This window comes from Eretmochelys imbricata, chromosome 10, assembly GCF_965152235.1.
Source record: "Eretmochelys imbricata isolate rEreImb1 chromosome 10, rEreImb1.hap1, whole genome shotgun sequence".
Lineage (NCBI taxonomy): Eukaryota > Metazoa > Chordata > Testudines > Cheloniidae > Eretmochelys > Eretmochelys imbricata.
In genome coordinates, this window is record NC_135581.1 from 2,118,923 (window position 1) to 2,187,500 (window position 68,578).

Below are 68,578 nucleotides of genomic sequence, written 5' to 3' on the forward strand. Positions count from 1 at the left end.
CTCAGGCTGCTGAGATTCGCCCTGGGATCCCTCTCTTGGTTGGTCATGAGCTGGAAAAGTGGCTGGGTATTAGGGTGGGTAGAAGCCAAGGCAAGGGAATTGTGGCTTAGCTGTCAATTTCCTGGGTTTTCAGTGACTGCAGCGGTAGGAAATGCATGTGAGGAGCCTTGCGTGCAAGTTCACCAAGACATTTGTGTGGGATAGAGACAGATCCCTGCACTGAAGGGCCAACAGTTCAACTCGGCCCAGTGCGATATGATGGACGAGGCTCAGAAAGCTGCAGCACACTTGTAGCTACTGAGATGGGCGAAGGAGCCCTTGGCTCACCCTGGGCCTGGAGATAACCACTGGCTGGAACTCCTGCCCGCCTGCCAGCTGGTCTGGTCTCATTTAGCTGCCAGGCTACTCAGGGCAGAAGGGTGTGTTATCAGGGTGCAAAGCGCTATTGTCTTTGCGGCACCCTATCTGTGTTCTAGAATAAAGCGACACCAATATTAATAAATAATCTGCACCAGCCGCAGCAGCAGCGCTTGGGCACCGACTGGCTGCTGCAGGACAAAAAACAAAGGGAAGGTTGCGTAAAACCAAAGGAAAGAAGGATCCCAGTACAGGGCTCCAAGGCATTATTATCGGAGCCCTGCTGATTCATCTGGGCCAGCAGTCCCGCCCACAGACAGTGCCCTGGATGTCTAATTCCTCTCCCTGCAGTGCTGGGGGGTGCAGATCCAAGACTAAGCATGGAAGTGCTTGGGGTGGAGCCCTGTGACATTTCCACAGAGAACAGTGGTCTAAAGGGATCACTTGTCTGTCCCTTCTGCTCTCGCCCCTCTCCCCAGGACTCAAAATGCTCCTGTTTTCAGGTGGAGAACCCAGTTCTCTGCATGCAGAAACCTCCAGACGAGACCAGAATTGCTTGGTTTGCCAACTTGCAGAAGAGTGGGAATTTCTTTATACCACTGCTATCCCTTCCCTGGGTTTTGGCCCCTTCTTTTCACTTATGCCCCTCCCATCTTCCTCGTTTCTGAACCTAACCTTGGCTCAGAGGGCTTGGCTGTATTTCTTCTGAGTCCTGGTCTTCTCTTTCCCTCACTCCCCCCGCCCTTCAGGGATTCCTGTTTTACAAGGCCAGATCCTCAATGTAATTACCAGCCTTTTCTTATCTTAATCACCCTGCCTCTGTTTGTAAACAAACACTGACTCCCTGCCCCAGGGGCACAAGCTGGGAGAAGCACCTCTCTAAGAGTTGTCACTTTGGATGGGCTATCACCAGCAGGAGAGTGAATTTGTGTGGGGGGGTGGAGGGTGAGAAAACCTGGATTTATGCTGGAAATGGCCTAACCTGACGATTACTTTAGATAAGCTATTACCAGCAGGACAGTGGGGTGGGAGGAGGTATTGTTTCATATTCTCTGTGTATATATAAAGTCTGCTGCAGTTTCCACGGTATGCATCTGATGAAGTGAGCTGTAGCTCACGAAAGCTCATGCTCAAATAAATTGGTTAGTCTCTAAGGTGCCACAAGTACTCCTTTTCTCTCTGCAGAACTCACATTCCACACTAATACTGGTTTCAGAGTAACAGCCCTGTTAGTCTGTATTCGCAAAAAGAAAAGGAGTACTTGTGGCACCTTAGAGACTAACCAATTTATTTGAGCATAAGCTTTCGTGAGCTACATCCGATGAAGTGAGCTGTAGCCCACGAAAGCTTATGCTCAAATAAATTGGTTAGTCTCTAAGGTGCCACAAGTCCTCCTGTTCTTTTCACACTAATACTGTGCAGTTAAGAGCTCCGCCTGTGAGCCCACCTTGGCGCCCTTGATCACTGTTACCAACACTGCTCCTTGCAGATCCCAGCTACTGACCAGGCCTCGCCTAGTGAGACATGATCACTGCACAAGGTGCTGTGGCTGGCTTCCTTTTTATAAAGTTATTTGGTTATTTTTGCTGGTGTCTCATTCTCTGATGCAGCAGATGGCAAAATCAGTGTAATAAAGACAAGTCTCTTCTCCCTCATGGCACGTGTCTGGGATGCCCATTTGCCTTAAGGGAAGTTGTGCTAGGACAAATAGGGCCATGGCCTTTCATATCTAGTACGGTCCATTGCTTCCAGACTATCCACTGGAGAGGAGAGCCATGCAGTGGTCAGAGTGGAGGGGAAATTTGGAGATTATGGTGGAAGAGTCATTGACACCGTCAGCCCAGGGCACAGCTGCACTGAAACTGTCAAACAGCACTGCTAGTTGTATTAGCAAAAAGGCTGAATACAGAGCGAGTGAGAGACCCTATCTGGGGGAAGAACTGGTCAAGGGCAGGGTTCTTTGGAGAGAACCCTCAGCACCGACTCGGTGCATTGTGCTAGGGGCCAGTATGCTGCTGGAAGTTCTGTTTTCCCGCTCCCTCTGAGGTGCCTACTCCATTCATGATGGTTGAAGATGCGTGGCGCTTTGTGCAAGGGGGGAGGGGCAGTTAACTCCTATCCTGGCTAAATTCAAAACTGGGCAGTTCCATTCTGCTATCCCAACTGTCCCCTGCAGTTATGAAGGTGACGCTCTTCACACCTGACCTATGGTGCTGGGGATGGATGCTGGGCTCTGCTCCAACAGCAGTGGTGGGAGAAGTGATTCCTCCTCCCCCAGCTATGTGCGTCCAGCTGAGACTCTAGTCATTGTTATCAACAGCCTGCTGCTTGCCCCTCTGGTCAGCAATCCGTGCCTCTCTCATGGATGCCCATGCAGGAACGAACGCCTCTGGCCCCCAGTGAGCTGTTTTGCTCAGTGGCAGGCAGGCACGCACCCCCTCTCTCGTTCCCCCAGCAAATGCAAGCCAGCTTGCCTCTGTTTCAGGGCAGAGCACACGCTAGCTAGAGACTTGCACAATGACATTGTTAGCCCACATCAGCTGGTACCTGCCCAAAGGCCTGTTTCTTGCAGCACCCGGGCATTGCCACTGGACACCTAAGCTCCATGTTCCAGTGAAATAGGTTCCTGCTCCCTTTATACCATAACAGGGAAAAAGGCCCATGTGCCAGGTGTGCCTGGCTCTGCCCTGCGAGCTGGCTGGGCCTAGGGCCCCCATGAATTTGCTAGGAGCTCTGCTCACTGCTAACAGCTTGCATGAACTGCAAACAGGGGTGAGGTTAGTGTTTTATGTTAATTTACAAATATCCTTGCCCTGGTTTCTCCTCCCCATTAACCAAACCAGCTTCATGTAACCCCAGGAGTGTGAGGATGACTCAAAATACAGCCCCAGCTGATACACGGCACCTTTGTAAGCAGTGAGCTGGCCCCTCCCAGGAGACTCTGCTGCTAAGTTTAAATAAATACTGGCTAACTGGTACCTCAAGCTAGAGGCATTAAGATCTTTTCTAGAAAGGACTTGAGAGTTCATGCCTCTTCCGAAGCTGGAGTGCTAGATACAGGTTAGGAGCCAACACTAGGCCCTGCAAGTCACTAATATTGCAGCCAATTGGTCAACTAGTTCCAAGAAATCTCTGGCCTAGCCTGGGGGCTCTGGTCTTTGTAGAGCAGGTCTGACCCCCACCAATGCTCCTGGGGCCCATTCCTCTTGTGGCAGGGCCCTATGATAGCCAGCAGTTACACAATGCTCACAAGGCTTGGAGCGATAGTGAAATCTCCTTTGTGGCTGACCCCAGCTATCGTGGAAGCACAAGCTGGGAGAAGGCAACTTCCCAAAGCTCTGATTTTTGTTAAGTTTCTGAGCCCTGTTTATACTTCAAACAAAGCATTTGAGCATGGCGTAATGCTGCCAACAGCCCTGGCCCGTCAAGGGCAGGGCATTCATGGCCCACAAAGCAGTATGGTGGCAGAATGCAGGGTTGGTTTATTGTTTAAGCAAGTGAGAATGTTTTTAAAAGGTTCCTGAACAGAGGAATCCAGTAGCGGAGTCTCCATTGCCCCCAAAGCCAACTAGCTCCACTGTGGCCATTTGCTCCAGAGCTGTGCAGCAAAGCCTCCTCTTGGAAGTTGTGGTTCATTCTACTGTATCAGGCTAATTGTAGACACCAGAAAACTACAACTCCCAGGAGGCAATGGTGACAGGCACCAACCTAGGAACACTTCATCATTCGAGTTAGTGCAGCCAGCCGGCAGGTAGAGGTTCAGAGACGAGCCCGGACAGAGCGATGCTCCAGAGGATGCAGGTTAAAGGGGCCAGATCTAGGGGATTTTAACAGGGCTGCATTTGTGAGGTCTTCGCTGGTGACTTGGTCTTTAGGCCCTGGCAGAGGCCACCTTAACAAAGACAACAAAACAGATGGTCATTGAGGCAGCAGCGTGGCAGCTCAGTATGATAAAAGGGGATTCCACGCGGACACGTGCCTGGGCAGCCCTGCACCTGCAGCCCCGGCTGGACAGCTGGGCTAACACCCCACAGCACCAGATAGCGCTATCCCAGTGCGTGGAGAGCCATGGCACGTCCCCTCACTCATCCAAATGGCTTTTGACTACACCCCCTTAATTCTACCATCCTAAAGTAGCTCCCATCTTCCAGAGGGGTTTTCCCCTTTTACTAACTTCACGATGCCCAGGTGTGGTCACCAATCAAGAAATCCTTGTGAAATGCCCTGTGTGGTGTTGAGACTCTGAAGACATGGACATCATGGTAACATGCATAGAGCTGGACCCTTCTGCTGGCCCTCTCTTGCCAAGCATAGAGCTGCCTTGGTCAGTCAGCAAAGAGATGGTTGGTAGCATCGGTGCCACTCTGCAACGTGACTTAACATGTTATTGCAGCTACTCCATGTCTAACTTCCATGTGATCATGCAAGAAGCTCAGCAGTTTGTGTGTCTGGGCATGTGATCTTCCAGGCGTCAATCTATGTGCACGTGCCTGACAGCTGCAGAGTACATAACTCTTGCTTTTCTATGGAGAGGCCATGAGGGGAATAGACAGGAGGGTCAAATCCTTTCAGCAGTTAAGCTCACTTAGCAACAGGACACAATGTCCTCCCATGCCAAGAACATCTGACTTAATACTTGCTCTGCTTAGGTGAAAAGGCAGCAGGCCCTGGCCCATCGTCACCTTTTCATCACACTAAACTCAGGCAAGGTCACCCAAAGAGAAATGTACAGTAAAGCTCTTTAAGCCTCCAGCAACATCTGGCTCCAGGCCCAGTTTCACAGGGTTTCTTAAACTTTACTTAAATACAATTGCACCCACTGAATGGATCTGGTTAGCCAATGCAGGACCAAAGTGTTAAGAGACCTCTGGAAGTGGGTTTAAACCAAAAACTGAATTTCACCTGCCATTTTGTTGCTCAGTAACCCAATTTTGAGAGATCCCTTTGTAACTCTTCACAGCTTTGGATTTAATTATTTTGAGTAACTTTGTATCATCTGCAAATTTTGCCACTTCACTGTATACCCCTTCTGCCAGATCATTTATGAATATGTTGAATAGCAGTGGTCCCAGTACAGATCCTTGGGGGACCCTGCTATTTACCTCTTTCCACTTTGAAAACTGTCCATTTATTTTGTTTCCTATTTTGTAACCTGTTACGGATCCATGAGAGGACTTCCCCTCTTATGCCATGACTGCTCACTTTGACAAGGTCCCCTACCAAAAGCTGTTAAGCAAAGGCTTTCTGAAAGTTCAAGTACACTATATCCACTGGATCACTCTTATTCACATGCTTGTTGACAACCTCAAAGAATTCTAATAGATTGGTGAGGCACGATGTCCCTTTACAAAAGCCTTGTTGACTTTTCCCCAACACATCATGTCCATCCGTGTATTTGGTAATTCTGTTCTTCACTAGAGTTCCAACCAATTTGCCTGGTACTCAAGTTAGGTTTACCAGCCTGTAATTGCCAGGATTATCTCTGAAGCCTTTTTAAAAAAATCAGTCACATTAGCTCTCCTCCAGTCACCTGGTACAGAGGCTGATTGAAGCAATGGGTTACATGCCACAGTCAGTAGTTTTGCAATTTCACATGAGTTCCTTCAGAACTTGTAGGTGAAAGCCATCTGATACTGGTGACTTATTACTGTTTAATTTAGCAATTTGTTCCAAAAACTCAGTTATTGACACCTCAATCAGGGAAAATGTCTCAGATTTGTCACCTAAAAAGGAATGGCTCAGGTGTGGGAATCTCCATCACATCCTCTACGGTGAAGACTGATGGAAAGAATTCATTTAGCTTCTCTGCACTGGCCTTGTCTTCCCTGAGTGCTCATTTAGCACTTCAGTCTTCCAGTGGCCCCACTCCTTGTTTGAGAGGCCTCCTGCTTCTGATATAGTTAAAAAAATTGCTGTTAGTTAGGCTGTGTCTTTTGCTAGATGCTTTTCAAATTCTTTTTTGACCTGCCTAATTATATTTGATTTGCCAGAGTTCATGGTTCTTTCTATTTTCCTCACTCGGGTTGGAATTCCAGTTTTTAAAGGATGCCTTTACCACTGCCTCTTTTAATTGCTACTTGGCAAAACTGGAGGGTTCTTACCTTCATCAACTGTTTATACCCACCTTCCGTTCTCTGCCTGGCTGGAGTTAGTAGTCTTTTTTTGGCTGGGGCCTGTTATCACATTAAAGCTGAGTGAATAGTTTTATGCAAGGTCAGTAAGTGTTTGTCAGAGTTTTTCAGGACAGTTTCCTGTCAGTGGCCCTAGAATTTCATTTTTCTGTTTCTAGGTATACAGGTGAAATGGACAGCAACAGCACAAGTTATTCTGTTTCTGGTGATGCAAAAGGCTCTTTAATGCACTCAAACTAAATGCCTGATAATAAATCGTTCAGGTGCCTCTCTCTGAACAACAGAATGTGGAATGAGTCCATCAACACAGCAGGAACTCAGTGCCCTTGGCAGAAAGCTTACTCTGCTTTCAGAGCAATTGGACTTGGAAAGTTACAACTTTCAAGTCACTTGACCCATATAAGAGGCTTTTAATTTATGTACAGTAAAAAATACAAACAAACCAGACAGTGGTGTTACATTTGATTAACCGTAGTTACAACACACTTAGTATTTATATAGCTGCTAGTTAATGTGTGTCAGAGCCCTACGTGAGACAAAACAGCTAAAGGCCCGTCGCTACTATTCTCACCACTGCATGCCTACAACACTACTGCCATGCACCCTGGCTCCCCGGTCCATGTAAGATACCCTTCAGAGGCCCCCACGTTCAGCAGGGAAGGGGAAATGTTAAGTTTGAATACAATCTAACATGAGGAGACTCTGTTTATCCTTGGCAGGGCCCACCTTACAGGAGTCAAGTGTGTGGAGTTTGTAGCCTTATGTGAATTAGGCACACAGGCTACCTCCACAAGAATTATGTTTAGAGTGGCATTTTGGCATTTGTTCAGACGCTACTTTTTCTAGGGATTTGATTTTTTCATGTTAGTTTTACATTGCAAGTAAGAGATGCCAATAGGCTGTGCCCCATGCAGCACTGCAACCCTGGACAAATGCCACATGCTCCCACTTCTGGTTCCAGATAATTCAATGCAGCAGGGGGCATCCTCTTTCCATAATCCCATCTGACTCCGAGCTGCATGATGCTCAGAAGGAAAATGGGCATCAGCCATGAAAACTAACCCCTGCAAGGCGTCTGGGATTAGTGGAGGTAAATGTCCCTACTGCTGGAAGTAACCAGATGATGAGACGTGTCCCTTCACACAGGGCAGAGAAAGCCAAGACTCGGCCCATAGGCCTGTGGGGTAGGAGTCAGGGAAGCTAAGCTTGCTTCAAGCTTTTCAGTAGCCAAGGGAGGCAGAGGATGTTCTATTCTTAGTGTGGGAGAGAATCTCGGTCCACGGGCTAGAGGGGAGATGAAGGAAAATCCTGGCTCTTACTTGGACAGAGTAAGTATTTACAGTAGTCACCCTTAATGAAGACGTTGGCCACACAGCCGCTCTGTTCAAGAATGAAGGTTATTTCTAAGAGTCAGACACAATGGCTTTGAAGCTGAATAGAACAGATGTGTGCAATTCACTTTGGCTAGGAAGTATTTACAGTACGATCCTGCCTCATTGCTCAGTTGCAGCAGGATGCATTAATCTAGTGGGAATTGTAACTGCACTCCAACCCCAAAATGTCGAATGGCACACCTCCCAGACAACATGGAATGAAATACATTTGAGCAAATATACAAAGTTTAAACATGACATAGGAACTTTTCACAAGGTTCTGCTTGCTGGAGCTGTAGTGTTAATAGCACAGAGCGGGGACATGCCACTCCAAACAGCAGAGCTCATTAAACATCCCTCCCATCCCCCAAAGCTCCCTGTAGTGCCTTCACTTTTCTGAAACACAGTAAATTGGCTACTAGACCTGAGTAAGTGGCAAGAACTTCTGGTAATAGCTCTTTGTAACATCAATCATCAGCTCTTGGGTGCATTCTGGGAGTTCTCCAGAGAAGAGCCCTGAAAAACCAAGAAGAGCATGAATGCAAGTGTTCTCTTGGGAAGCAGTGAGCCTGAAGAGTTTTATTCAGCTTCTCCACTAGTATTTATGCTGTTTAACCTGCAGTATATAGAGCAGCCCATGGGCTTATGTAGGGACACTGCTCTCATGTAGATCAATACAAAAGTGTGGCTTCCCCTGTCATCCCCTAAGAGATGCAGTAAGGCAGTCTGTCTCCAGCTAGATCTCTTAAGAGCTTACACCCATCCTAGATAAACAAGGGTCATGAAAGCTCTTTCCTAAAGGAAGGCTAGTAACAAAGGTTACATTGACCTTTCCACCACTGCTGTTTCCAAATGACTGGAACATTGACACCTCCAGTATGGTCAGCAGTGCTGTTGGGGTGGGCTCTGTACCAGCACAGAGGGGTAGTCTAACAGGAGCCTCTCCCCATATATGTAGCACATGCACAGTGGTCTAACAGAATTCTCTCCAGCTGTGTTTATGGAGGCACCTGCAAATCCAGAGCATATGGCAGAGAAGAGAAGGAGACTCTTGATGCCAAAGAAGAACTGCTTGTGGAATGCTGGATGCTTGATCGGTCATGTTGCTGATTCTGAGCTCTGATAGGAAGCAATTCTGTAACTAAGAATGGTCCGAGCTGGCAATCAGACTGACAAGCCCTAGCCGTATTAACCTAGCTATTGAATGCGCAGATGCTATGCTTACTCCTACTAAACTCCTGTCCCAATAATATCCTCAGACAGTGAGGTCCATTGGTTAGAATTGTTACTTTTCAGTTCACTGAGCACTTCCCCCCAACTCTATTACTATAAGACAGTGCAACCAAGGAGCCTACCTGGCCTTCTCCACATCAGGGTGTTGTATTTCTTTTAAATATCAGGATACAAGTTAGCTGAATTTATACTGGAAGTAAAATTAAATGGACTTTACCTGGGCAGCCTGAAAAGACTGTAAAAGGTGGGACCACAGTTTCAGGGGGTAGAACTGTGTTGGCTAGAATTTTGCAGCAGTCTTTCAAAACACACCTACGACCCTAAAACAAAGACCGGATTCTGTTTGATTGTATAACACCACCACCACACTTTGTCTTACTCCTACTCGTGTCTCTAATATTCAAAAGTGAGTCTGACTGCTCTTTATTAGTCAAAGTCAACACGAGGGCTGTCTGTAAGAAGCAAGATGTCTGCCTGCAACCCAGGGTTCTTCTCTCAGCTCTGATTGCTGATTTCACTATTAGGCCTCGTCTATACTAGAAGTTATACCAGCATAATGTTGGTTAGGGGTATGATTTTTTTAAAAAAACAAACAAAACCAATAGTTGTACTTGTATAAGCCCTAATATAGATGCAGTTATACTGGATAAAGCTACCTTATATTGGTATAGCTTATTTCTGATTTGGGAAGCAAAATCAGCTGTACTGATATGTTGCCCTTATACTCCATCCACACACAACAGCAAATGCCCCTTAAATTCTATTAGCACAATTAAAGCAGCAAAAATGTTCTAGTTTCGATAAGCCCTTACTGCCATGCTGGCAGTCTAGAAATCACTAGTGCATTCAGTAAGAGTTACTAGTTTTTTCTATTTCCTTTCATACACTTTGAGTAGGTATAAAAATGTTTTATGTAGCTTTGGCCAACAATAACTTCTTGTGCGTTAACATACATCGCAAACTTTAATGTTTTACAGATCAACACGTACTAGTAGAGATTGTCTTGTGCGGAAAAACTGTGTTCCTCATACATGCACAGTAGGGATTTGCATATTAAAACAAGCCACTTCAGGTAAGTAGATATTCAAGTTGGAATTGGTAGTCCTACCCATGCAGTAATTGGGCAACATATTCCCCATTGCAGTACTCAATAACCTTGACTGTATGGCACTATCTATATCAGAGTTGAGCCCCACTCTCTCCTCTGGATACCCTGACATCAGCAATTGCTAATGCGTGCTGATAACCCAACTGCTCTTATTTGGCTTAAAGAGGCAGACAAAGCCCAGAAACAAACAGCAATTAATAGGGCCGTCCACTTGTCTAGCCTTGTGTAAACACAATGTTTGAAAAGAACAAGCATGTCTTTGAAACAGGCAACAGCGATTAGACTGAAATTGCTGCAATATTTAATGAAACTCAGGACATTAACCTTTTTGAAAGAGTCACTCTGTTCAAAGACACTTGGGAGCCTGTCTGAAAAGATTAGCAATTAATGCTCCATACATTCATTTATCCAAATGATGATACAGCAAACTGCACATTAATCTTGATGATAAACTGCCAACTGATACAGAAAGCCATTTCTAATGGGAGTCATTATTTGGCCATTCATTACAGGCAGATAGGAGCTATAGAGGCCTCACAATGCCATGGTATCTCAGTTCCTTCATGAGACTTTTCTAAAGTCTTCCAGCCTGGTTTGACTTGTGAGAGGGAGAGAGATACCCCTGGGACATTGGCTCTGAAAAAGGAGCCCTTGGGGCCTCTCCTGCCTGCACGAGTTACTCTTGGAGAGAAGAAACTGAAGGTGCCATGTGCTGCAAGGAAGGGGAATAAACCAGACAGTGGAGAAGTAGCCATCATTTTCCTTGAGGAACTGAAACCTAAGTGTGTGTCCCTGCATATTAGGGATTCTGTGTCTCAGGTAATAAGGTCACAGCTCTCAGAAAGGCCTTTTTACCACATTTAATTACACCCACCCTCATTTTTCCTGCCTGTCAGCATTAAGCCATTTAAAGACATTATTGCATTCTTCCCTCTTCATACCACTGGCTCATTCCTGCCTTCCCATCTAGCTTTGATCATTTCCAGGCAGTACATGCTGGCACCTCCCCAACTCCAGGTTTCTGTGGAGCAGAAGGCAATGTGGCTTTGCAGTGTTTGATGTCTGATAAAGACCTAGTGTTATGGGCACATGTTTGGCGTAAGGTGTATCGGTTAATCTGAACTACAGCTGGTTGCCTTTTTCCCTCTGAAGCAGCTGAGTAGGCTGCAGGATCTAGCATTATCAGTGGGTATAAATGTAGAATCCAGAGGTTGTTCTCAACTAAAATAAGGCAGTATCACTAACGGCATAATCAATTACACAAGTGACCCCCTTGGGCGTGGTCAGGCAAACTCCACACTTGCCTTAGGCCTATTATTCAAGGCTTTCTAGACCTCAGTTACTGTGCCAGTTCCAGAACACTGCTAGCACCTGCTGTTTCCCAGTCAGCTGTATGTGCTGCCCTTCCCCAAAGCCCAATCTCAAGCTCTGTTGTAGAGCAGAGCGCATACACACCTGACTGGAAGGCGTGCAACAGAGGTGCACTCGGGTCCAGCACAGACTCCTCACACTAAGCTCCAGGAGCCTGAGGGACCAGTTACGGTTTTGGTAGCTCCTTTGCTTCAGAAGCATTCTCAATACAAAAGAGCACAGTCTCTGCCCCCAAAGAGTTTTCAAGCTCCAAGCTGAGGGAGGGGGTATTATATGAGGAGAGTCATCAAAGTGGGGACCATCCATAGCAATACAAATCACCCCTGGCTAGGATCTGTTCCAGTGTATGGAAACCTCTGGTCCAATCCAAAGTTAGTCCATCTCTCTTAACCCAAGGATGGGAATTTCCCTGATGCCCTGAACCAGCAAAAGGAAGTACAAGTTCTTAACTGTATTTGAGGGGTTTAAAGAAAGAAGACTGACCACACGTACTTACAATGACACAATTCTTGCCTATGTGAACGTAGGAGCCGATCTGGGCTGCATTGACAACACAGTCTTCTTCTATAAACACATGATCACCGATGTGGAGAGGGAAGAAAGCAACTCTGGAGAAGGAGAAGGGGTTATTTGCTCAGGCTTTGCAGCACCGATGAATCCACAATACCATTAAACCCAAAATCATGTAAGTGTCCATACCCTCACCAGCTTGCCAAAGGCAGGGCCTGGAGCCAAGACAGATCTGGTCAGAGATGGTGCATTTCATATTAATTCCTCATGATGATCAAGCAACTTTTCAAACCAAGCCAACTGATAACCATTAACCTTTTGTAATAGGCGTTAGTGCAGGGAGAGAGGGGGAAGGGCACACAAGGAGAAGCCAAACCAGCCTGCAGGGATACAAGTAGGTCCTGCCAGCCAAGACTTCATGGACATTCTGTCTGAGGTGCTTATCTGACCCTCGTCGCCACAGTATCTGTGCACCTCACAATCTTTTAATGTATTTATCCTCTCAACATCCCCATGAGCAGGGCAGTGCAGTTCTCCCCATTGGACAGATGGGGAACTGAGGCACAGAGCGCCTGTGTGGCTTGCCAAAGGTCACACAGGAAGCTAATGGTACATCAGGGAATTGAACCTGGGTTTCAAGTCCTAGGCTAGTGCCCTAATCACTGGACCATCCTTCCAGCTCGACTGTTACAAACTTGAAGCATTGCTGCCTTCTAACTCCAGCAGCTCTTTAATGGATCTGTGTTACTAGTGCACCAGACACTTCGATTCTAGGGCACTGCCTGAGAAGTTGAGTATTGGAGGACATTCAAGCAGGACATCCCTAGGGGCACAGCCAAGGACTGTGCTCATTCATTTGCTCATGAATTAAACTGTGTCCTGCAACTGTTTGCAAACCAGGCACCTTGTAACAGTCACAGTAGAAGATTCTGTGGTCATATGAAAATATCACCAAGATGGTGTTTTTAAAAACAATTTAAGGTCTGAATCCCTGGGTCTGTCTAAGCTCTACTTAGAGGAAGGAAGGTGGAAAAAAGTGGCTCTAAACCCCCTTTCTGCTCCTGGGACCGGATGGGGCCTAAAACCGCAGCTCAAGAGTTGCTCTAAATTATGCTGTCTGAGCTGCTGGCCAGAGATTGTCAGCACATGACGCACTCCAGTTTTGTTCCCTGCATGTCACTTGTGCCTGAGGAACAGGGATTGAGGTTGAGAGCTGGCTATGGCTGAATAAAGCATTAACACTAACTGGTTTGTGATACTGCCCCAACGGACCATAAGCTTTTCAGGGCAGAGGTACCTCTCTGGCTGTCACAAATGGGCTCAAATAATGAAGCAACTATCTGTATTTGAAACTCCACAGGAGAAAAAAAACCATAAAATCTGTTCTCTTTTGAATACTGAATTTTAACTATTAAATTCCAAGAAGGCAGCTAGGACACTGAACACACACAGTCTGACATTTTCTGGGCTTAATGTGCCGTTTAGGAGCTTTAGGTCAGCTGCTTGTTAAAGCATTTTGAATTAAGAGCCGGAGTGGGAAGCGGGAATGAGAAGAATAAATCAATGAAATCTAAAAGTTCAGAATGATTAAGTGATTTTAACCCTTATGCGGCCATCTACTGATAAACATTGAGAAGGCCATAATAGCCCATGACTGGGTACGAAGGTTAATTCAAAATATCTATAGGTGATACATGGTCCCAAAGGACAGCTCTATGTTCGGATTAGATGTAAATAAAGGCCAGTGGGTTGAGTGTGCATTTAGACATGGGAATCTTTAGGGATTTCTTTTGCCAATGCTTCAGTCAAGGTATTAGATACAAGTGGGTCATAAGAGACCCACTGCAAAGGGGGAAAAAAAATGGTTGTGTCTATTTTGCTTCTTTTGATGAAGAAAGTCAGTCCGACATGGCATTTTAAAGTTAAATTAATTTCAAGCATGCAGTTTATATTAGAAATTCCTCAACTCTGGGAGACTATTGCTGGAATATGGTATCTAAAGCCCTGGACCCTGCAATGTGTATACATGAGCAATCACTGCATTCAGATGGAGCTTCATGTGAGTGCAGGGATCCCTGGTCCACCTCTCATTGCAGGATTGGGCCACACATGACAACTAACATACAAACACACACACATTTTTAGATACACATCTTTTTCTGTTACAAATAAACAACCACTTGGTATGCTCAACTGCTCTACAATCTAGTTATCATTAACTGGCTGATTTCCTATAGGCATCCAGGGCAGAGGCTGGTCTTGAAAGAAGGAAGTATAGTAGCCTGATGGATCAGTTTGGAGATGTTTTTCCATGCATGTTAAATAGCCACAGACGCCAAAGGACAAATAAACAGAACCCTACAAATAATATTCCAGCCTAGTTATCTCCAGTACCAGAGATCTGAGATGTATATTGTACAATGCAAGACTCTTCCTTTATAGATATTATTAAAATATGGTATTAATATAGTTAGATCTGGCTGAGGTGCATTGGAAGAGTATGTGCTAGTCCCAGGCTGCATTCAGGCCTTAGAAAATGAGTAAGTATTTTTAAAAGGTGAACTGAAAAGTTTAAACAGAATTGTTTAAGAATCCAAACCACTAGCAAAATATATTTAGACTTAAAAATGGCAAATATATACATTTTAAATAAATAGGTCAGCCTCTCCTTCACCTACATGTCCGAGTTCAGTCTAGTGATTTCCATGCTGCAATTTAACAGGATTACTGACTCACAAAGCAGAGCAGGGAATAGGAGAAAATGCTGACTTAGGAGGATTTATGCAAAACCGTAGCAAGAGAAACAGTCCCCTGAGTTCAGCTCTTAGCAAATCCAAAGCTTCTAAGTTCACCTTTCAGTTAACAAGCCTCACAGCATAGCACAGAAGAAATATAAACTCCTACCCCTTGCTGAATTTCTTGAAAGGCGGCCTGATGACACTGCGGCTTTTCACAACACAGTGGCGTCCAACTCTTACGTTTGCCAGATCACCACGAATGATACAATCATTCATAACTATCGTCTAGGAAACAAGAGAAACAGAGCCAAACGAGTTCAAGTTCTGCCAATGTTTTCAGTAGCTTTATTATAATATATGGGGCCACACTGAGCACTAGTGTAATTTCAATGAAATTATATCTTACAGCAGGACTCAGTTGGGCCCAAGGAACACCAACTTGTACCACTAGCACATATTAGTGTATGAATTGTGGCCTATAGAGCAAACCACATGAATAAGAATAGAAAATGCAGATTCACTGTTAAAGTCCCTTTCATGAGAGCACCCCAAGACAAATTAATGAAGCCTCAAGACACCATACAAAGGGTTCAGTTCTTATTTCCACTCCACTAATAGTCAGGTTGAGGCACAGAAAGGTTAAGCAGCTTGCCCAAAGGCTACACAGCGAGTGCAGAGATTTTGGATCCCAGTACTGCAATTGATCCAACAGCTAGAAGTTGAAGCTAGATAAATTCAGACTGTAAATAAGGGTGTAAATTTTTTAACTGTGAGAACCACTGGAACAATTTACCCAGGATTGTGGAGGATTCTCCATCACCCACATTTTTAAAATCATGATTGAATATTATTGTAAAATCTCTGCTCTAGGAATTACTTTGGGGAAGTTCTGTGGCCTGTGCTATGCAGGAGGTCAGACTAGATGATCACAGTGGTCCCTACTGGTCTTGGAATCTATCTATTATCCACGCGCATATATATAAGTATGCATTAAGCACTAATAGTAAGCCCAAATATTGCAACAGTAATATAATCTAAACTGGCCTATACCATAACCCTGTACAATTATGCTCTGTATCCCATAACTATTACTTGCATTTGCTGAAGTAAGCATTTGGTATAAGTAGTTAAGAAACATCAAAAATCAAGATACGTTTGCTGTATGTCTTAGTACAAGTTAGCGAAGTACCCTCACGGACCAGTACCTTGAATGCTAGTATCCAAAGCAAAGATAGGAAGGAACAGGACAAGAAACTAGGGAACTGGGACAAAAAAGAAATAGATAAGTTCATGGAGTATAGGTCTATCAATGGCTATTAGCCAAGATGGGCAGGGATGGAACTGACGGGTTAGATTTTAGTGACATGTAAAGAGATATACAACTTGTAAACTCATCATATAAATAATACCAGCTAAAATGTGTAACTTGGGGAGCACACCACTCGCATAAGGTGAATGTAACATCACTGCATGGCTTGGCTTCTCGGAGACTGTACTGTGTAGAACCTTTTCCCTGTACCATATTAATAAATCTGACACTGGGTATTTGGCCTTGACTATATTTAATAACAAATCAAAGTGTGGTCAAACAGTTGATTATACAATTTATCACATGAGAGTTTGACTGTAAACCACAGAAATGCTTGATTTTACAAGAAGTACACCAGTGACTTGGTATTACCCACCTTTCCATTCAGAACTATGTTCTGGCTTCCGCAGAGCACTGACTGTCTGCTGACTTTGTTGCCAGATGCCTGAGGGAAACCAAGAGACAGAGACGATCAGTGACAGAAATACAGCCTTGTGATACAAACATCTTATTATATCTGTGGATTGTGTGGGGTCCTTTATAATAATGAACCTTCATTATAGAATTTTATAACACACAGTTTGCAAACAGAATGCTTTCACGTTGCCTCCAGGACTCCTGGATGTTAGTCCTTAGGCAAGATCCAATGTAGTGTCAGCTGAATATTCAACTGTCCTCCATTGAATCTCTTCTTCAGACTCTCTTCTGGCAGTCAATCTTCCATTGGGACTCTGCTCCAAGACTGTAATATTGTAATTTAAAGAATACAAGGAAGAAGTGACAGATGTGCTAGGCCATAACCCTTGTCATACTCCTCTCTCTTAACGCCCCCGATTTGGTGGCCTGCAAGTAGGAAAAACAAAAACTCTACTAAGACGAAAAAGAGACTTTTAAAATCTCAGATAACGCCTTCCTTTGGGCCTCCCAGTGCAGCCTGCTCTTCTGGAGTGGGAGCTCCCACAGGCAAGGGTTGCCCGGATGCCCTGTATACCAAAACCTGCATGCACCTAGAACAGATGCAGAGACCAGGACCTGCATCCTCCTGTCTGCTCTGCAATCCTTCCATACCGATCTGTCAAGACCAGCCTTGGACTGGATGCTCTTTAGGGCAGGAGCCATGTCTCCTGTGGGAGTTCTGGGAAATAAAGCAAACTAAGCATTCACGGAATAAGAGGGAAGGTTCTCTCATGGATGACTAACTGGTTAAATGATAGGAAAAAGGGGCAGGAATAAATTATCAGTTTTCACAATGGAGATAGGCAAATAGCAGGGGCTGCCCAAGAAGCTATACTGAGACTTGTGCTGTCAACATATTCATAAATAATGGGAAAAAGGGGATGAACAGTGAGGTGGCAAAATTTGGAAATGATATTAAGTTACTCAAGATAGTTAAGTGCAAAGCTGACTGCAAAGAGTTACAAAGGGATCTCAAAAAACTGAGTGACTTGGCAACCAAATGGCAGATGAAATTCCTGTTGATAAATGCAAAGTAATGCACACTGGAAACAATAATGGATTCTAAATTAGGTGTTACCACTCATGAAAGAGATCTTGGGAGTTGTCATGGATAGTTCTCTGTAAACATTTGCTCAACGTGCAGCAGCAGTCAAAAAAGCGAACAGAACGTTAGGAATCATTAGAAAAGGGACAACTAATAAAACAGAAAATATCATAATGCCCCTACATAAACCCATGGTGTGCTCACACCTTGACTACTGCCTGCAGGTCTGGTCTCCCCTATCTCAGAAAGGGGGAGAAAGAAAGAGCGTGTGTATCTGTAGGAATTGGAAAAGGTACAGACAAGGACAACAGAAATTCAGGGAGGCATAGAACAGCTTCCATACAAGGAGAGATTAAAATGAGTGGGGCTGTTCAGCTTCAAAAGAGACAACTAGGGAGGAGATGCTAGAGAGGTGGAGAAAGTGAACAGGCAAGTGTTATTTACCCCTTCACATAATACAAGAATGAGGGGTCACCCGCTGAAATGAAAAGGCAGGTTTAAAAACAAACAAAAAAGACTTCTTCACGCAACGCACAGTCAACCTGTGGACTTGTTAACAGGGTTGTTGCAGAGGCCAAAGGTATAACTAGGTTAAAAACAGGTCAGTTCACAGAGAACAGGTCCATCAACGGCTATTAGCCATTGGACACAACCCTGTGCTCGGGGTGTCCCTAAACCTCCAACTGCCAGAAGCTGGGGCTGTAGGGCAGGGGATGGACCACTTGGTAATCGCCCTGTTCCTTCCCTCGGGCCAGGGGCAGAGGCTTCACTGTCGGAGTCGGGCCCCGGGGCCCGGCCTGACCCCCCCCCCCGGCTGCTCACGGAGCGCCGCCCCTGGGCGCTGTAACAAGCGGCTGGGGCGCAGGGGAAGGAGCCGGCTCCTCGCCGGCCGGCTCCAGGGCCGCGCCCGGGAGAGGGCGGCTGGGGGCCCAGCTCGGGCCCGGCGCTGCCCCGGCTCCGCCCACTGCTCGTCCGCCCGCGGGGCGCCGCACCGTCTCGATGTACTCGGACTTGTTGTACAGCATCTCGCTCAGCTCCATGGCGCCGCCGCTTCCGGCCTCCCCGCTTCCGCTTCCGCCTCCTCCCCGCCATGACCCCCCCAGCCAATCCCCGCTCGGCCTGCGTACCGCCGCTTCCGGCCTCCCCGCGAGCACAGCCCATCTTCGCCAGGCTTGCCGGTGGCGTCACATCCGCCCAAACCGGACTGGCCAATCTCTTCTCAGAATCTGCGCCGCCCCTTCCACGCCGACCAACCCGAGCTCGGCTGCCTGCTGTCGTCACTCCCCGCTGGCGCGCGCTCCGCTCCCCCTAGCATGCTGCCTTGCGGCCGGGGCTGAGGCGCTTCGGGAGCGAGCGAAGACGGGCCCGGCCCGGCCGGGGGAGGGGCGGCCTCGGGGGCCCGGCCTGGGGAAGGGGGGTCCGGGCCGGGGGGGGGGGTCCCGTGCTCCGAGGCCCGTTTGCTCCCCGCAGTCGGGGCCTGGCGGGACGCGCCTGGGCTCTGCGGGGGGCCCGGCCCGGGCTGAGGGGGCCCCGCTGGCCGCGCTCGTTCCTAGGAGCCCTTCGCTCCCGCCCGCGTCGCGAGGACCGGCCTCGGCACGTCCCTGGGCAGCCCCGGCTCCCGCCCAGAACGGCGCGCCCGGCCTGGGGCGCTCGGGGCCCCCCTGCCGCGGGCTGCGTCCTGCGAGGGGCCGGCGGGGCGCGCCATGGAGGGCCCCGCCGTGGGAAAGGCGCTGGGCTGGCAGGAGAAGGAGAAGGTGCGGGCGCTGCTCTGGCTGCGGTGGTTTCTGTGGCGGGGCCTGTGAGCAGGAGCGCGCCGCCCAGGCTGTGTGATTAGGTTGTGGGCACCCCGAGGGGCCGTGCAGACGGACGGGAGGACGCTGTCCCCCACCCCCGGGAGAACTAGATAAAAAAGAGCTAGCTAAGTTCATGGAGGCTTGGTCCATCGATAGCTATCGTCTCTAGGCTCTGTTTGCCAGAGGCTGGGAATGGGCGACGGGAGGGGTCACTGGATGACTCCCTGTTCTGTTCATTCCCTCTGGGGCACCTGGTCCTGGCCACTGTCGGCAGACAGGATAGTGGGCTGGATGGACCTTTGGTCTGACCCAGTCTGGCCGTTCTTATGACCTTATGGTGTATGGACCCATCCCACTTGCCTCACTCACCTGGGCAGACCCATTGACTTAAAGGGGAGCATCGTTTGGCTCAAAGTCACAGACAGCATGGTACAAATATGGATGTTGCCCAGACTGTTAAACCTGTAATTCCTGTAAATGGATATTAGATTCTCAGGCAAATATAAAAATTTCTTTAAGCTGAAGTTGTTGTTAACGATCAGTAATTATGTAAGAGAGTCTTGCTAATTTTTCAGAAAACACATATACAAGGGAGACTGATGATTTCAGGATATTTACATTTAAAGAGGAATAAAATATCCAATTATTAGAAAGCATGAAACTGCATTTAAGGGCCTACAGAAATCTCTGTGGTTCTGCCCGAAGAACATCTGAAAAGAGACCATTTGGTGCTCCAAAAAGTGCACAGACAATTATCCAGGAAACACTGCATCATTCTAAAACTATTTGACATGGTTGAAACTGGGGGCAATTGTCCCACACTGTTCCTCAAAGGTACACAAGCCTATAACTCTAAGAATACTGACTACTGTACCATATTTACAGATGTTTACTGCTTAAGTGCACAGTTAACAGATGAGGGTAATGAGGTAAAGGATCATTCAGCTTTAGAGAAACGTATAAATAAAACTAATACACTTTAAAAAACATTTCCTATGTCCCTAGTACTAACTATACATGTTACTTGTAAGAGAGACATTTTGATGAGCTCTTTAGTAAATCTTAAGCATGCTCTATGTATATTTTCCTGTGGAGTCAAGGAACTAGAGTGTGTGGCTTCAGATTTGTACATATATGGCAGATAGATATATATGATTCCATGCCATCTTACTTCCCTGTAAGCTACCTAACTTTGGTTCCAGACCTTGAGGTCCATAGCCCCAGATATGTTAGGTTGGTGTCTGTGATAAGTCTCATAATATGACAACACTTATGTTTGGCTCCCACTATATTGTTGGAGTACAATTAGCCCATCAACACAAATAGGCTAATTTAGTCAGATCACTTCTCAGTTTTTAGAGTCAATGTAGATGTGTGTTATTGGAGAAGAGGATTGCCTTTTGGTTTTACTGTGGGCTGCATTAAGGTTATTTATTTGACCTAATTTGTGCATTTTTGTATATTCTAATGATTGATCAAGTGTAACTCTGGTCTGCTGTAGTTTCCACGGTATGCATCCGATGAAGTGAGCTGTAGCTCACGAAAGCTCATGCTCAAATAAATTGGTTAGTCTCTAAGGTGCCACAAGTACTCCTTTTCTTTTTTCTGATTCCCCAGACTTTCTCCCACTTGTGGAGGTGTGAGAAAACTACACTATTAAGGGTTTTTTCCCCTCACAAGTGATTCATAATCACTATTTCCTACTTTAACTCCTGGTTACAATTTTTTTCTGTATGACTTTCCTTAATATTAAATTGATTCTGTAAAAATGCCAGAGATGCTTTCATAGAGAGACAAGGTGAGGAAGGTAATATCTTTTATTGGACCAACTTCTTTTGGTGAAAGAGAGAAGCTTACACAGAGCTCACCCACCTTGAGATATTACCTCACCCTCCTTGTGTCTCGTATGCTGGGACGGACAAGGCTACAACACTGCATGTAACCATGAGATGCTTTGATGTCCATTACAGGTTTCTAAAGGGTATGTGGATTATTCTGGACATCTGTGAACTACTAATGTGGTAGTTTTCATTGAATGGAGCAAAGCACAACAGAATTATCATAGAATCGTAGGACTGGAAGGGACCTTGAAAGGTCTTCTAGTCCAGCTCCGGGCACTCATGGCAGGAGTAAATATTATCTAGACCATTCCTGGCAGGTGTTTGTCTAACCTGCTCTTAAAAATCTCCAGTGATGGAGATTCCATAACCTCCCTGGGCAGTTTATTCCAGTGCTTAACCACCCTGACAGGAAGTTTTTCCTAACGTCCAAACTAAACCGCCTTTGCTGCAATTTAAGCCCATTATGGCTTAACATGGGAAAATATTTATGTGCAATTTGCTTGCAGCCTGGGTTAAGGACATCCTAAGGTGCACATGATGTGGCAGTTCTAATATGAGCCTTAGGATGCTTGCAAGTACAAGTGACAGTTTCAGAGGCTGCCATTCTGGCTGGTTCAGAGTTTGAAAACTCTGGAGCCCAAGCTTTTGTATTGTGTTGGCATTGGGACTAAGCAGGTCCCCCCCTTTAATAATGAAGAAACCTTCCGTCCTTCTCAAAGAGGCCAGCTCAACAAATCAAACGTGGCACTTCTAGCTCACGCTGGTTTTGAGCTGTGAAGGGGCAAAACAGTGTTAGGAAATATTTCAGAAAGTTGACCCACCTCATTATTGGATCTCCTTTATCTTGTGAAAACCTCAGTCAGCCCTCCTGAAGCTTCCCAGGAAACTTCTACCTTTCCATTGGATCTTGCAGGGCAGTTTTCAGATGGATTTGTTAATTCTGGTAAAGTTGAACATCTGGATATGTAAGAAAAAGCCTTATAATGGAACAGTTCAGATCTCCTTTGTGAGTTACTACGGTTTCTCTACAGTACACAATAGCTTATTGCTGAAATACCTCAAAGAAGCTGTCGCTTGTAAAGGGGTATTTTAATAGAGAAGGATGCCCTTTGGCACTCAGAGTGGGAGAGAGTTCCAAGTCAAAGGTGTGGGATGGAGAAAGACCTGAAGGCAAGAAGAGGCAAAGGTTTCAGATGGGATGGGGTGTTGAGGAAGAAGGTGTACAGGCAGAAATGGCATTCTACAGGGCCTTGTAGTTGAGGATAAAAAGATAGGGCTTGGTAGGGGAGTCAAGAGGAGGCTAGTAGAGGGATTTGAAGATGGTCTGACATGGTCAGAGTAGTGAATAAGAAGATTGGGACAGAGGCCTGAGAACTAAGCACTGGTCTTGAGCAATGAAGCCTTAATATTTCTCAGGAAGCTTGAGTGTATGGGTATCAATATTCTAGGTTTAAAATATCTCTACACAATTCTAGGCCTTGGTTTGGTTTTTACTTACTGTTGGCATCGTGTAATGTCTGTGATGTGTCATCTTTGTTTTCTAGCTGAAAGAAAAGTTAGCCTTCCTGAAAAGAGAATACAGCAAAACATTCAACAGGTTACAGGTAGGTGAGCACCATTGTTTTAACCCTGAATTATTAGGTTTGCCTGGCTCTTGTGTTTCTGAATGATAAATTTGGTGAAAGGTGCTGAGACTTTGGGAGATGAAGTTTATTTAAAAAAAAAACAAAAAACATGCAGACAATGAAATGCTGAGTCATTGATTTGTTGTTGTTTTAACAGCGTGCACAAAGAGCTGAGAGGGTTAAAAATTATGTTAAGAAAACGGTTGCAGAACAAAATCAATTGCTTAGGCAAGAGGAAACTGAGAATAATACCACAGGTAACAGTTCAAAATATAACTTCTTGAGACATTATTTCTTTCTTTAACCTCTAGGCCTTATGAACAGAGCTGTGTGATCCCACACTACAGTTCAGTATAGTATAGAAGTAGTATAATATAGTATCGTATGTGCTACATGTCAAGACTGAGGTGCCAACTCTGATTTACCACCTACTTCTGCCTATGCACCACAGTCCTGACCTATGGCACAAGCTGATATTACAGTCCTAGGGTGCTTCCGAGCTCTGCTAACACTCGTGAAAATTGACTTGAATTGTCCCTTTTATTCAATTGTTGCCTTACCCCTGGGCACATGTATATGTCGCCATGACAATACTCATAAATCATGACCCACACTATCATCCCTTGTTACAGTCCTACCCCCATTTGCCAGTGCTTCTTGAGCCTGGTGTTACCACCTCAGTTCTAGTGTTGGCCAGAGTCTTCCATTTGTGCTGGTAAGTTTGTGCTTGCCTGATAGTGATAAGGATGAAACTGTTCATCTCAGTTCCTTTTCAAGCACAAGAAAGGTCTTCAGAGATGAAAGACCAGTAGGTTAACACATTGTACCACCTAGTTTCTGGAAGCATGATTTCTTATTAAGCATGTATCCATTTGGTGTATGCTTAGTAAACTGAGCATCATATGGTGTGTCATGTTATACTTCAGCCAAGAAAATAAAACAGTGGAATAATTTTTGCAGAACCCTTAGTTTGCCATTTTTGTTAAAATTGTCTCTGGTTCTGCTTTGTTGCCTCCTGTCTTAGTGGGACTCTTCTGCGGGAATGCTCTTCACAAATTGCATTTGTCTCCACAGAACTGATGGATAAACAGTCTCCCAATGATGACGATAAATCTGGAATATGTATGTTACAGACCAATACCTGTTCTGACTCAGGCACTGAGAAAAAAATGTCTGTCACATTTAAACTTGAGCCTGAATTCTTCAACAATGAAGTTAACTTGGAGGAAAGTTCATTGGCAGAAAGCACAAATAGTGACCAAGAAAATATCCTCTCTGGCCTCATGAGATCTGTTACTGAGGAGAACCAAAGCCAACTGTCAAGGAGTAGAATGACTTTGGTCTCAGAGGGGAGAGAATCAGCTTGTGAAGTGCCACCAATCAGTGCTGGTGAAACGTTGGAAAATCAAATGGGAAGTACAGAGGAGCCTGGGTCACCAGTATTCAAGGGAAGGAACACCATCTCAGACACCAAGAATAAAATCCAAAAGGCCCCCAGGCTGGTCATTGTGAGGGAAGAAAAAGGTTTAACTCCTCAAGATCCACAGGTAGGAGATTTTCAGGAAATGCCTAAAGAAAATGTATTTCTGAGTGTCCCCAAACCACTTTCATGCATGTTGATGGGTGGCAATAACATTCAGCAGCCTGTGTCTCCATGTGCTGAGGACATCTGTGATAGCTATGAGCCATTGCCCCAGTGTTTAGTGGGTGATATGCCTGTTTCACTTCAAAACATCGAGAATACAGGAAAAGAACTTGCCTGTATAGAAAACCAAATGGATCGGGAAGAGTTGAGTAGGGCCTTCGATTTAACTGCAGATAATCAACCATCCCTGGCAGGCAGAAGCAACCCTAGCACTAGTGAAAGCAGACCCCATAAAGAAAGAAAACACAGTGAGACCAAGAGCTCAAGTCCTCTGAACACTGACTCTCTTCTGGATAATGTTGAAGAATCTTTGAGGAATCAAGAGGCTCAGACTGAAGCAGGGTCTCCTGTCCTAGAGAAGACTCCTCCTGCAGCAGAAAGCGCACTGAGCTCTTGCACAGTGATTGAAGGACTCCTCTTTCCTGTAGAATATTATGTTAGGACAACTCGGCGTATGTCTAATTGCCAGAGGAAAGTAGACCTGGAGGCTGTCATTCTCAGCCAGTTGGGCAGGAGCAGGAAAGGGCTGCGAAGTAAACATAAGCAGATAAATTCAAATTCAGATCAGCTCTACCAAGAAACCACCAGAAGTGATTTGCAGGCAGGGGGCACTCCGTTCCCTTTTCTAGGTGCAGAGAGTGACCCAGTGAGTTCAAATAGTTCTGAGAAATCTCTCCCTCCATCAGATGAGAGCTGCACTTCCAGTGGCTCTCTTTCTCAGAAGACTGTTATTAGTATGAAACAAGCTAAGGGAAAATCCTGGAGGAGAGGAAGGGGCAGATGGGGTTCTACCTGCAGACCTGCACTGAATGGGTCACAAGCACATCCTGAGACTTCAGATCTTACAGTGCTAAAGGAAAACAGTCATCTCTTGTCAAATGATTCTCAACCTGGAAAGGAAAACTGTGAGGATGACCATGAGAGGTCACCTATAGGCAAAACAAGGGTGCTCGTCCCTGCAGCTGGTGAAGCTACAGAAGCAGAAATGACAGACATTACATGGCCAGCTGAGGCTGATCTTCCTGATGTAAGCCAAACATTCAGCAAATGCCATCAGCCTCCATTAGAACATATTCAAAATCCACTCCAAGGAAATAATTTCTTAAATCCATGGGATGAAGCTTTCTCCAGCCCCACGCAAGATCTGGAAGCCAATGTAAATGTGAGTCAGGCTGATAAACAGCCAGTGGGGCACATTAGGAATCAGTGTGTTCAGAAAGCCTGCCGGGCTGAGCAGCTGCCAACAGTTAAAGAATCTCTACTTCAGCATGATCTCCCAAGTTCCTCCGTGAAACGTAAAGTGAGGCAAGGATCTAAAGGTACCTGACTGAATTGTTGTGCAGAAAAATCAGAGAGTTCCCTAAAGCTAGGACTTAAGTATTGCGGAGAGGGAAAGACCATATAGGGCTAGTACCCTTGCTCCTGTATGTCCTTAGCCCAGCATGGGTTCTTTTTTTCTTGAACTCACCTTCCTGCCTTTTTGCTACCTAGATGTCCCGTCTTCTTGCTGGCTGAGGTACCTTTTTCTAAAGTACCTTTTTGTGGTTGATCCTCCTGCAGATATGACCTCTCTTGTTTTCCATATTTTAGAGTCAGAAAAATTGAGGGGAGAGTTTCCAGCAAATAAACACCTCAAAAGCTCAATTTCTGGGCCTTCTATGATCCTTAAACTTCTCCTCCCATGCTTGGCCTTCGTTCCTCACTGTTGTGAAACAGATAAGAATCAATGGCTGGGGAACTATGTGGAAAATACTTGGGCCAGGAGCAAGGTGTGCATGAGTCGCATGCTTACAATACTCAGGGCATGCGTGCAAGGATGGGATTTGCACGGATGTGCCCTTCTCTTAGTCTTTTAGAACACCAGTCACCATAGTATCCAAGCATCAACAGTGCTTAAGTGCTTTACAAAGCACTTGGCACTGTCCAAGGCACAGATAAAGATAGCCCTTGCCCCTAGGAGATTACAATCAAAAGTCTGGAAACAAAAATCATTGGGGGGAGGGAGCATTTTTCACCAAATAGCTAGCAGTGCAGTCAATTCTAGCAGCGTCTGCAGGTGAAGTTTAGCTAGAGTGTGAAAGCAGAGTGACTTTACCCGAGAAGTACAGTAATTGCCCCAAAATGTGTTTCTGAGAAAATCTTAACTTCTGTTGTGAAATAGATAGAGGCTTTGTTTTAATACGTTAAATGAGAGAAGAGAATTGCATGTTTGCTGGGTATGTGTGCAACAAAGTGACGGTCTCTCTTCTAAGTTCTCAATTCTGTACTGTCATGCTTTCCTATTTCTAGGTAAAAGAGGGCGCAGTCAACAGATGGACTTGGAAGGTCCAAGTCCTCTAAGCCATCTTGGTCTGGATCCTATGGCCTTCGATCCTCCCTTTCACTTCCAGAATGAGATGCTCAGTGTCAAGTGGCTGCCCTCTAAGCTGGACATCAAAGACTTTCATTTACCCGATGAGGAGTTTGGTCTCCTTAAATTTGAGAAACTACAATCCTGCACAGTGAAACAGCTGGAGCCCTTTGTTCCTTCAGGGTCTGAACACTGGCTCCAGAGTGCTGGAGACACTGTGGCTTTAGGGGACATGAGACTTAAACAAGTGAATACAGAAGGGACGAGTCTAGAAAATAGCTTTATTTCTCCTTCAAAGACTATGTCACCTAAACTGCCTCACTTAGAAGGGCAGTTGCACAAGAAGGGGCTTTCTCCAAGCGAATTGCTGCTAACTCCGGCAAGTTCTGTCTCAGCTGGTGCAATCAACCAGCTGGAATCACAGATTCCTACACCTGCTTTCCCTGTCCTGGGTGCAACCCCAGCTATCCTGTCACTGGTACACAATGAGGCCTTACCTGACACACTTTCTGTACTTCCTTTGCAAGTGAAAACAAATCTCTTCAAAGAACCAGCCAGTCATGTTGTGGATGGGAGAGAGTGTAATAACTCCACAGGTACATTGCACTCAGATAGCTGCAGAACAGGATCTGACTGTAGGTCTGATGAAGCTGTCTCCCTCAAAGAGTATCAGCAATCAGGGAGCGGTTCCAAGGAGTGCTGCGGTGCAGAGGTAAAAGCAGAGACTCCCTGGCAGGGAACACCAGGGCAGTGGTTCTATCTACGAGCCATCTTTCCCAAAATCTGTTCAGGTTCAGGGACAAGGCCTTCCTGCGTGCTAGCTCTGTGTGCAGCCAGAGGCAGTGGTTTCCCTTAGCTGCCTGTTTGTAAATGTTTGAGTTTGTCCAGGCCTTGTAGCAGAGCAAATCCTTCAAAATCCCCCTTGCTTAAACTTGAACAGTGGGCTTTGCTGCTCGTTGTGGGAGGTAAATTCTAACCATGCCAGTGAGCAGAATGTTTCTTGGGCACCTGGTCAAAGCCGATCTGCCTTAGGAAAGGCTCTTGGCTGGAACTCTGTAAGGACAGCAATAGAGAACAAAATAGTCAATGTAATAGATGGGATTGGAGAAAGGAAGGAGTAACTACACCCAGAGTGGTGATCGACAAAACATGGTTACGCTTTGCATGGGTGCTGTTTGTGAAAGGCTGGGGTTGGTTGTGGGAGGTTTGGAGGTGGGTATAAAGAAAATTCAGAGAGGGAGATAATCTCTTGTTTTCCAAAATGTGCTAGTACAAAAGTGATGTTCTTAAAGCTGCTGTCCAGCAATCTGCCGTCGAGTGAGTGCGCTCTTTTGCACATGCACTTGTACATGCGGAGCATTATTTTTTGAATTTATATTTAATCAGTCCATGCTTTTTGTTTGTACAGAACAAACTGACAGCAGAAGAGTTGGCCGTGGTGCTGAGTGACAGCATGAGAGCCAGGAGCTTGCAACTGGCCTCAAAGCTAAAGGTTGGGGAATAATATTTTGAGTTACATCCACAAATGGAGTTTTTAAATAAAAAGTATTTATTTATTTACAGAGACTTTTAAAATATGTTTATATGAAGTCTAAATAAAAGCACAATAAAATGAATATAAACAATGCAACACAAAACAAAATAGACCAGTAAAAAAACAAAATAGACTCTGCCCATAATCAGTCAGTCCCCTCTTCGTCTTTCACAAAAAGCAACTAGAGATCTTGAGTCAAATTCCAGTGCATCTAGGGTGACCAGATAGCAAGTGTAAAAAATCGGGACACAGGGTGGAGGGTAATAGGTGCCGATATAAGAAAAAGCCCCCCAAGTTGGGACTGTCCCTATAAAATCGGGACATCTGGTCACCCTAAGTGCATCTGTGTATAACTGAAGAGCAAACACACACAAAAATCCCAAACAGTGAAGTGTCTCAACAACTGCAAATGTATCAACTGACAGAACGCAGACACTGCTGTTCAGCCTCAGGGAAAATGGTTGCCTGATTCTTGCTTCTCTACTGCTTCCCCAAGCGTTGCAGACTGTGGCTGGCGGCAGTGCTTCATTGTTCTGTCCTTCCCCCTCCATCTCTGAAAGTTATTTAGAGTTGCTCCTTACTGAGTCAATGCTGTTAGGTCTAGAGCACGCTGACATTCTCGCCTGCTTGGAGCTGAACTTGGCGTTCGATGCATCTGTGTGCCACAACTGAGGCAAACATGGCTTGGGGTTGTTTGCCCAGCTGAGCCATCAGATCTCCCTCCCACATGGTCTCTCCTCACTGTCCACCTTACCTTTTATGCCTTGTCGGGGGTAGAGAACAGTTGGTGGGCAGGGCAGTGACAGCTGTGGTGAAGTGCACTGAACTCTAAAGCTCCAATGGAACTTGCAGAAGTTGGGTCATCTCTAGGCCTGGGAACCAAACCCTGCACAGCCAACCAAAAATAATAAAGTTGGGTCCAAATGTTTCTTTACAAGGACGAAGAAAAATGCTGCCATCTGTTTAAAATTAAACCTTGGCTACAGTGGTCCTAAGTGATCTGTGTTACCTGTAGCCTCTCCCCGCCCGCCTGTGAAAAGGAGGCAAATAGCAGCACTAAGAACAAGGAGGTGCTGTGCAAGCTTCATCACACAGCTTGTCTACTGTATCTCAGTCCTGATGTCCCTTGTGTTTCAGGTCTTAGATCCACCTTTGCAGACTCTCTGCTGTGTACAAACGGCAGGTGGTTTTGTGCCATGGGTGGATGGGTAGATATCCATTACTTCTACGACAAAACCACTAAACTCGTTTTCCTTATGGCCTAACTGGCATTGGGAGTCAGGACTCCAAAGTCAAAATTTAAGGCACTAACCCCCAACTCCAAACCTCCATCACACTAGCTCTCTGGAAGTGATTTCATGCAAGAGTCAACCTGAATCTCCAGGCTGAATATCCGTAGTTGCTGGAATAACTTCAACAGTGTTTTGTTTTGCGCAGAACCCCTCAAGTTCTTGTGCTGTGGACGTGAGCACCGTCTGGTGGGAATCAGCTGGCTGCACAGAGCTGTGTATCGTAACTGCTTGTGAGACTTTCATTTCCCTGTGGAAACCTCTGGCTTCCAGCCAGTGGAGAAAGGTGTATACCTGGCACCTTACAGAGGTAGAGTACACAGAAGGTTCTTCTTCACTTTGGGGCAGTTTTCTGGTAGTATTGGGCCACTTCCCAAGACACACACAACCTGTAGACTCACAAGGGGGAATGTACATTTTCTTACACGTAGTGGGCCAGATCCTAAGCTAGCACATGTTGGTGTAGCGTCATTGAGGTCAGCTAAGCAACTGGATTTGCACCACCTAAGAATGTGGCACAGTATTTTGAACAATTCAATTTCACATTAAATTTTAGTTCTTTACAATTGTATAGATCTCCGCATACTGGATGTTGATTGTACAGCAGCATGACTTCTTGGTGTCCTCTTCATGTCCTTAAACTCCTCAACTTCTTTTGACGTCTCCTCTTATCTTCCCAAAGGTCATTGCCTCTTTGTTTAGGTTAAGGACAAAGTTGATGATTGTTGATTCTTTGCTGCATCTATTTCTTTTGAAGACTGAGAAAATAAATCATGGTCCTGCAAACAATGCAGTCTTTCCTTGATAATGGGGAGAAAGTCAAACTGAGAAGGACCTTATGGGTGTCCCTAACTAAATCCCTGTCCTTTGCCTTCACAGATTCCAGTAATACAAATTGTTCCCTTGCCAGATGTCTCTAATCTTGTATGCGTTGCCTTGGGAGATCTGGAGATTGGAGAAATAAGGTGAGTGTTTCTGGCTGTGTGTTTTTATTGCATACTGAACATTTCCAACCTGATTTCTCTAGCTTGACTGCAGATAATTTTGTGTTTCTTGACCTCTTCTCTTGCCCAGAGGCTGAAGTAGTCTCTTGCTGATATGTCAGTTTTAAATGATCTTGCACATATTAAAGCATTTTTGAAAATATCTGAGTAAAGGCAAAAAATCAACTATCTACAAGGATTCTCTTACGCTTCATTTCCTCCCATTGGTGTAGGTGTGACCGTTTTGAAACACAGTAATTTCTGTGTGCTACAGAAGGCCAGATTTGGGTTCCATTTCCTTCGCCTTCATTATGATGTAGATTTCTGTTCTGATTTGATTTAGGCTCTTGCTTTGTTCTTCTGAAGACAGCTCCTTAAAGCAATCACTAGTGAAAACTGGGAACATAAAAGCTGTTCTTGGTCTGACAAACAGGAGGCTGGTCAGTAGTAGTGGGACACTTCAAGACCAGCAAATCGAGATAATCTCCATTTCAGAGGCAGGAAGGTAAGCAGTCTGATATTTGTGGTGTTTTCAGTACAGGGATGGGAGAGCCCTCAGGAGATGTCACAAAGGCCAGGCAGTGATATCTGTGGAGCCGAGGGGATCGTATGCTGTCCTTTCTGGAGTATTTCTGTGTGTGAACCATTCCCTTGTGTACTGAATGCTGAGAGTCTTTTCCCATGTGCTGTTTATGTTCATGTGCTCTCTAGAAGCAATGAGAGGCAGACTTTGATGTCCCCAGAAGAAACCATTCTGGCTTTTGCTGAGGTAGAAGGGATTCGAGATGCCTTGGTTGGCACCACTGCAGTGAACAGCCTTGTTGTTTGGTCAGTGCTTCCTCTGAGATTACACTCTGTCACCAGGGCTTTTGGGGAGGGACTGTTGCTTGTGGGATGGTACAGTGGGAGGGGAGGGGATGTATAGTGATTTTGGCTGTAACCGCTAGTTACAGATCCTATGTGGTGGAGTTTGCTGCTGGTTTGTCCTTAAGTTGTTAATTATTTTAAAATCCATTGTCAGGGGGCCCTAGAGCCTGGAACAGAACCTTTTTTCTGATACGTTCTTATAAATCTAGATGAATATATAGCTAACGAGCTGTGCTGCCATCCCAGCGCTGCTCACGGCATGTGTATGTTGCATCCCTTTCCCTCATCCGTTGTCTACCACCTTTTTGGAGTGGTCATTTGTTTGGATGGTGCCTTGCTCACTGGTGCTACTGCAGTCTAAATAGTAAATACAAATAACAAGAGGATTATAAAACAGTCCAATGATCTGTTTCCATTTTCTGCAGGAACTTGAAAACTGGCCAGATTCTGAAAAAGATGCACGTTGGTTATTCCTACCCTGCCTCTATCTGCCATCGCGCCTATTCTGACTCTGTATGTATGTGAAATGGTGTCGTTCTATTTGTGCCGTGCATGTCTGTGGCTGGGGTTCAAAGGTGTAGTTGTCTAAAAGAGGCTCCTGGATTTCAGGACCTGTTGTGTTCAGGTCCACTAAGAAAATTGAAGGGAAACGGAGTTAGTTTGTGGGGAAGAAGTTGAATCACTTTTCTCAATTTCTTGCCCTTTTCACAGCTATATTAGTAAGCAGAAGAATAACGCCACAGTAGATTCAAAAACAGCTGCCAAAACATTCTGTGTGTGTGTGTTTCAGAACTATCTTTGATTGGTGTGATTGCACAGTTAATCTTTCCCGATTTACTAATGGCTAGCTCCGGCTACAGTGATGGCACAGCATCATCCTTGTAATTCTAAAATTATTTAATAATTACATGCACCCCAAACACTCAGAACTTGATCTAAACACACAAATTTGTGTATGAAGTCTTGGTTCTAATTCTGATGGATCTTCCCATTCATTAGCACCTCTGCCATGATTCCTGAATGCTTTGCCCACTTGCATTCTTAGGATTCTGGACAGGCGTTTATATCAGTGAACATATAATCCTGTGGGTGTGTAAATTTAGTTCTCATCAGTGTGTGGATTAGTAGCACTGGCTTTAGCCAGACAAGAAGGGGACTCTTCAAGATCTCTCTCCCAGTGCACTCAGTCCTGACTTTCAGCCTGGCCTTGCCTTAAGCAAAAGCTCCCAGTCATGTCTAATTGCGCAGTAGTTTTGTTATGTGAATAAATGAATAGATTGAGACCAACACTCTCATTTTCGGTGTGAGTTAATCCTGATTTGAGGTTAGCTATTCTGATCTGAAAAAGAAGTGCGTAGATTCATTGTCATTCCACTGCACCAAATAAATCCTAATCAGCCAGCCTCCCAGCAGCTCCTGCATTTGTTTGTATTTAATTTGATAAATACCAGGAGTGGTAAGTTCTTATTGCTTACAGCATCAGCTGACATGGGGTTCTGATTACAGGAGAGAATTGACCAATGATTGGGGAAAAAACAGCTTGTTGTTGTTTTTCTCTTAACATTCACTCTAGTGACGTATTTTTCCTTTGTAAATCAGGGCCTCCTGTTTGTTGTTTTAAGTCACCCACATGCCAAAGAGAATGAGTCCTGTGGAAACCCTGCGTTCCGGATGAGAGTGTTCAATCCCAAAACAGCCAGAAGCACTGGGGTAGTGTTCTTCTCCCTCCCCCCTGGACACAGTGGAAGGCAAGTACCTCAGGAATAATCCACATTTATTTCTTAGACTATTTTTTTCAGCAGAGACCTGGAATTGTTCAATGATAAAAGGAGTCCGTGGGGGAGCCAAAAAGCTTGTAAGCTGTGAGGGGCCGTTTGTCCTCTAGCTGATGATAGTGTGGTTCTGATAAGTCGCTTTAACCTTTGTATATACAGGAGATCACAGTGAGGGTGTTGCTCATTTCCTGCCTGCTTCCTGCACATGTCTGGGAGCTAACCTCTGAGCTCCCTGCGTCCTGGCGCACCAGGGAGCTCTTTATAAGAAAGCCTGTGTTCAAGCCAGGGAATTGCTCCTTTGTAGACGTCACACTTTGTTTACTTTCACAAAATGTTTGTGGGAGGAGAGATTCTGTAACTGCAGCTGTAATTTCTGAATCCACAGGCAAAACCTCTGGGGAAAATTAGGCAATTTAACACTGTAAATGCTTAAAACTGTTTGAGGATCTTATCTCTAGATGTAAGTACATTTATTTAGTATCAGATTGCCATTTGTAGCTAGGTGACCTGCTCTCTTTCCAAGATCTTAAATCTGGAGAGTAAGACGTTGTCTCCAATCCTCCAAACAGTTATGTGCCTAAGAAAAATTACACAGACGTGTAAGTGTTCACAGATTGAGGCTTTAGACTATGATAATGCTTAACAATTGTCTCCTACCTCTCTTGGTCAAATGCAATGAAGACAACTTAAAACTTCAGTATATTTTAGTTTCCTACAATTGGCTTACGCTCTAATAGGTTTCTTTCTCCTTAAGAGGCTTTTCCATGTGGAAGACTTTTATTTCTTTTTCACTCAGCAAATCTGAAATAAAACCTTTAAAATATTGTGTAATGATATTTTATATGAAGAAACTCTGCAGAGTACTAATGGTTCTGTGCATGGTGTTAGGTACCTGGAAGGCGAAGTGAAGGGTGTCTCTGCAGCAGCTGTGCTAACATCTGGAACAATCGCAGTATGGGACTTATTTTTAGGCCAGTGTACTGCTCTGCTTCCACCAAATGCTGATGGGAATTGGTCTTTGGTCAGATGGTCAGTCACAGATTCCTGTCTCCTGGCTGGACAGAAAGATGGAAGCGTGTATGTGTACCATTATTCACAAGCCAAGGCAGTAGGAAAGTAAATGGGTAATATGATGGATTCTCAAAGCTAACAGGAGAGTTTGCACTGATAATCTAAAGTAAATTGAGCTGAATAGAATTTTGTGTTAAAGAAAGATTCCTCAGTGTCATCTGTTCACTTTCCCATAAGTAAATTGCGTATTTTTCACTTTGTCAGGTTCACAAGATCTGTGAGATGATGCTGGCTGACTTTGAATGTGTCTTGTCTTGTTCACTAGATCTGTGAAGCCAATGGCACTGTGTTTAACAGTAATTGGCTAGATCTACCTGTTTGCATTCAGGGTTTCTACATTTCATTGTGAAAAGCATTTTCAGTGGATTATGTAGATGTAAGATGCTATTAAACTTTATTTTTGTAAACTCTGCCATGCTTCTAGCTGAAGTGATTTTTGTGTCACTAATTTCAGTAGTAAAAAAATTTATTTCTGTAATTGTGGACAGTGATATATTCAGTGATCTAAACATAGCTAGCGCTAGTTCATTCTGCATTGATGAGAACAGCAGTAGAGAACCTCTGCCATCCAGCCATAGTCCAATCCTGCCCAGTCAAGCCACTGTGAAAAAACATCTCCATCCTGCTGCCTTCAGGTGAAGGAGTAGTCTTTTGCTTCTCACGCATTGGATTCAGCTGCAGCTCAGATTTTGGTGATGGCTTTCTCACTATCTCTAGCAACTGTTTGGTATCTGTAGGACATTGGTTGGTGCCTAAGTGCAGTCTCCCTTGGGCAGGTGTCCATATCACAACTAATCAGCCCTCTTGTGGTAATTCAGAGACCCTTCCCTCCCAGGTGTCACAATTCCTGAATTAACTGCAGCTCTGACCCCCTCATAGCCTCCTTGTGGGCACCTCACTTAGGTCTCAGGCCTATAACTATCACCATTCTCAGGTTGGAATTTTGTGATTCACTCCCTCCAGATCCTGGCATCTTAGACTGCAAACTTGTGATTCACTGATCCTCTCAGCAGGTCTGACTTCAGCTCAGCTCCTGCAGTCAATGACAAGCTTATTCAGTGACCAGCCAGCCTTTCATAAGAACATAAGAATGGCCTTACTGGGTCAGACCAAAGGTTCATCCAGCCCAGTATCCTGTCTATCGACAGTGGCCAATACCAGGTGCCCCAGAGAGAGTGAACCCAACAGGTAATGATCTAGTGATCTCTCTCCTGCCATCTATCTCCACCCTCTGACAAACAGAGGCTAGGGACACCATTCCTTACCCATCCTGGTTAATAGCCATTAATGGACTTAACCTCCATGAATTTATCCAGTTCTCTTTTAAACCCTGTTATAGTCCTAGCCTTCACAACCTCCTCAGGCAAGGAGTTCCACAGGTTGACTGTGCGCTGAGTGAAAGAAGAACTTCCTTTTATTTGTTTTAAACCTGCTGCCCATTAATTGCATTTGGTGGCTCCTAGTTCTTATATTATGGGAACAAGTGAATAACTTTTACTTATTCACTTTCTCCACACCACTCATGATTTTATAAACCTCTATCATATCCCCCCCTTAGTCTCCTCTTTTCCAAGCTGAAAAGTCCTAGCCTCTTTAATCTCTCCTCATATGGGACCCGTTCCAAACCCCTAATCATTTTAGTTGCCCTTCTCTGAACCTTTTCTAATGCCAGTATATCTTTTTTTAAGATGAGGGGACCACATCTGTACGCAGTGTTCAAGATGTGGGCGTACCATGGATTTATATAAGGGCAATAAGATATTCTCCATCTTATTCTCTGTCCCTTTTTTAATGATTCTTAACATCCCGTTTGCTTTTTTGACTGCTGCTGCACACTGTGTGGACGTCTTCAGAGAGCTGTCCACGATGACTCCAAGATCTTTCTCCTGATTAGTTGTAGCTAAATTAGCCCCCATCATATTGTATGTATAGCTGGGGTTATTTTTTCTAATGTGCATTACTTTACATTTATCCACATTTAATTTCATTTGCCGTTTTGTGAGATCTTTCTGAAGTTCTTCACAGTCTGCTTTGGTCTTAACTATCTTGAGCTGTTTAGTATCATCTGCAAATTTTGCCACCTCACTGTTTACCCCTTTCTCCAGATCATTTAGCAAAGCAAAATGCACAAAGCAAAGTACTGTTTATTCAGAACAAAAGCATTTCAGAGGAACGATATCTTAAAAGCAATAAACTATGTGTACACAGCACTGGTGTGCCAGGTAACTATCTTCCACTGGGAGACCCTGGCAGGTTTGAAAGCACTTCAGGTCCTCCCGCAGGACCTCCTGTTTCTGGTCACAATCTCACATCTGTCAGTTCTCGGATGGAGTGCCAGTGGAGCCCTCCTCAGGTCAAGGCAGATATTTTATGCAGTTTTAAGTCCTTTGTCTTTTGAAGCCTCTTGAACTAGTCAAACCAGCCTATGCTATTTCCCGGGGGGGGGGGGGCGCAAAATTTGCGACCCGTATTGGTTCGGTATTGGGGATTTGCGTTAATTACCCCCCTCCTTCACTCTTTAGTTCTTGAAGGAAACAATCTTTAGTTCACCCATTGAGCCAGGAATACAATCACTGACAAGCCCATAAAGATATGTAGAACATTCATAAAGTTAATACAATCAATAGTCTTTGAGTAGTGAATGATTCCACCAGGCTCTTGGCATCTCTCTGGGCAAGCTCTGAGTAGTAGCAGGGCCCTGGCTGTTTTGTGCAAGCCCAATCCAGCAGGTGTTCTCAGAGGCTGCCCACAGATTGGACCCTGCAGGTGAGATAAGAGGGGGATTGCCTAGTTTGAGGCGCCTGTGTCAAGGATTTAGTGGCATTAGGGGTATGCTGCAGTTGTGCCCCTGTAGTATAGACACTTCCTCTTATCAACAGGTGGGGTTTTTCCATCAATGTAGCTAATCCGCTTCTCTGAGAAGCAGTAGCTACACCAACAGAAGAATTCTTCTATTGACCTAGCCACATCTACAGTGGGGGTTAGGGCGACCTGACTATGGTGCACAGCAGGGCATGTCATTTTTTTACAGCCCTGAGTGACGTAGCTTGATTGACCTAAGTCAGTGGCTCTCAAACTTTCCATATGCCTGATTTGTGTTGCGTACCCCCACGTTTCACCTTACTTAAAAATTACATGCTTACAAAATCAGACAATGTACAAAAGTGTCACCGCACACTGTTACTGAAAAATCGCTGACTTTCTCATTTTTACCCTATAATTATAAAATAAATCAATGGGAATATAAATATTTTACTTACATTTCACTGTATCGTCTAAAGAGCCGTCAAGTCGTATGAAATGCTAGTTTGTACTGACTTCGCTAGGCTTTTTATGTAGCCTGTTGTAAAACTAGGCAAATATCTAGATGAGTTGATGTACCCCCTGGATGACTTCTGCATATCCCCAGGGGTACATGTATCCCTGGTTGAGAACCACTGACCCAGGAGCGGATTTACCATGAAACGAATCATGCGGTGACGCAGGACCCCCAATGACGGGGGCCCGCAAAATGAAGGACAAATATCTGACAACCTGCCCCTGAGTTTTGGCTGGTGACGCAGCAGGGCTCAGGCAGGCAGGCTACCTGCATGCCATGGCCGGTTGGCCCACACTGCTCTCAGAAGCGGATGGCTGCTGGCACCCCGCACAGCACATGGAGACCCACTGCCCCCCTCCCCCCCAAGGGGCATGCAGAGACATGCCAGCAGCAGGGATAAGTTGACTCCCTCCTTGCTCCCGGAAGCGGCCGGTATGTCCCTGTGGCCCCTGGGATGGCAGGGGGTGTGTCTCCACACTGCCCCTGCCCCGAGTGCTGACTCCGCAGCTCCGATTGGCTGGGAACTGTGGCCAATCGGAGCTGCGGGAGCAGCACCTGCGGGCGGGGGCAGCACCTGCAGGCAGCAGTGTATGGAGATACCCCTGCCTAGGTGCCGCTGCCAGAGGGGGTGTGTGTGCTGGTCACTTTGGGAGCCGCGCCTCCCGAGGTAAGTGCCACCCACCTGCCCCATTCCCGCACCCCAGCACAGAACCTGCACCCAAACTTTCTCCCAGAGCCCATACCTCTCACCCCTCCCACATCCCAATCCCCTGCCCCAGCCCAGAGTCTGCACCCAGCACCCAAACTTCATCCCAGAGCCCGCCCGCTGCATCCCCTCCTGCACCCCAACCCCCTGCCCCAATCAAGGTACCTCACTTTATTTTCATTTACTTCACATTACTTATAATATAGGAGGAGGATGAACAAAAAAAAGAATGAAAAACCAGGGGGGTGGTGATGAGAGAATGTTCTTTTTCTTGCCTGGGTCCTGCGGGAGGTCCCCCAAAATGAAGCTGCACACAGGGCTCCACTAACTCTAAATCCGCCACTGCACTGACCTAAGTTTTAGATGTAGACCAGGCCTAGGACGTAGATGGCTTTGTGAATGGCCACCAGCAGAAATACAGTTGGCAGCTGAGTGGGGCTTTTGATGATCTAAAATTTGGATTTAAGTACCTAGGTGGCAGCTGGGGAATCTAATCTCTCTTTCATGTGTTATAATACATATTCTTCTTACTGTATTTTTCACTCCATGCATGTGATGAAGTGGGTTTTTCCCATGAAAGTTTATGCCCAAGTAAATTTGTTAGTCTCTAAGGTGCCACAAGGACGACTGGTTATTTTTGCTGATACAGACTAACACGGCTACCACTCTGCAAACTAATCTCTTTGTGGATCTAGCACTGTAGCTGATTCTGACGATGCTTTTAACTGGTGGCCAAACTGCCCCACCAGCCACCCATCTCCTCCCTCCAGAGGTGCATGGGGCAGGGGCTAGGAGTGCGCCTAGAAGCGCTTAGCTGGGCTGGGGCTTGTTGCACCAACGCAAACCCCTGCAGTAATGTGCTTTGCGGGGAGGGGCTGGTGTGAAACTCCCCAGTGCAGGCAAGATGCAGCCTATGTAATCTGTGCTCCTCTCACCCTTGCTCTACCCCCCGCAGACTGTAGGTTCCTGAGGCAGGGCCTGGCCCCTAGGGAGCAGGATCCCTGCGGGGGGGGGAGGGGGGGTGTAATGCAACCCCTGGCCCCAGGGGAGCAGGATCCCTGGGTGGGGGTGTGTGTATAATGCAGCCCCTGGCTCCAGGAGAGCAAGATCCCTAAGGGGTGTGTGTATAATGCAGCCCCTGGCCCCAGGGGAGCAGGATCCACGGGGGGGGAGTGTAGGGCAGCCCCTGGCCCCAGGGGAGCAGGATCCCTGGGGGGAGGGGGTGTAGGGCAGCCCCTGGCCCCAGGGGAGCAGGATCCGGGGAGGAGGGGGTGTAGGGCAGCCCCTGGCCCCAGGGGAGCAGGATCCAGGGAGGGGGGGTGTAGGGCAGCCCCTGGCCCCAGGGGAGCAGGATCTGGGGTGGGGGGATAGGGCAGCCCCTGGCCCCAGGGGAGCAGGATCCGCGGGAGGGTGTGTGTGTGTAGGGCAGCCCCTGACCCTAGGAGAGCAGGATGGGGGGGGAAGGCAGCCCCTGGCCCCAGGGGAGCAGGATCCCGGGGGGGGGTGTAGGGCAGCCCCTGGCCCCAGGGGAGCAGGATCCCGGGGGGGGGGGTGTAGGGCAGCCCCTGGCCCCAGGGGAGCAGGATCTGGGGTGGGGGGATAGGGCAGCCCCTGGCCCCAGGGGAGCAGGATCCGCGGGAGGGTGTGTGTGTGTAGGGCAGCCCCTGACCCTAGGAGAGCAGGATGGGGGGGGAAGGCAGCCCCTGGCCCCAGGGGAGCAGGATCCCGGGGGGGGGTGTAGGGCAGCCCCTGGCCCCAGGGGAGCAGGATCCCGGGGGGGGGGGTGTAGGGCAGCCCCTGGCCCCAGGGGAGCAGGATGGGGGGGAGAGGCAGCCCCTGGCCCCAGGGGAGCAGGATCCGGGGAGGGGGTGTGTGTAGGGCAGCCCCTGGCCCCAGGGGAGCAGGATCTGGGGGGTGGGGTGGGGGGGGTGTAGGGCAGCCCCTGGCCCCAGGGGAGCAGGATCTGGGGGGCGGGGTGGGGGGGGTGTAGGGCAGCCCCTGGCCCCAGGGGAGCAGGATCTGGGGGGCGGGGTGGGGGGGGGTGTAGGGCAGCCCCTGGCCCCAGGGGAGCAGGATCTGGGGGGCAGGGTGGGGGGGGTGTAATGCAGCCCCTGGCCCCAGGGGAGCAGGATCTGGGGGGCGGGGTGGGGGGGGTGTAATGCAGCCCCTTGCCCCAGGGGAGCAGGATCTGGGGGGCGGGGGGGATGTAATGCAGCCCCTGGCCCCAGGGGAGCAGGATCTGGGGGGCGGTGTAATGCAGCCCCTGGCCGCAGGGGAGCAGGATCTGGGGGGTGGGGGGGGTAATGCAGCCCCTGGCCCCAGGGGAGCAGGATCTGGGGGGTGGGGGGGGTGTAATGCAGCCCCTGGCCCCAGGGGAGCAGGCAGGACCGGCTCTAGGCACCAGCAAAGCCAGCCCGTGCTTGGGGGGCACAAGTCGGGGCAGCGCCCCCCCCCCCTTTGGGGTGCGCGGCTCGGGCAGTTGCGCTCTCGGAGCCTGGGGCGGCAAAAACCCGGCGCCGCCCCCGGGGGCAGGATCCTGGCGAGGGCGCGAGACGCCGCTCCCCGCCCCCGCGCCCGCCCGGCCGCCAGGGGGCGCTGGCGGGCGCGGCGCCCGCCGCGCGCGGGGCATGCCGGGATATCCGCGGCCCGCGCGGCGCATGCTGGGCAGCAGGACGCCATGGCCGCCCGTGTCCTGTCGGCCTGTGTCCGCCGCCGCCTCCTGCCCCGGCTGCCCCCGCCCGCGGCCCGTCGCTCCGGCCCCGGCCCCGGCCCCGCCCTCGCCGCGCTCAGCAGCCGCCGGCCGGCCGCCCGCGCAGCGCCAGGCCCCCAGGTGAGGCTCGGCCCGCGCTCGGGGTCAGCGGGGCCGGAGCCTGGCGGGGCCCCGGGACGCGCCGCGCCCGCCCCCCCGGTCCCCCTCGCGGCCTGCCCGGCTGCGGAGCCGCGCGGCGGGCGGGGCCGGGGGCGCTGGGAGCTCCCCGGCCAGAGGTGACCCTGGGACCGCCCCCGCCGCGGGGCTAGGCCGGGCCCGGCCGGGGCGCCCCGGGTCCGAGCTGCCCGGGGCTTGGCCGCGCTGGACCCGCGGCGCCGCCGGCTCCAGCCCGGGGTCTGCTCTGCTCGGGGTCTCGCCGGCCCGACAGGGAGCCTGGCAAGGCCCTTCCCGGCCGCAGGGCGGGGCAGCGAGGGGGTCCCAGTCGCCTGGCCCGCCGGAGTTGCCGTGGCCTTCCCCTGGCTCGTGCCGGCAGACGTGATGAGCCCCCCAAGCGTTCGGTGTTAGAAGCCGGGCTCGCAAGTGCCAGTGATGAGGGTAAATTATCCCCCCCTTCCCGGCTGCAGCAGTTCCAGCACCATCCTCTGAAGCGTCCGGTGCTGACCACCGCTGGGGACAAGATACTTCTCCAGATGGATCTCGGGGCTGGCCCACGTGCTAGTTCCCATGTTCCTAGGTAGAGCAGAGACGGCTCCACTTTCCAGCTGTGGGCAGTGTGGCTTCTCTGTCCCTAACTCCCCTGTGCAGGCCCCCACGTCATGGTTGTCCTCTTTTCTGGCTGGCAGGAGCAGAGGCCTGCTCTGTCCAAGAGGAGCTTGTTCGAGCATGCTGCTGGTTCCCTTTCTCCCATTTGGGGTTGAGCCTGCTGCCTGTGCCTGTCTTGATGGCTGATTGTGGAGTTCTCTTATCACAGAGAACTCATTTCAGAGGGGTAGCCGTGTTAGTCTACGTCAGCCCAAAAAATAAGGAGTACTTGTGGCACCTTAAAGACTAACACATTTATTTGGGCATAAGCTTTCGTGGGCTAATTGTCTACCACCTTCAGAGATTGCCTGGACAGGGTTTTGTCCAGTATACAAAAGGGAAGGTATAATTCTAAAAGAGAGAGTCCTGCCTCAGAGTCAGACTGGTGCTGTGCACGCCCCTTCATTCTGAGGGACTCTGTGAAAGATCTGTTCATACATGTTGTATTTATGCGCAGATTGTCCTGGAGGTTTTGTAAGGAATTCCTGTGCTTTTCCTGTAGGTCTCTGGTACGTTACAGTTGTGTCGCCATTATTCAGACTTGCCACCTCTTACTCTGGAGAGTATCAAGGAGCGTGTTCTTTATGTCTTGAAGTTGTATGATAAGGTAGATCCAGAAAAGGTAAGCTGTAGACACTGTTTCAGTTCAGATGGCCCATTTTTCAGTAGATGGAGAAAAACAGTTATGGTAACAAGTGGAGTTGCTCCTCCACGCCACCATAAAAGAAGGGGGACCCAAACCTGTCTGTGTGTGCCTTGCAGAAGGATACAGTCTGTAATTCTACAGCATGGGGGCGTAATTCTATAGCATGTATGCACACAAACTGATATGCTATAACAGATGAGTGGTGACAAGGTCCAGGAAGTTAAGGCTTTTGGATTAATAAACCAGGTCAGCATCCAGGGGCAGTCAGGAAACAGGAAATTCTGTTTCTCTGAACAGTTACTGTTAATGGAGCAGTTTTTCATCTCAGGAAAGATGTTAAGAGACTGCTCAGTAGTCAAATTGCCCCTTCATATGTTAGCTTTTCTTTTCTTTAACAGAAATTAGTTATTTTGAAGTCTTGATAAGCCTTAGTTATGTGGATAATGACGTGTTGACTAGATAGCGGAGAAATTCGTATCTCTTCAGTTAAAAGAAATGTTTGGCAGAGGGACAGTAAAGGCCAAAACCACCAGGTTTTCTGGCATCTTTAGGCTGTAAACTCCAAGTGGAGGCGCATCCGGATATTCTAACTTTTCCTACCCTGGTGAAATGACTGCAATCAGTTTTATTATATTTTTGTTTGGCTTTTCTCCCAGCTCACAGTAACTGCCCACTTCATGAAAGACCTGGGCTTGGACAGTTTAGATCAAGTGGAGATCATCATGGCCATGGAAGATGAATTTGGTAACTGAAGTTTGTGATGTCTGTTCTCCCTGTCCTTCCCTATAGAGTGGAAGGATTGTCCAGTGGTTAGGGGGCTAGCCTAGGACTTGGGAGAACTAGCTTCAAAACCTGCTGTACCACCAGCTTGTGTGTGACCTTTGCAAGTCGCTTAGCTCTGCCTCAGTTCTAATCTGTACAATGTGGATAACATTTTTCTATCTCCCGGTGGTGGTGTGAGGATAAATATACTAATGACTGTGAGATGCTCAGCTGCTATGGTGATGGGGGCCATATAGATATTTAAGGAAGACAGATCTGCTGTTGTCTTGAATGGCCCCTGAAATGTGCTTACTGCAAACAAAATCTTAGTTCTTTTATTTCCATAAGTTCAGTATGAATATTTAACGTTGACTAACTTCCACAACCCAAAGAAAGCTGTTTCACTCTCAGTGAGCAATGTATCTCTAACGCTCAGGGATTTACATTTTATCACTGTGGCTTCTGCACCTCCTGTCTGAAGTGTAAATTAAAGTTTCCATGGCTTCAGTGTAAAGCAGTTTGGTGCATCTTCAAGTCTCTGCCTCAAAACTTTCCTTAGGAATTAGCTGTAGTGTGGCATGGCTAGGAGCCGACAAAGCATTCAGGGTAATGAAATGCAAATGAGTACTCCAGACATTTCATTTTGCATCAAGACTGCTGTCCAGTACATCCACCATTCTCTTCTGTGTGCTCTGCATGTGAGAATTGTATTAGACTTCTCCAAACTTAGCTTCTAACAATTCTTTAATCTTTTCATCTGCATATAAATGCCAATTGTGTAAAAAATAAACTGTAGTAGAACATATATACTTTAATTGGAGGTATTCTGACTTGCACATTGCCCAGATATATTTAGTCTAATCACTGCACTTGTTTACATTTGGCAGGGGGGTTAACTTGCAGCTAGCAGGACTAGAAATAGAAAAGCCAGAATTTTCTAGAAAATGTTGTAGTGATCAGTTCTACTGTTTCAGGTCCCAGCAGGCTCTAACCTGGTGAACTTTGTAGAATTTTTAAAAGCTACTTGCTGTAATGACACTTGATAGAAGACTGTGAAACAAACTGGTGCTTTGGGTTGTCCCTTGCATGTAACTAGCCCACTGCTTTGCCATCTCACAGCTATTGCACATCAGAGTTAGTTTCAGAGCTCTGGGGCTCCAGTAGAAGCTTGAGCTGTGCTGGGAAGGGCACTGACTCTGTTAGTGAGGCTTCACAATCTGTAGGAACTGCTAGTTCTGCCTGATGCCTCTTGCATAAATTTCTGCTCCTGGGTAAGGCACAGCAGGCTTTGAAACGCAGCTTGAGTAATCAGAGGTGCCAAATCTATGTCTGTGCTGCTGACCCCTGCCCATGTGTTACCCACAGAGCCAAGGCACAGGCATCTGAGTTTGTATTATGATTTCTCTCTTTCTGCTGTTTCCGCTATTACAAGCTAAGCATGTGCTCTCTCTTCCAGGGTTTGAAATTCCTGACACGGAAGCAGAAAAGCTAATGTGTCCACAAGAGATTGTAGATTACATTGCAGATAAGAAGGATGTGTATGAATAAAGACATTTCTTTGAAGCAGAGTAAGTAGAAACTTACTTTTATGTAAGTAGCAATAATGGCCAGGCAGAGTAAAATCAGCATGGAGTCGCTGGAAATGAGAAATACCTTCCTTCCTATGCTGTATAATTGTAGTCAATGCTATGTCATAGGCAAGGTGTTGAGATGGGATCTAGCCCAGATTTTGGTGGCAGATGGCAAGTCTGTTGTCATGGTGAAATGAGCTTGTTGCCTCAGCCCAGTTCCCAGCTGTATACATCAGGGGAAAATACCAGCACAAACTGGTCCCCTTGTTGCAGTCCCAGTGGAGTGTCAAGAACTGAATGCTGCCTATGCACCCCTCTCTCTGCACATCAGGACTGAGGGGCATGGCATGGCAGTGTGGAGGAAGCATGCACAGCTGCTCCTGCTGCTTTATCTGTGCCATGAATGGAGATGGTAATCTCACCAGAGCTAAGGCCCTGTCACTGACTCCCTGGCTTCCTTTGGCAGTGCTGTTCCATGCTGGTCATGTGTCCTTGTCAGTTCCCTTTTATTGAACATTTTATTTTACAAGGTAACTTTTGAGCTCTGAAATACCAAATCTGTGTGGCTTTTTTTAACAGGAAATTCTCTCTATCGTGAAGACTGGGATTATATCAGCGGTTGTGTGAATGTAAGCGCACATTACTGTACCATTGCTGCAGTGGTTCTGTTGGACATTGTATTTAACGTCGTCTAAATATGTATTGGTCTTTAAAAAAATAAATATATAAGACCATTATTGTCTTGTTGATTTTGTTCTACAATCCTTTTGTCAATGGTCCAGATTAATTATTTTTAATGTATAAATCTCCAGCAATTCTTAAAGTTCTAAATCTTTTCTTTGGGAAAATGTTATGGCTCCTAAAGATTTAGGTGAATGGTAGGCCATGCTATAACTATTCTAGGCCTTCAGCATCTGGGTTCAAGGTAGCTCCTCCAAAGTCTTGGAAAAGCTCTTGGTGCATATCTTCAGAAAACTGTACAAGTGTAGTGTCACCATGCATTTGACTGCTAGTCCCATGGCTCTGGGTTTATTCTGCTGCTTGGGATGGCCTGTGGATCCCTGTCCTGAGTCTCTGTGACTGATCTTAGCTGATACTAAAACAGCCATGGTACCAAACAAGGTGTTTAAAGTAGTTGGTCTTGCACAGAAAACTCCCATCTTCCCATTGCCCCCGTGCAATGTTAAATAAGATGCTTTACTAAGCACAGTTAGGATGCAGTAGTTTAAGGTTAACATCCTGTGCCTGGCAGTGAAATTCAAATCATATCCCCCTGTTTTGTAGAACTATATGTATAAAGACTTTATGATTTCTAACCCGTACTAGAGGGCTTCAGCATGTGCTCATAACAGCTTTGTACGAGGTCTTGTCCAAATCCAAGCCTGCTGCCTGTATGTGACAAAAGCATCTCTTAAGTCGGGCCACATAGACTATAAAGAATACCATGACTCACTGACCAGGGGCTGCGGTTTTCACTAAGACCACTGTAGGTAACCCTGTAATGAGCCCACAGTTTCAGAATGCCCAGAGATGGGCCTTATACTATTGTCTGTACAATTTGTTTTAAAATTGGCTTATTAAAAGAACTTGTACTCTCTACCTCCTGAGTGATCACTTTCCCTTTTATGGCTCGGTAAGCTCAGTATCTGCTTTCTTTCCCATAAACCCAATTCTTTCCCACTGTTTAATGTGTTTAATAAATAAACTTGTGTTAAAAGTAAATGTTAGTTTCAAAATGATTGTACTTACCTGATAGAAAATAAAGGGATTGATTTTCTTGCTACTGAAATGCAGAATAGGATCAGTGCTACTGTAAACCTAACTAATCTCAGCATGAGGGGCTTGTTTTAAATCTCTCCCAAGACAGAGCTGAACGTTATTGCTGGACACTACATAGCTTTCTCCTCTGAGCTAAGAACTGCTTTTATCTCTCACAGGGGCACCACCAGGCTGAGAGCCAAGAAAGCGTCATCTGATTATATATTTTCCTCTGAAATTCAGGATGGTAGGCGGCTGGAAAATATACTGGAGCCTACGCCTGCCCCACATGGGTTCCTTAACTGTGTAGGTGTTTATTTTCACAGCTTGCTATCTCAAACTGTATTTCAGCTTTACAATTCTGTGTCGGACTGAACTCTCAGCCAGCTGGGAGTTGCTCTGCCTGAAGTTGGTTATGGCTCAAACGGCATCTGTCCCCTGAAAGGGTTGTTGAAGAGACTAAGGAATTTTACAGTTACAGAGGGCCTTTCATTCCAAAGCACTTCTCTAACTAGACTGCGTACAAGGACATGGCTTTACTGAAATGCAGCCACTTAGAGGGCAGCAGCTGTTTAACAAACCATCCTATGTATGGGGTTTAGGACAGAAGGTGAAGGAAGCAGGCTCCACCTGCAACTTCAAGGGGAATTTAGAGAAGTGGAATACAGTGAGCCCAAATGGATGTTACCTAAGGCACGTATGCCAGCGTTCTTATCACAAGGCATGAAAATAAAAAGATTGGCAGCAGCTGTCCTACAGCTGTGACAAGTCCTGTTTGTAGCAGTCTGCCTTCCAGCACCTGGGATTAAATCTTTAGCTCATATACAGCTAGATCAACACAATCTATAATGACTGTTCCCTAGTGGCAGGGAAGCTGCATGTGCTGTACCTAAAATGGTCCTCATAAGCCAGTGCCTGCTTAAAAGCCCCTGTTATCAGGACCAGTGCTGGGTCTATGGTATAATGGCTTCAAGGGTCTCACCATGCATTGGTAAATCACTGTTTGCGGTGGCTCCAAAATGGTGCCCCTGCATCACCACTCTTGCTTCCTTTAGATGGCGGTGTTTTCCTTGGATGTTTCCTGCCCAGCGGCTGCCTCTGCGTAGCAGCTGAGATTACAGCCGATGAAAGTACAGGGGTTTGAGCAGCTCATTGCCAACAGATGTGTAACTGCCATTGACTTCAGTGAAGGGATAATCAGGTTCTAGGAGTGTTTGAGGTTTGGCTATGTCAGGGTCTGCAAGGAGGAAGCTGTCTGATACGTGGGCAGACCACCCCCCAGGCATGCTGCTCCCTAGTTCAACACCCCCCTACGCTCTGCCTCTGTACTTTCCCAACAGCCCCTTCACCTCGCTGTCCTTGGCCTCAGTATGCTATTGAGCTGATGGCAGCCTTCAGTTTAGATCTAATATGACCAGAAAATGTATTTTCAACACTGTGTTGTGTGAGTCTGTATTACAGAAACATTTGAGGGACTAGATGGCTCTGGGAATGATTGACAGTGGACATTACATATTTTGTTTGTACTGGTCTGTGTATGTTATCTCATAATACAGGAGTGAGGGGATTTCAAAGGCAACCAATTTCAAATGGATAGAAATAAATACTTTTGCACGCTACGAAATTAACCATTTCCACAAGCTATGGGAGGTGAATAATGCAAGGGGATTTTAAAGAACGAGTGGGTGTGTACATGGATGGCTAATCTCAACCACAGTGCTATTAGACAGGATACACTTCAGGACTTTAACTCCTCACACTTTGTGTGATAACCTAACCTGAAGTTTGGAAATAAACTTCCCCCAGGCAGGTTATTCTATAGCTGTCCGATAGGGGGTTTCTTACACCTTCCTTGAAAGCATCTAGTGCTAGCCAGTGTTGGGCACAGGAAGCTGGATCCATGGGCGATGGTACAGAGATGCCTACGTTCCAGTGGAGAGCCGACAACCTTGTCTGTATTCGGTTTTTTAAACTGATTGAGTTAAACTGAAACAAAATATTGTGTGGACGCTTTAAATTTAATTTAAACATTGGTTTAGAGCAATTTAACACAACTCAGTGCCCACACAGGGTTTTGCACCAGTTTAATAAAATTGGATTTTAAACAGAGTTAGAGTTTGACTAGTGCAGTTCTGAACAGAGACAAAGTCTACCCTACCACTGATAAGAAACGTCTACCCCCTTCACAGCTGAGGCTGCCAACAGGACCTGGGTGCTAATGGACACTTGGTGCTGCACTGAGATCCCCACATCGTTTTGCAAGGGGCCACTGAACAGCTATCAGATGGTAACCATTTTCAGTCCCCTGGAAGCTGGTCTGCTTTTGGGTTGGCAACAGCTGTAGGTGGAAGAGTTCACAGCCCACTGTCAAGTCCCTCAGCTGTTCCATGTTAGTTGAAGTGTCAGTTTGCAAAACCTAATGTCTGGTCCTGCTGGAATTAGTTCTTTAGGGAGAGGCATTTGCTGGAGCAGAATGTGAGGTATTAATGCTAAGCACCCCACCAAAATGATACTAGATTGCTAGTGGGTGTGTTTTGTGTTGCATCGGAGGGGGCTTTCTGCCGTGGACAGTGTGCGTTGCTCCTAAAGCCCTAGCTCCCAGAGTCAAGTGACTATCTCATTTTTTAACAGTAAGTTTCTAGGCTTCTTGATTGTAAATAACATCTTGAAAAATGTGACCTGAATATACCCTCATGCCTCACACTAGAAGGCAAATAAAGATCTCCACACTTATATATAAAAATCATGACTTTGGCGGCCTGATTTATGACTTTGAATAGCTGCATTTGCCATTACCGTGCATCTTAACCTGCATTTGGCTCTTTGTATGCATTAGGGCAATCTATCGGGGTTTTGTATCTAGGTGTTTCCACAGAGTAGCACAGACTTTCCTCTTTGGCCACTGGGCTAGCAGAGACCTTGACCCACACCCTGTGATTTCTGTGGGGGGACATGTTTGCAGAACGTGTATGTGGCTTGCATGTGTTTGTGTGTTTTGTGTGTGCAAAAGCCCGGTTTTCAGGGGATGGGGGTGTGGTTTGCTTTCATTGTACTTGGGTGGTTTGTGGAGCGTCTGTCGACTGTGCAGCGGGCTCTTTGCCTAGTGCCTTGTGCGGCTTTGCCTGTTTGTGACTGGCACTGCAGGTGTTCTATAGAATGTGTGGGTTGTGGGGTTTGTGGTGAGAGATGCATTCCGGGGCGGTGGGGGTGTATTTGAGGGGTTGTGGATGGGGGCGTAGGGATGCACTGGGGTGGGGTTGTTTATGGGGGGAGTTCAGGGGTTTGGGGGGGTCTGGGGGCGGGGCTTGGGGAGGGGCGGAGCAGTGCGGGGTTGGGGGGCCTGGGCTTGGGGAGGGGAGGGGCAGTGCGGGGTTGGGGGGCCTGGGGGCGGGGCTTGGGGAGGGGAGGGGCAGTGCGGGGTTTGGGGGGCATTGGGGCGGGGCTTGGGGAGGGCGGGGCAGTGCGGGGTTTGGGGCGCCGGGGGGCGGGGCGTGGGGAGGGCGGGGCAGTGCGGGGTTTGGGGGGCGTCGGGGCGGGGTGCGCGGCGCTGCTCTCCGCGGTCCCGTGCCCTGGTGCCGCCGCAGCGGGGGGTTTCCTGCCGCCGGCTCCAGGCAGCGGCCGCCCCTGCGCTCCCGCAGCCGGCGCCGAGCGCTCCGCCCGCGGGCAGCATGGGCAGCCTCCTCCCGCTCCTGGCGCTGCTGGGCGCGGCGGGTAAGAGCCGGGCCGGTACCGGGGGTCTCGGGCCCAGCCCCGGGGACAGTCGCTGCTGCTCGGCCCGGGGCGTGGGGCTCGCAGGGCTGCGGGGGGTTCAGCTCGGGGCATGGCCCGGCCCCCGCCTCTGAAGGGCGGCTTGGTCCGGGGGGGGCTCCCGCAGTGAGGAGGAGGCTGGCACCCATGGGTGGTGCCCCCGGGAGCCCGGTCCAGGGGATGCTCCCGCAGCGAGGAGGAGGCTGGCACCCATGGGTGGTGCCTCCGGGAGCTCCTGCAGTGAGGGGGAGGCTGGCAACCATGGGGGGTGCCCCCAGGAGCCTGGTCCGGGGGATGCTCCCGCAGTGAGGGGGAGGCTGGCACCCACGGGTGGTGTCCCTGGGAGCCTGGTCCGGGGGATGCTCCAGCAGCGAGGAGACAGCTGGCACCCATGGGTGGTGCCCCGGGAGCTCCTGCAGCGAGGAGGAGGCTGGCACCCACGATTGGTGTCCCCAGGAGCCTGGTCCAGGGGATGCTCCCGCAGCGAGGAGGAGGCTGGCACCCACGGGTGGTGTCCCCGGGAGCCTGGTCCAGGGGATGCTCCTGCAGCGAGGAGGAGGCTGGCACCCACGATTGGTGCCCCCAGGAGCCTGGTCCAGGGGATGCTCCCGCAGCGAGGAGGAGGCTGGCACCCACGGGTGGTGTCCCCGGGAGCCTGGTCCAGGGGATGCTCCCGCAGCGAGGAGGAGGCTGGCACCCACGGGTGGTGTCCCCGGGAGCCTGGTCCAGGGGATGCTCCCGCAGCAAGGAGGAGGCTGGCACCCACGGGTGGTGTCCCCGGGAGCCTGGTCCAGGGGATGCTCCTGCAGCGAGGAGGAGGCTGGCACCCACGATTGGTGCCCCCAGGAGCCTGGTCCAGGGGATGCTCCCGCAGCGAGGAGGAGGCTGGCACCCACGGGTGGTGTCCCCGGGAGCCTGGTCCAGGGGATGCTCCTGCAGCGAGGAGGAGGCTGGCACCCACGGGTGGTGCCCCCGGGAGCCTGGTCCAGGGGATGCTCCCGCAGCGAGGAGGAGGCTGGCACCCATGAGTGGTGCCCCTGGGAGCCAGAAGCCTTTGACCAAGGCTTGATTTCTGCTTCTAGGGGGTGCCGGCTCTTTGGAGGAACGTGGGAGCTGTGGAGGCATCATAGACGTGATCAGTGCAGCTAATGGGACCATCCACTTACCAGCGGCCAAGGGCCCCCTGGCACCCACCGGAACCTGCACATGGGTGGTCGCAGCGCTGCCCTCCGAGGAAGTACGCGTGGAAATCAAAGCCCTGGAGGCTGCTGCTCATCCCAACCTTAGCGTGCGCTTTGAAGGTAGCCCAGGGGAAGGAGCCGGCAGGGAGGTGCCTGTGGATATTGCCCACAGCTTTCTTCTGAAGGGACAGGGCAGAACCGTGATCAGAGGGAGCCTGGATTCCAGTCTCACTTTCACTTACTGGGGTAAGAACCACTCAGAGACTCTGGAGCCGTTGCCAGTTGGCCTGACCTAACTGCTGCACACAGGCTGAGCCATGTGCAAGGCACAGCGATGCCAGTCCCTGCCCTGAGGAGCAAACAGGCTAAAGCAAGGGTGTAAGACAGGGTTAGTGGCAACAGTGAATGTCACTGCGGGGGTGTGGTGCTAGGGGGGAGGCGGGTGCTGTGGGATTATGGACAAGAGGTAGGTGAATGCAGAACTCTGCTGTCTGCAGGGGAAAGCTGCACGGGTTTAGCTGTGTGTGATTTTAAAGCTGACTTAGGGAAACCAGTGCCAAAGGCCGTGTGGACGCTTATTTCGGTTTAAATCAGGTTTCTCTCTGTTTAGGCTTCAGTTTAAACTAACCAAACAAGTCTCCCTTAAACAGCAATAAGGGAATGCCCAGAGGGATATGTACTGGTTTAACTAAAACCATTGCAAACCAGTGTGAGTTAAACTGGTGCAACTTTCTTGTGCAGACAAAGCCTGACCTATATTGAAGCCCATGCCTCTGCTGCATGCAGTCTGCTAGACGGTGTGCCTGGGGAGAAGGAATTGTCTTTAAAAGTACATTCACTGCTGTTTCTAAATTTTAGCCTGTGGGTTTCCTGTTAGATTTGGGCTCTGTCCCTTCACAGGCTAAATAACGAATAGCATAGGAATTGCCAGACCTGCACTCCACCTAGCATGGTATCTTGCTTCTGGCAGAGGCCAGTACTGGATGCTTCAGAGGAAATGGCAAGAAATGCTGCAAAAGGCAGTTGTAGGCCCAGGGAGAGATTATTTGTCCTGAGAGAAAATTTCCTGTAATCTGTCCCCAGGGAGAACGTCTGATTCCTGGTGTTTCTGAGAAAAATTGTTGCAAGCTGGTGCCGAAAGTCCCTGCTTTTATTGGGTGTGTTTTGGAAATACAGATGCTGACTTTCACTGCAGTAAATGTGAATCAGTGTGTCTGCTTTGGCTTGAGCTATGCACATGGGCTGTGCAAAATACCATCACAGACATGCTTCCTGGGATGCTCTGTGAGCGAATAGAATCATAGAATCATAGAATATCAGGGTTGGAAGGGACCTCAGGAGGTCATCTAGTCCGACCCCCTGCTCAAAGCAGGACCAATCCCCAATTAAATCATCCCAGCCAGGGCTTTGTCAAGCCTGACCTTAAAAACTTCTAAGGAAGGAGATTCTACCACCTCCCTAGGTAACGCATTCCAGTGTTTCACCACCCTCCTAGTGAAGAAGTTTTTCCTAATATCCAACCTAAACCTCCCCCACTGCAACTTGAGACCATTACTCCTTGTCCTGTCCTCTTCCACCACTGAGAATAGTCTAGAACCATCCTCTCTGGAACCACCTCTCAGGTAGTTGAAAGCAGCTATCAAATCCCCCCTCATTCTTCTCTTCTGCAGACTAAACAATCCCAGTCCCCTCAGCCTCTCCTCATAAGTCATGTGTTCCAGACCCCTAATCATTTTTGTTGCCCTTCGCTGGACTCTCTCCAATTTATCCACATCCTTCTTGTAGTGTGGGGCCCAAAACTGGACACAGTACTCCAGATGAGGCCTCACCAATGTCGAATAGAGGGGGACGATCACGTCCCTCGATCTGCTCGTTATGCCCCTACTTATACATCCCAAAATGCCAATGGCCTTCTTGACAACAAGGGCACACAGCTGACTCATATCCAGCTTCTCGTCCACTGTCACCCCTAGGTCCTTTTCCGCAGAACTGCTGCCCAGCCATTCGGTCCCTAGTCTGTAGCTGTGCATGGGATTCTTCCGTCCTAAGTGCAGGACCCTGCACTTATCCTTATTGAACCTCATCAGATTTCTTTTGGCCCAATCCTCCAATTTGTCTAGGTCCCTCTGTATCCTATCCCTAGGATACAGAATACAGAATATGCGTGTAGCCTGCACTCATCAGGTGATCTAGGCCCTATCTATTGTATGGTGCGATTGTATCATTTGTGTTTGAGCTCATTATCTGAATGAAATGGGAGACATGGAGTTTATCTGGATAAATGGGAGTTCAGCAAAGAGGGGGGTGTTTTCTGTGACCGTGATGCTATTCCCACTATGTGATGTACATTCAGATAATGCAGGAGTTTTGGTACAGAGGTTTCTATTTTATTTCTTCATGCAAATGCAGGTGGTAATTTTGGTGAGTTCCAGCTGGATTTTGAACCATGCCTCAGCTTTTCCTTTCACAGGAAATGGCTTTCTGTGAAACCCGATGCTGCAAAGAGTTAAATTCCCAAGTGGCTGGTTGTATAAAGCAAAGGAGCTACAGAAAGAGGACTTTTTGCACATTGAAAAATGACTTAATTGTTTTTTGGGTAAAGAACTGCCCTGAGCTGCTGGGGTGAGAGCCGGGGGGAGGGGTCTTGCATTTGCAGAAATTAAGTATTTAGGAAAACAGAGAGAGACCAGGGGGCTATTCTGGCCACTGTACAACAATACTCTTCTGTGTTTATCTAATGCTGATGGTGTACTCACTGCCAATGCTTGGCTCAGACTGTACAAGCGTCACTTCATTTGAGCTAGAACTTCTCGCAGACCTTGAATTAGGAAACCGTGCAGGTAGGAACAAACCAGCGCCCCAGTCCTGCCAGCATGCGAGCCTGTGCCTGGTTTTACTCCCAGGGGAGGGCGCCAATGAAGCCAGACCAATACTCATGTGGAAGCAGGTGCTTATGCCCAACAGAAGACAGGTGACCCAAGTTACTGGCAAAGGTTAATGAGCTGTCGCTGGGGGGGGGCGCGAATTTGGGAATTGCTTCCCATTGGCCAGGATGACGAGGTGGTGCTTGAAAGCGCTTGGATTGCTTGGGAGACAGCAGTGGGAAATGGAAACATTTGAATGGCCCAGCAGCCTCGTTTCGGGGTGTGACCCCCAGCTTGGGAACGGCTGCCCTAAGCATTATTGCATCCAGAGCATGTTGCCAACCAGAGCTGCAGCATGATTTCAGTGCGGGGAGCTGCATCTCTTTCCTCGCTAGCGCTGCCTGGTTCTGGATTCCTGTTGCAGTCCCTAGTCAAAGCTGCCCCCCCCCGCCCACACTGGGGGCGGAGCTGGGTCACGAGGCAGGGTGCACTCGGGCCTTTCCTCGGTCATGGCCCTGGTTCCTTCCAGTGCAGTGATGTGCTTGGCCAGAGTCTGCTCCTGGGCCACAGCGAACGTGTCTCCTTGCCAGGATCGCTAGTGCTTATATCATCCTCCCAGGCCCATGGCCATAGCAATGCGGCTGCTCTGGGCTGGGGGTAGGTGGAAACACCCTGCTTGGCTTGGCTTTGTTCTCTTGGAGATTTGGGCTTTGGCAGGGGAGGATTTATTAATAATTGGCCAGTGCCAGTCGTTTTTGAGGCTTGGGAGACGAGGCCTTTATGCAGGGCTCTCCTTGTGGCAAATACCTCAGCTTGCTCTGCAGCGTGTGAACAGTACACGCGGGTTGGTTTTCCGTCCGTCTCAGCCAGAGAGGCAGCGCCCGTCCCTTGTCCCATGCCCGTCAGCGTTTCCACAACGGTAGCTTGTCAGGGTCTCGGTTGGGGAGGGTGAGTGTGTGAGTCCCCCTTGTCACTGTGGTGTCCCGGGCCCCATTGTGGCCTGCTTGTTTGGTTAGTAAAAGGAAGGGCGCTTGCATGGCCCATGGACTGGAAACATCCTGGCCAGCCGTGCTTGGGGGAGTGCCCCTCAGAGCCTGGCAGGCCGAGACACCGCACTGGGGAGCCACCACGTGGGGCACGTCGCCCAGCACTGCCTCCCCCGGGCCGGTGTGCGTGTGTTGCCTGGCCTGCCTCCGGCGCTCCGGCTGTAGCATTCCCGCGTCGCGGGCTGGGTGCAGGGCTCTCTGCGCTGTCTCCGGCCGGAGGGGACCCAGGATATGAGCAGCGCCCACTCTCTCTCCCTCCAGTGGCTGTGGATTGGTGTGCGCGGCTGGCCCTTTGCTGCTCCGTGGTGGGATCGGCACAGACCTGTCTCTGCCCTGGGAACTCAACGGGGCAACGCTGCCGGACAGGTAAAGGCTCTGCCTGGGCACTAGGCGATGGGGCTGGGGGGAAGTCACAGGGAACCAGGGGGGTTCTGATTCCCAGGGAGCCTTATTCTCGCCCCTAGGGCTGGGTGAGATGGTCCCGCTCTCCCTGGGAGGAGGTTGGATGCTCCCTCCAGTCACCCACCCCGTCCTGTGCCAGTCATGTCAGTCAGCCAGCCCAAAAGGCTGGCCGGCCTTTCCATGGGCATTTCCCACCTCTCGGCCAGGTTCATCTCCTGCCCAGGGCTCAAGCACAGTAGGCAGAGGCCCCTGGGCTGGGCTTTTCTGCTGTTCCTCTCCCTTATCCCAGAACTCAGGCCCAGAGAGCTGTTGGGCTAGATGGGCATGGTGAGATCCAGCTCCCTCCTGGGAATACAGGGCTGTCTTGGGGCATCACTGTGTCCTGCTCTGGGGGGAGTCGGGGGAAACCCCGCCTCTGGACTCAGCCCCGTTCAGAGATGGGGAATGCAGCATTGGCATAGCCCCTGACTCAGCGTTCACAGCTCAGACCTTCCCGGCTCCCCGGCCTGCCCCACTCTGAGCCCTGTGCTGCCCTCGGGGCCACATGGCTGAGCGGAGTAGGAACATTTCCAGCCCACGGCAGCTGCGCTCTGCAAACCCTTCCCAGCGACTCATCACGTGTCCCACGGGAGGTGGGGCCGGGCCTTAGTCCCCACTTTACAGAGAGGGGAATTGCCTTGCCCAAGGGGTCGCAGAGAGTCACTCTCAGGCCCGGGGCAGGCTGAGAACCCAGGAGTCCTGACTCCAAGCCTTGGGCTAGTAAAAGCATTTCAGTCCCCCGGGACCAGGGTGACTCCTTGGGCTCACAGCTCTGCCTCAGTCTTTGCCTCTCTCATTAGGCGTGGATGCCCTGGAGGCTCTGAGGGAAGGTGTTGGGCAGGTGGCATCACAAGAGGCCCCGGTGAAGCTGAGGGGGGCTGTGGTATCTGGAGCTGCCGAGCGTCTCCACAGCACCAGCAAGGCAGCCCCAGGCCCTCGCCCTGGCCTTGCCCCCCACCAGAGCCCTGCGGCCTGGCCTGCCAGCACTGCAGAGAGCCCTGGAGATGCGCTGAGTAACGCTGCCCCTGTGCCCCGAAGGACGTGGCTGGGCAGCAGAAGGAACGGGCCTCTGGCTCAGGATGGAGCGAACGCTGAGCGTGTGGAGCCACCGGCCACTGCAGCAGCTGCTGAGCGCTGGGACAGAGCCCGCGACCCGGGGGTGCGTATGCACCCGTCTGCTGCAGGAAAGGAGACGCCCGCTGGAAAGACCGGCAGCCCCTTGTTCTCTGCGAGGTCACAGTTCAAGGCAGCAAATCCCACGTTGGTGCCTTTCCCTGGGACAGTCCCTCTGGAAAACCTGAGGGCAAAAGATCCCACTTCCCTGGGGGGCAGCAGCACCCCTACAAATTCACCCGGGGTGTTTCCTGGCTCTGCCGCCCGGGAGCCGGCTTCATTGGACCAGGCACCTTCCAGCATCTCCGCAGTAACGGATCCAGTGTCCCCCAGTGGAGAGCGCGCGCTCACGGCAGGGCCCTCGGACCCAGAGCCATGGAGCATGGAAACGCCGGAGGCGGCTCTCGCCCTGAGTGAAACTAGTGTGGAGACCAGCCAGGGCAGTGCTGTGGGCGCCCAGAAGCCAGTAACCTTGTTGCCTCCCTCTGTGCCCGTGACCAGCCCTGCTCCCGGGGCTAGCTCAGGGGACGATGGGGCTCAGCACTTTGGAGGAGGGATGCGGGGGCTGGGGACGGCACACCGGGAAGCTGCCGTTACTACGGAGTTGGACTTCACTGACCTGGGCCTAGGAGCCAGGCTGCCAAGCCCCACTGAGGGCTCTGGCACCCTGCCGCGAGGACAGACAGAGCCCGCCATGCTCACTGCAGCCCCCGCACCGTGCGACTCTCTGGAAACCAGCCAGACACCTGCTCTGCAGCTGGATGGCCGGGAGAGTCTGACCTGGCGGCTGGGGGGCAAAGCTCAGCCAGCCACAGAGACCAGTGGGACCCCAGTGCGCACCCCAGGGAGCAGCCTGACAGAGACGCTTGCCACGACAGCTCACTCTGCCCCAGGACTGCATTCCAGCATGCATCTCATGGTGCCCCTGGGGAGCCCCAGGCCTGGGGAGGACCTGGGCCATACGCTGGCGGAGGCTGGCTCTGAGGAGTCGCCAGGGCGCAGAGGTGTCGATGGAGTCCCAGAAAACATGGACTTGTCTCTCTCCACTGACACGCGCACAGAGGGGGACCCTCGGGCAGCGTCGTGGGCAGAGTCATTCCCCGGGGCTTCTCCAGACAGGACGCCAAGTGTCTTCGCTGGGACCCCAAGGCCTTTGGGCAACCTCACAGCACCTGCCCCATCCCCTGGCTCGGCCCAGCCCCCAGCGCCAGCTGAGCAGCTCAGCACGGGGTCCAGTGTCTCTCACCCCACAGCTCCTGGCCACGAGAACGGGTCTCTCAGTGAGCGCGCCCTGGAGCCCAGGCTGTCAACACCAGCCCCAGCCTTGGAGCGGTTATTCCGGACTCTCACCTGGCTCCCTGAAGCCCCTGCTGCGAGGAGCCGAGTGCCTGGCACAGGGGAGCCCCGCAGCACGGTCACAGCCGCGCCCGGTACGGCTGTGTCTGTGGACACGTCCTCCCAGCCTCCCGTCTCCTGCACGCACGGGGCCAAGCAGCCCTCCCTGGCTCCTTCCCCAGTCACGGCAGTGACGTCTCAGGAGGGAGTGTTCCCGGGAGCCTCCAGCGGGGAAGCCGCGCCCCATGGCCCTGGCACCGTGCGAGCCACCACTCCTCTGGGCTTTCAGCCTCCGCCAGCCAGCCAGCCTGCTAGAGCAGATACACCGGCAGCCACTCTGCGGAGAGGATCCACTGCGCTCAGCCCGACAGAGCCCCCTGACCCTCCCGGGACCAGGCTGAGTTCCCCATTCTCCTTAGAGAAGGACGTTTCGGGGTCTCCCGCTGCCCTGGGGCTCGCAGAGCTCGGCGTGGCCACTACCCAGTCTCCATCGTGGGACACGGCGACCACTAATGCCTCAGTGGCAACGCCCTCATTGGCATCTGCAAGCTGGAGGGGAGGGACAGAGGGGCTGGGCCAGCGGGCAACGACCCCCCCAGCCTGGGCTGCGCAGGCTGGGGCTGAACCGGGGAATTCCAGCCAAGCCACTGACGCAACAACCCCGAGCGGGGCTGGGAGGAGCTTTCTGAGCATCAACACTGGGGCCCTGTTCAGCCCCATGCCCCCCACCCCAGAGCTGATACTAACCGCTGAGAGTGCTGGGTCCCCAGCTGGCAGCAGGAGTCCCTGGCCCCCCCTGGCAGCCACCCCGAGGGCATGGGGTGCCGATGTTACGGATCCCGTGAGCAGTGCCAGGACGAATGTCCCCTTCGCCAGCACGCAGCTCAGGGCAGTGATGCCACCCGTGACTCCTGGCCCAGCTGGTGCGACAGATGGGCAGCCCCTGCCTGTCACCACCAAGGGTGCCCGTGGCAGGGCACAGAGCGTGTTCGTTGTGGAAGACCAGCCTCCTCTTCTCAAAGGTCAGTCGGGCAGCGCCTCCCCTGGATTTCTGGGCTGCTCTCTGGGCAAGGACGTCCCGCGGGGGAGAGGGACGGGGAGTCGCATATGGTCAGGGGTGAGGCTGGGGCAGTCCAAAGGCAGCATGCTGGTAAAGTAGTGTGCCAGGGATGGGATGAATGGGGTAGTGGGCTCTCCTCTGGCCAGGCACAGCCAGTGTGGGGCCCCATGCAGGTCAGGCTAATGCCCCTGACACCATGTCAGTCCCTTTGCTGGGAGCTGCCCCCGTGCCATGCTGCTCAGACCCCCTCTGCAATCCTGCCGTGGTGCCCGCTGGGGGATGTGGTTCTGCCGTGTGGGGTGGCCCCAGAGCAGGCCGCGGGCATCTGCTTCCAGTGGCGTTGAGCCACGCCGAGGGCACACTCCGGCTGTCCATGGTGATCCCTCCGGGCAGCGAGTCTGGAGCCCGCGAGGCCTTTCGGGTGACTGCAGGCCTGGCACAGCTCTGCTGACTCGCTGTGCCTCATGGCTCCATGCCCGGGCACCTGCGCCCCGCTCTCCCTCGCTTCCCCACGTCTTCCCTCCCTGTTGTCCCAAGCTCGGTGTTTGGTGCCAGCCTGAACCGGGGCGCTGCTGCTGTGCAGAGCTGGCCGGGGCGTGGGCCGAGCACTCGCAGTAACGGTTTCCCTGTGGGCTGGGCTCGGGGTGTCTTGCCTCACAGCGACCCATCTCCGCATGCCCTGTGAACTCGCGCTGGATATGGAATTCGTTGGCGCCTTCCGGACTCCCGGGTCGCAGGCCCATCGCAGCCTGGTGCAGAGTTTCAATGAGACGGTGAGCCCGGGGGGCGCTGGGGCGGGCGGGGCTGTCCCACGGGGACTGACCTGGTGGTTAATGGCTGCGGTGCGGCAGGGCAGGGAGCGCGCTGTCCAGTCACCGTCGCCATGGGTGGCTGTGGGCTCGGAGACCGGGGTCCCCTGCAGCTGGGGCCAATTCTCTCGTCACAATGCACCTCCTCCCTGTGTCCCCACACAGGTGGCGCCCCTCTTCACGGCTGTGCCGGGATTCCAGAGCCTGGAAGTGACGAGGATCAGGTAGGAGCGTGCCTGGCGCCCCAGCTCCCCTCCGTGTGCAGGGGCCCGGGGAGCAGCCCCCGCACGGGTGGGGAGAGTGAACTGCACAGCTCGGGCTTCGGCTTGTCCTGTGTCGCCGTCACATTGTTGTGACTTTGTGTCAGAGCTCGTGGTGTCCCCTGCGCGCCCCCCGCCTGCCCCATTCCCCCGGTCAGACCCTGAGCCTGCAGAGCCAAAGCATCAGCACCGGCCCTGCAGCTGGAAGAGGAGCACGGGTAGCTGGGAGGGAGTGCAGCGCCCTCACCCCCCCATGCTCCGCTAGTGACTGGCTGCCCCTGAGGGTAGGCTCTGACCCGTCTCTCTGGCTGCTCCCCCAGGAAAGGCAGCGTGGTGCTGGAGTACGATGCCCTCTTCGCTGCGGAGCGGCTGCGTGGGCCCGTGCAGGGCTTGGGCGCCCTTTTAAACCGGACGGTGCTGTCGGGCGCCGCCCGCTCGGGTCTCCGCATCGCCAGTGCCATCGTGCTGTGGAACGTGGTCCTGGGTGAGTTGCTTGGGGCGCATGGCAGCAGGGCATAGAGTTGCTGCAAAGGAGCAGGGCTGCCAAGGCCTGGGCATGGAGCTTCACTGGCTTCTGTGTCCCCCCCCCTGCCCCAGACCTCCTGCCATGGCTCTGTTTGCTCCCCCACGCCCAACTGCAGCCCCATGCACCCTCCATGCCCTCATCATCCTGTCAGCTCTGTGCCACAACCCCCGCCCCCCGCGGCTCAGCACGCCCTGGAAGGGCTTCTCATTCCAGGAGCTGCACTGGGGACCTCGCAGGCAGCGTGTTGTGCCCCAGACCCGGTGGCTGCCCCCTCATGCAGCCAGGCTGGCTCTGCGGGGCTGGCGGGCGCAGGCAGGGAGTGCTGTGGCATTGCTGGGGTGAGCAGGGGCCGTTTCCGCAGTCGTGATGTGGGGCAAGCTGCTCTCTAGTGCAGATGCCTCGCAGAACCGAGCCCCCCATTGTGCAGATGGGCCTGGTGGAGGAAAGGGGCTTCCCCAGCGTCTTGGTGAGTCCGCGGCAGAGAGAGAAGCTGAGCCCAAGGAGGCTGGCTCTGTGCCCTCTGGCTCCCCTGGGGAAGTGGGGGTTGGGGCAGGGTGTTGCAGCGGTCTAGACGGTCTGTGTCTGTCTGTCTGCAGAGAGGCAGCTGGACCTGTGCACGGCCCTCTTCTCGTGCCACGCCGGCTTTGAGTGCATCAGCAGTGGGGCCGGCAATGCCAGCTGCACGTCCGTGTGCCACAGAGATTACTGCAAGAACCACGGCATCTGCACACACCCGCGTGCCCACGAGCCCGTGTGCCAGTGAGTATCACGCAGAGGCAGCCTGGGGGCAGCCACCTGGCTCAGGGCCCAGCACAGGCTCGGCTGGGGCAGGCCACCCCACGGCAGTGGATGGAGAAGAAACGAGATTCTGGGCTGGGCCCCAAGGTGGAGGAGCCTGGCGTGAATAATGGGGGCTCTCGGTCGCTGCTGACCTGGGCTGGGGTGAGAGTCCGTGGGCAGGCGCCGCCCCCTCTCCCCAGCTCCCGATGCCCTGTGCACCCAGTGTCCCGGTCTGAGTCCTCCCTGGCTGGCTCCCGAACATAAGCAGGGATAGGAGCCCCAAGGGCCCGGCACGGCCGGGCACTGTGATGTGGAGGGATGACGAGGGGCAGGAGGTGGGACCTGGGGCCAGCTTGCTGGGGAGCAGAGCCTGCCCCTCTGACCCTCTCCCGCGGTGCTGCAGGTGCCCCATTGGCAACGACTACTGGTTCATGGGCCCGCGCTGTGATTACAAGGTGACCCAGCAGAGCCTGCTGGGTGTGGCCTGTGGGGTGCTGCTGACCGTGGCCCTGCTGGGCCTTGCCATCGCCTGCCTGGTGGTCCGGAGGTTCAAGGCGCTGCTCCTGGAGGCCAGGGTTGATCAGACCAAAAGCAGGTGAGGAAGCGCGGCCGGGCGGGGCCGGAGCCAGCTAAGGAGCCTCTCCCCTTTGACCCCCGGGTTGGTGGTGGCCCTGTGAGGCGGATGCCCCTCAGCGAGCGCCACGGGGGCCTGAGCCCCCTCTGCCCTTCCCGGGGGGGCTGGGAGCCTGCAGTGCGGAGGGTGGTTCAGCCCCACACTCTGGCTGTCGCCCTGCAGCTCTGCCTGGCCTGAGCTCCCACGCTCTGGGGTAGACAGAGGGACTGGGGGCAGGCTGGGAAATGCCCTCTGAGCCAGCTGGCCCCATGCGCCTGCTGTGTGGGGCATGTTGCGCTGGGCACAGGGGACGTGCCCCCGCCCGGCTGGGCCCTTGGCGAAGCTTCTGTGCTCACGGAGGCAGATTAGGCACGTGTTCTTCTGGAGTCCCCAGCTGCATTGACCCCCCCGCCCCCAAGCCCTGGGACACGACCCCCCGCCACTTCCCTGTGCCTTCCACACCCACCTGGAAACACCGTGTACCCCCACCTGGGGGCGCTGTCTCTACCTACACCTCTGTGCACCCCCAGAGCCCCCCTCTGCCCAAAGCGGGGATGCCCCCGGGCAACCAGGCACCCTCCTGCCCCTTCAGGGTGCAGCACCCACGTCCCCCCACTTCCTGCCTGGAACACCCTTAGGGAGTCTTGCCCCAGCATGCCCCCCCCGGCTAGGCCTGCACTGCTGGCTCCCTGCCGGGGCGTTGTTATGTGTGTGTGTGGGGGGGACAGTTGGAGATGGGCATGATCCCGGGGCCCATGGGGGGCTTTTGAGGCCGTTCTGCTGGTCTGGGCCGGGAGCTGGTTGCGGAGTTGCAGGAAGGAGGGTGCGGGGTCGCTGACTCGCCCCTTTGACTGGGGCAGGTGTGGTACGCTCCCGGGCCCCTGTCCACAATGTCACTCACTGAGGTGACCTTGAGGCTTTTGCTGCTTGTCCAGGATTGTGGGCAGGGAAACGGGACTGGGCCTGCTCTGAGTCCTGCCCCGACAAACGCTCTGTGGGGCTGATGCTGGTCCCAGGCTGGGGTGGGAAGAGGGGAGCACGAACACCCCTCCACTGGCACCGGGAGCTTGTGCTTGCTGGGGAGCCTCGCAGGGCCCCAAGAGTCTTCACGGCCAGCTTGTCCTACTGGGGCTCACTGACCGAATGGGCTGGCCTGGCCTAGTGGGGCTTGGGCGAGGGTCTTTCACGTGTTTCTGCTGATGCGCCTCAATCCTGACCCACATGCCTCTGTATCCCAGCCCTGCCCCGCAGATGCTCCCCTGCCTACACACAGCTCTGACAATGCCCCACCGTCAGGCTCAACCTGGAAACCCCTGTTATTCCAGCCCTGCCTCTTCCCCTCCCCATCCTGCCCTCAGTGCCCTGTTCCCCCCTATTCCAACCATGCCTCCATAGCCGCCCCCCCTCCACACACGCACCCAGCTCTGTCTCAACCCACAGGCCCATTATCCCAGCCCGGGGCTCTGCCCCCAGCTCTGCTGAGTCTAACCCCTGAGGCAGGACAATGGTCAGTCTGGCTGAGGTGTTGCTGGATCTAGCTCCCTGCTTCGACTGCCCAGAGGGGTCAGTGCGAGGTGATGGGGGGGGTACCCCCCCCATGGCTCAGTGCAGTCAGTGCCTCTGCAGCCAGCCTCATTTCCTGCCTGTGTGAGAGTGATAGCTCCCCAGGGCTCCCTTCGAGGGACAGGCAAGGAGCAGGAGGCTGCGGAAGCTCCAGCGGAAATCCGGCTCGGGAGGAATTTGGGACGTAACGAGAGCAGAGCCATTGTTTTGGGCCTCGTGCGAGGGCTGGGCTGCACGGCTCCAACGCGCGTGCTGTCCGTCAGCCCCCTGGCCATGGCCAGGGATCGCCTGGCTGCTGAGCCGTGGCAGGAGAGTGCAGAGGGACCTGGCTACCGCCTGCTCTGGGGCTCTAGAATCTCTCCCCGGCATGGGAGAAAGGACTTGTTTAACTCAGAGAGGAAATGAATCAGAGGGACATGACAAAAGTTTACAGATCAAAGACTAGTAGTTCCTGTCTCTCATACACGAATGTCCCTGGGATGTTCAGGGACACTCAAGAGTGGGAAATTCAAAACTGATGAAAAAGGAACAACTTGTCATACCATGCATCGTGAGCCCGTGGGACTAACGGTCACAAGATATCGAGGGCCTGAGGACAGCAGGCGTGAAAGGAGTGTTAGCTAGAGAATGAAAATATTCAGAATTAAAAAATAACAAAACCACCCCCATAAAGTTTTGGCAGGGATATAAAACCACCTAGTCCCAATTGCAAACATGGGCGGGATGAAGGATTCTTCTCCTACGGCCACCATCCTGTACTGCCTCCCTGCAGGTATTAGACGGTGTTGGGTACCAGAGCCGCTGACCTCTGGCTCTGATGTAGCCTGGCCTGAATGGCAGCAGCTCGGCTCATCACAGAGAGCCACCCTTGGTTGGAGCACCCCCCTGCCCCAGCCGCATGGGGGGTGAGTGGTTTGGTGCCAGAGAGGAGGCAATTGGTGATATTTTTAAACTGAAGTTGCCAGGAAGTGGCCCAGTGAGTACATCCATGAGGGGGGGATGGGCACATTTAAAAAAAAGCAAGGCAGGGCAGAGCGTGTGCAGGATTCGTTCTGCAAGCAGGGAGTGCTGGCAGCTGTGAGCATCAGGGCCTCAGCACTCTGGGGTGGACCCAAAGCAGCAGGCCGTGAAGAATGTCTCCAAGTGAAGTTCCCGGGCAGAGGGCCCTGAACTGGCGGGAACAGGCCTGGCTGTTACATGGATCCCTGCAGCCAGCTCTGGGCAGCACTGGAGGAAGGCGGAGCTGCTGCAGCCTGCTCACCTCAACCACCCCCCCAGGAGGCCCAGGGCAAGGGGGTAGATGGGGCAACAGCTGCTGGACGATGCTGGGGGGAATATCCAGCCTCAGGCTCTGTGAGGTGGGAGCTGGCAGCTGGCAGCTGGGGGTCGGGCAGGGCTGCCTCAGTGCAGCCTCCTTGTCTATGCAGGCAGGAGCCCGGCAGGGAGTCGGCTCAACATCTTTCCCTCCCCCCAGTGGAAAGATCCTTACTAGGCCCCTCCCCGTGACACCAACAAACCCCCCGCCCCCACCCCAGCACAGTTCTACTCCTGCCAGCCAGCCCCTGGGCAGCAGTGTAAAGAAGTCCTGAGTGTCCGAGGGCCCCGAGCCTGAGCCAGTGCGTGCGGCTGGGGCAGCAGGGGAATGAACCCTCCGTGCGTGCATGGCTAGGAACCACGGCCCAAGAGCAAGCGGCCGGCTGCTGCAGACAGCCGCAGCTGCGCGCCACCCTCTCCCGTTCTGGACGGCTGACCAAGGCCCTGCCTCATTGCAGCAGGGCCAGCCTGTTTCAGTCGGTCAGTGTTGTCCACATCCTGGCTACAGCCGGACGGGTCATGCTGCCCTCGCTGCAGTGTGACGCCTCACAGTGCTCCACTGACCTGGTCTTCTTCAGGGCGGGGGACGGGGACACTTGTTCCCAAGGAAACAAACCACAACAGCAGCAGGCTGCTTGCCATCTGATGTTGTTTGTCCTTCCAGAATATGCCCCACCCCTGGCTCGAGGGTGTGTGTGACTTGGGGAAAGCTTGCCAGAGTGCATGGAGAGGCCACCGGGCTGCAGGAAGCAGAGGGTAACACTGAGGCTGGGGAGCGAGTTGAAAATGCAGATGTTTCTGAAGGCAATGCTAGGGCCCCAGAGTTCAGCGTTCACTGAACCGTGTTTATGTCAACAGATAGAAGGCAGTTCTGTAGCTGAAGTTGTTTTCAGACGGGCGCAAGCAGAGCGACCAGCCCCCAGGAGGTTTCTGGCTAGCATGGAAGTGGACTTGTTACAGCTCATGGATCTGCCTTTATTGGGTGTCATTTAAAATACCTCCTTGGGCTTTAACTATGGCCGTGGCCCCATCATTGCAGCTCCACATTAGACGTGTGTGTGCACCAGGAGGAGTCTATTAACACTGGGCAGAGCCCTTGTGCTCCGGAGACGTGGGATAAGCCTCTTACCCCTTCAAGCTGCAGCCTACCATATGTGCCGCAGGCATTGCGCACAGGTCACAAACTGTTTGGAGGACACGCAGCAGACTAAAACCTGCTCCTGGCAGATAAAAGCCCTTCCTTCTCCTTTTACATTGGTGCCAGAGACTGGACATCCTGGGCTGGCAGGTAGCTGCAGCTGCCTTGGGGCTTGTCTGCCCAGCTTGTGCTTAAGCCATGTGGATGTGGGTTTAAGTAACCAGAATATCCATGAAGGGGCTTGGTCAGAAACAGCTAGTGTGCTTCGCTGTCACTCCAAGTGAAGCGTAGCCACTTCCCTTTGCTGCCTTTACTCCTAGGCCCAGACACCGGTGACTCAGAGCTATTGGGTTTAAACAGTAACACGCACATCATGCAGCAGATTTCTCACTTTCTCTTGTGCAGCTCAGCTCTCCACAGTTTGTAGAATGAAAAGCATCCTTATGTAAGCTGCTGTTAAGGCCCTGTGCTAAAATGACTGGCTTGTACCAGTAATAAATAGCGTTGCTTTTGGAATTGCTATAGTAAAGTCCTGCCTTGTTCTTTCAGCTACCGACGGTTTTGTCGCCTCGATGATGTGTCAGCTCAATACTGGTCTCAGTCTTGGCTCGCCTCTGCCAATTCTTTGGACAACCCAGCTTTCAGCAACTCTGAGGAGCTGCTCCACTTACAGATGCTAGACCACAGCTGTTGCAGCTGTAAGGATGACACTATGATCCCAGACAGCTACAAGCAGCAGACCACGCCTATCAGCACAGTTTGCAGGCCCAGGTAACTTTGATCATCAGCATGTTCTACTCCACTATTGGTTTAGGAAAATGCATAGGAGAGACCAGGATTACTTCTGTTATGGTCTACTATGGGGCAAGCTTACTTGGATGCCAGTGTTGAGGGATGCTAGGGGAGATAGGAGCATATGAATGGAATAGCAGAGACGAGTCAATTTCAGAGCATGCAAGAGCCCTTTACATGTGGCTGCTTTCCAGCTGCACTTAAGTTTTGGCAGCATAGCTGTTTCAGCCAGGAGCATGTGTAACCCACACACCTTCTGGGTGTGGTGGTCTGTCCCATCTAGTGACACCGAGACCACTTAAAGAGAGAGATAATATGAGCCTGCTCTACAGCCTTAGTTAACAGCCAGGTAGCTTTTAGCCCATGCAGTAGAGATTCATGCACTAAGCTCCAGAGGGCCCCAGTTCGATTCTGCCCGCCAACTGGGGTCTGACGGTGTTACACATGGAAACAAATCACACCTCTTAAGTGACACAGCTATGCTGCAAAGAGCCCTAGTGTAGATGCAAATATACAAGCAAAAAACCCTTTTTACTGGTATTACCTATTCTGTTTGGGGAACTGGTTTAAAAACATTTGCTGTATAAACAGCATGTCCCCTCAAAGGGTTTGCCCATGTCTCTCGACCCGACCCGCAGACCTTTTAAAATGTGTCTGCTGTGGAATCTAGAGGAGGGAGGGATGGACTGGCTGGGCCAGTTGGCTCTGGTTAAAGGGACAGCAAACAGCAGGGCACTCACAAACCATGTGCGTGGGGAGAAGTGTTCTTGGCAGAGATTTGTTGATCTGACACCCAGGGCCATGTTTTGATTTTAAACACCAATTTGACAGCTCCAGCCCCCTGGTTCACGCGCACACAGTGTCAGCAGACCAGCTGCCACCACTGCAGAAAACCCGGAGCAAGTTTTTGGGGGTGAGGGAGATCTCACAGGAAAGGGCAGAATTTAAATGTGTCAAGAAGCAGCAGCTGGCCTTGCCTCTGGCGTAGGGCCAATACATCCTGCAGGCCAGCAAAGGCTTATTTATGGAAGAGGCTATCAAGCTTTAAACAACTTTCCAGTGTTATTGCTTGTTTTGAGCTCACAGCAGGGCACTAACCAGAAAAGGGTGTAATCAGCTTCCAGGGGTGTGAATGGAAAAAGGAACGAAATTGTTTCCAATTTGAGAAACAAACTGCTAACCATAACATAACAACCCCTCTCCCTGCTGGGGGGGTTCTGGTTGCAGAGGGAGATAGGACACTGCAGGTCTCCATCAATCCCCTTGGGCCTGCTTCAACACTGCTTTTAAGTAGTCTGCTCTGGGGAAAAGTAGTGATG

At 50.5% G+C, this 68,578-nt stretch overlaps 3 protein-coding genes across 8 annotated transcripts; 2 read left to right on the plus strand and 1 right to left on the minus strand.

Annotated features, from left to right (window-relative positions):
* Positions 1–3,814: 3,814 nt before the first annotated feature.
* On the minus strand, positions 3,815–18,703 carry DCTN5 (dynactin subunit 5). Of its 2 annotated transcripts, XM_077828268.1 has the most exons (8): positions 18,624–18,703; positions 16,507–16,575; positions 16,027–16,083; positions 14,988–15,106; positions 12,070–12,181; positions 9,312–9,414; positions 8,286–8,377; positions 3,815–4,249 (listed from the first exon to the last, which is right to left on the minus strand). In XM_077828268.1, exons 1-8 carry the CDS (start codon positions 18,669–18,671, stop codon positions 4,229–4,231), a joined length of 621 nt encoding a protein of 206 aa, XP_077684394.1. In that variant the 5' UTR covers positions 18,672–18,703; the 3' UTR covers positions 3,815–4,228. The 2 variants fall into 2 exon arrangements, with proteins under 2 accessions (XP_077684394.1, XP_077684395.1); XM_077828269.1 differs by lacking the exon at positions 16,027–16,083.
* Positions 18,704–19,083: 380 nt separating this feature from the next.
* PALB2 (partner and localizer of BRCA2) lies at positions 19,084–34,814 on the plus strand. 5 transcript variants are annotated; one of them, XM_077827892.1, is made up of 13 exons: positions 19,084–19,385; positions 22,810–22,869; positions 23,048–23,147; positions 23,965–25,854; positions 26,825–27,597; positions 28,294–28,377; positions 29,857–30,018; positions 30,588–30,673; positions 31,035–31,196; positions 31,403–31,519; positions 31,984–32,071; positions 33,158–33,306; positions 34,222–34,814. In XM_077827892.1, exons 1-13 carry the CDS (start codon positions 19,335–19,337, stop codon positions 34,451–34,453), a joined length of 3,954 nt encoding a protein of 1,317 aa, XP_077684018.1. In that variant the 5' UTR covers positions 19,084–19,334; the 3' UTR covers positions 34,454–34,814. The 5 variants fall into 5 exon arrangements, with proteins under 5 accessions (XP_077684018.1, XP_077684021.1, XP_077684019.1 ...); XM_077827895.1 differs by having other exon boundaries at positions 34,609–34,814; XM_077827893.1 differs by having other exon boundaries at positions 31,406–31,519.
* Positions 34,815–41,098: 6,284 nt separating this feature from the next.
* Positions 41,099–45,656, plus strand: NDUFAB1 (NADH:ubiquinone oxidoreductase subunit AB1). The gene is made up of 5 exons (XM_077828692.1): positions 41,099–41,259; positions 42,443–42,562; positions 43,243–43,330; positions 44,805–44,916; positions 45,499–45,656. Exons 1-4 carry the CDS (start codon positions 41,107–41,109, stop codon positions 44,894–44,896), a joined length of 453 nt encoding a protein of 150 aa, XP_077684818.1. The 5' UTR covers positions 41,099–41,106; the 3' UTR covers positions 44,897–44,916; positions 45,499–45,656.
* Positions 45,657–68,578: the final 22,922 nt, after the last annotated feature.

Coding starts and splice junctions, on each gene's coding strand:
- DCTN5 (XM_077828268.1), bottom strand. CDS start 18,671: ATGGAGCTGAGCGAGATGCTGTACAACAAGTCCGAGTACATCGAGACG. Junction 12,182..14,987: donor TTCAAGAAATTCAGCAAGGG/GTAGGAGTTTAT, acceptor CTCCTTCTCCAG/AGTTGCTTTCTTCCCTCTCC. Junction 4,250..8,285: donor AGTTCTTGCCACTTACTCAG/GTCTAGTAGCCA, acceptor GTCTTTGTTAAG/GTGGCCTCTGCCAGGGCCTA.
- NDUFAB1 (XM_077828692.1), top strand. CDS start 41,107: ATGGCCGCCCGTGTCCTGTCGGCCTGTGTCCGCCGCCGCCTCCTGCCC. Junction 41,260..42,442: donor GCGCAGCGCCAGGCCCCCAG/GTGAGGCTCGGC, acceptor CTTTTCCTGTAG/GTCTCTGGTACGTTACAGTT. Junction 43,331..44,804: donor GGCCATGGAAGATGAATTTG/GTAACTGAAGTT, acceptor TCTCTCTTCCAG/GGTTTGAAATTCCTGACACG.
- PALB2 (XM_077827892.1), top strand. CDS start 19,335: ATGGAGGGCCCCGCCGTGGGAAAGGCGCTGGGCTGGCAGGAGAAGGAG. Junction 30,674..31,034: donor CTGGAGATTGGAGAAATAAG/GTGAGTGTTTCT, acceptor GATTTGATTTAG/GCTCTTGCTTTGTTCTTCTG. Junction 32,072..33,157: donor ATCGCGCCTATTCTGACTCT/GTATGTATGTGA, acceptor TTTGTAAATCAG/GGCCTCCTGTTTGTTGTTTT.